The sequence below is a fragment of the Coregonus clupeaformis genome, chromosome 34 (assembly GCF_020615455.1).
Source record: "Coregonus clupeaformis isolate EN_2021a chromosome 34, ASM2061545v1, whole genome shotgun sequence".
NCBI classification, from domain to species: Eukaryota; Metazoa; Chordata; class Actinopteri; order Salmoniformes; family Salmonidae; genus Coregonus; species Coregonus clupeaformis.
The window spans coordinates 41915232-41987320 of record NC_059225.1 but is presented as its reverse complement, the minus strand read 5'-3'; the positions used below and the strand labels follow the sequence as shown (position 1 = coordinate 41987320).

At 42.8% G+C, this 72089-nt stretch overlaps 1 protein-coding gene across 3 annotated transcripts; it reads right to left on the bottom strand.

Moving 5' to 3' along the window:
- Positions 1-12740: 12740 nt before the first annotated feature.
- zfand3 (zinc finger, AN1-type domain 3) lies at positions 12741-52846 on the bottom strand. Of its 3 annotated transcripts, XM_041848338.1 has the most exons (7): positions 52458-52846; positions 38030-38172; positions 30280-30324; positions 28038-28226; positions 22320-22388; positions 19606-19776; positions 12741-12910 (listed from the first exon to the last, which is right to left on the bottom strand). In XM_041848338.1, the coding sequence occupies exons 1-7, from the start codon at positions 52526-52528 to the stop codon at positions 12756-12758; spliced, it is 843 nt and encodes a 280-aa protein (XP_041704272.1). In that variant the 5' UTR covers positions 52529-52846; the 3' UTR covers positions 12741-12755. The 3 variants fall into 3 exon arrangements, with proteins under 3 accessions (XP_041704272.1, XP_041704274.1, XP_041704273.1); XM_041848340.1 differs by lacking the exon at positions 38030-38172 and having other exon boundaries at positions 30284-30324; positions 52458-52843; XM_041848339.2 differs by lacking the exon at positions 52458-52846 and having other exon boundaries at positions 30284-30324; positions 38030-38151.
- Between the last annotated feature and the right edge of the window lie 19243 nt (positions 52847-72089).

Here is a 72089-nt window from a genome sequence, read left to right as displayed (position 1 = left end):
ACAGTTAGTGAGTGCATACATTTTTCATACTGGCCCCTCGTGGGAAACGAACCCACAACCCTGCCGTTGCAAGCGCCATGCTCTACCAACTGAGCTACACGGGGCCCCGTGTCTGGTCCAAACGAGTATGACATTGTTGCCACCCGTAGCATTGAAAGCAAGGGAAGCCCACAAGCATTTGGCATCCCTTGACAAAAAAAGTATAACTTATTTTTGCCAATCAGTGTTGAGCTAAACTGAGCGAGCTCAACTGTGAAAAGTGTCAAGGGAAGCCAGTTTGGATTTGGCGTCTCTCCTATCAAATCGCTTTGAGAGCATACGTCATTAACAGAAACAACTTGGAATTGTTGCATCTCGTGGTGTTGTTGTCCTCAGGTGGCTAGCAAGCTAAAATGGAAGTTCAAAATGTACAGTAGCTAGATGTGAAAGGCTAATGTTAACTAGCAAATGTTGCCAATGAATTGAAGTTAGGCCAGCGCGCATGCATTTTAGCCAGGTAGCCTAGGACAACAAAAAGAAGGCATGTACTGTATGGCAGAGTGATAGACCGTTTCGTCAACATGAAAGAGGAGGATGACATTGGCGTTTCTCTACAAGTGGGGTGAGTCAACGTGTCTTTCTACTTGCACGAACGCGTGCGCATGCATACAAACGCGCAAACAGAAATCAAAACCATGGACAGCCACATCATATTTAGCTTATGTTGATTGGACTAAATTGTTTTTGGTATTTTTTAGTTGTCACTGTATTAGACTAAGCAGAGGTGTTTTGATGATGTTGAAATGTTGAAGTTGAATTGGTGCTGGAATAGTGGAGGCAGCTCTTGTTGTCTTTGCAACAACTCTGTGGTTCTAAATCAATAGTTGTTTAGTGGTCCGAATGTTTATAGTCACTTTAATAATGTTTACATATCTTGCACTACTCATCTCATATGTATATACAGCATTCTATTCTATAATATTCTACTGTATCTTAGTCCATGCCGCTCTGTCATTGCTTGTCCATATATGTATATTTTCTTAAATTCCATTCCTTACTAGTTTTGTGTGTATTAGGAATATGTTGTGAACTTGTTAGATATTACTTGTTAAATATTACTGCACTGTCAGAGCTAGAAGCACAAGCATTTCGCTACACCCGCTATAACATCTGCTAAACACGATTATGTGACAAATACAATTTGATTTGATTTTATTTGAAAATGTCGGAAACATTAACTTGCTTAACCATGCAAATGTCTGTTAAATGCAATATGCGTCCTGGACTTCTCCGGACAGAAGTTGCTATCCGGTTTTGTGATAAAACAAAAAAGGTGTGGTTGAATTTATTCTGCCACTGTCTTCTTATTGTCTTGGCCTTTAGGCCTATATATATCACAGTTGCAAGGCATATGAATTAACAGCAAACAAACGCAATTATCACAGCAATTTCCCCGCCCCCAGTTACAGGCAATATATGGAATTCGATGTCACATTTGTATTTGGAAGTGGATATACAACCAGCATAGGGGTGAGGTTAATGTAAGGGTGGAGGAAATTAGGGATAGGAATTATTATTGGTTAAATTTTTGGTTAGATTTAAGGTTAAGGTTTGTGGTTGAGGTTAGGGTTCTGCCAGTTGAATAGCCACATCATTTAATTTTTAAGCCCATGAATGGCTAGCAAATGAAGACATAGCCTAGCCCTAGATAGACCTACTTTGCCACCTACTGTGCAATCGGCTACTTATTGTTAGTGTTGTCGTCGGGCCTGAAAATTGAGCCCGGTCCAACCCAAGCCCAATAAGTACGTGTCAGTCTTGCCTTTAAATAAAACAGTATATTTATTTTAAATAAAGAGCATAAATACATACAGTGCATTCAGGAAAGTCTTCAGACCCCTTGACTATTTTACACATTTTGTTACGTTACAGCCTTATTCTAAAATGAATTCAATAAAAAAAAATCCTCAATCCACACACAATACCCCATAATGACGAAGCAAAAACAGGTTTTTGGAAATGTTTGCAAATGTATTAAAAATAAAAAACAGAAATACCTTATTTACATAAGTATTCAGACCCTTTGCTATGAGACTCGAAATTGAGCTCACGTGCATCCTGTTTCCATTGATCAGCCTTGAGATGTTTCTACAACTTGATTGTCGAGTCCACCTGTGTTAAATTCAGTTGATTGGACATTATTTGGAAAGGCGCAAACACCTGTCTGTATAAGGTCCCACAGTTGACAGTGCATGTCAGAGCAAAAACCAAGCCATGAGGTTGAAGGAATTGTCCGTAGAGCTCCGAGACAGGATTGTGTCGAGGCACAGATCTGGGGAAGGGTACCAAAAAACGTCTGCAGCATTGAAGGTCCCCAAGAACACAGTGGCCTCCATCATTATTAAATGGAAGAAGTATGGAACCACCTAGAGCTGGCCGCCCGACCAAACTGAGCAATCGGGGGAGAAGGGCCTTGTTCAGGGAGATGACCAAGAACCCAATGGTCACTCTGACAGAGCTCCAGAGTTCCTCTATGGAGATGGGAGAACCTTCCAGAAGGACAACCATCCTTGCAGCACTCCACCAATCAGGCCTTTATGGTAGAGTGACCAGACCGAAACCACTCCTCAGGAAAAGGCACATGACAGCCCGCTTGGAGTTGGCCAAAAGGCACCTAAAGACTCTCAGACCATGAGAAACAAGATTCTCTGGTCTGATGAAACCAAGATTGAATTCTTTGGCCTGAATGCCAAGCGTCACGTCTGGAGGAAACCTGGTACCATCCCTACGGTGAAACATGGTGGTGGCAACATCATGCTGTGGGGATGTTTTTCAGCGGCAGGGACTGGGAGATTAGTCAGGATCGAGGGAAAGATGAACGGAGCAAAGTACAGAGAGATCCTTGATGAAAACCTGCTACAGAGTGCTCAGGAACTCAGACTGGGGCGAAGGTTCACCTTCCAACAGGACAACGACCCTAAGCACACAGCAAATACAATGCAGGAGTGTCTCTGAATGTCCTTGAGTGGCCCAGCCAGAGCCCGGACTTGAACCCGATCGAACATCTCTGGAGAGACCTGGAAATAACTGTGCAGCGACACTCCCCATCCAAACTGACAGAGCTTGAAATGATCTCCAGAGAAGATTGGGAGAAACTCCCCAAATACAGGTGTGCCAAGCTTGTAGAGTCATACCCAATAAGATTCGAGGCTGTAATCGCTGCCAAAGGTGCTTCAACAAAGTACTGAGTAAAGGGTCTGAATACTTATACATTTGTAAAAACGTCTAAAATCCTGTTTTGGCTTTGTCATTATGGGGGTATTGTGAGTAGATGAGGGTTTATTTTTTTTTAAATCAATTTTAGAAGAAGTCTGTAACGTAACAAAATGTGGAAAAAGTGAAGGGGTCTGAATAGTTTCCGAATCCTCTGCAGCTGCACTTCTGCTGCTACTTTATGTTGTGCTAGATGATTGGGTTTTTGTGAAAATCCATATGTCCCTGTGTTGGGTTGGGTTGTTTCACTGCTTGTCCATCTGTCCCTGTGTGAGTATGACTGAGCAGATGGACTGCCACTGCAGCTTTCCGGATTGGAAAGGGTTGTGTTTTGAGGTAGGATTGGGGAGACCAGGCCTGAAGGGAGGTTCATTGTGGAGGTGTCACTTTTACATTTCAAGCATTCTCTACTCATCTTGATGGTGAAATCAGCTAGGTTTTGCTTAGCTAATTATCTAAGATAGCTGTGAATGGAGAGGAGTTGTGAGGAATGGGTGCAAGTGGGTACTGGCCAGACCTGCAAGGGCACCAGCAAGTCGCTCCTGCCCAGGTTTACCCTAGGCTTTTATCACCACCTCTGTGAGAGGAGACCCATGGTAAGAGTGCAGGTATTGGCAGGTACTAGGTTTTTGTGAACTGGAATTCTTCCTATGTGAGAAATTGTCCTTTTACTGGTATGCTGATTTAAAAAGGGTGTGCCCTCAACACCTTAGAGGGACAGAGCTGCTGCTGTCTCCAATTCCTCGCACCAGCGTGTCCTTTTGAACCAACCACTCCAAGTGTCCCTCTATGACTTATCCGATCAGGACGAGGTGTGCCAGTTTAGGGGCATTGACACCTTTGATGATCCTCCCGACGCTCCTGCTTCTATACATATTTATTATTTGTTGAGACAAATCCATGTTTTTTTGTCTAAAGACAACATTATCAATCCAAAGACGAAAGGCGTGAGCGTACGTTTCTTGTGGCTATAAGCTTACAGCTGTTTCATGTGCAGTTGCTCCACAGACGAGGTGGAGTCCTCCCACATTTACATAAAAAAAAACAGAACTGCCAAAGCAAACCCAGATTGTCAAAGATATAACAGGACAATATCAGATATGGATGTTAGACAAAAGAAGCAAAGTCAGACAACAGACCTGCTGGTGATGGATCACCACACAACCTTCTTGGACTGGCGAACCTGTGGGATAGTTTCAAGAGATGCTATAGCTATATGTTTCCGGTTTTCAGTGATACAGTATTTAACCGATACAACATCCCCTGAAAGCCAGATGTGGGGACTCCGCTCAGGCGTTTCTTTTACGCCTGCTACATTAGGTTACCCCACAACCAATGGTCCAGGTTAGAATTCGGGTAGGGATCCTAGCTCTGTGCCAAAGGCATCTTCTACCAAAAACTATCATACGTCGGCCAAACATTCACTACCATGCCATGCCTTGAATGGTGAAGGTCACATGGCTATTGTGTCCTTTCAAACCGGATAAAGGTGTCCGATACCGTGGATCGTTCCAGATAGGGCGGTGAGAGATTCATTTACGTAGTTTCTGCCCCCCTCCCACCCTGACCATGCTATTTGTTAGCGCCTGCTGCCTGTAATGTGAGATTACAGCAATTAGCAATTAGGCGCTAGCGCTCCGGCAAACAGGAATTTATGTTTCTATCTGAACCTTTTGGGAGATGAGATAGAGCTGGGGTGTCATTACAGGAATTGTATCACTGTGCCGGGTAATGGAATCCAGGGTGGGCTGAGAGATTGTGTTGTCACCGCTTTCTGACAGACGAGCGCTGGTTTCCTCACAGACACCATCAACCCCCCTCCAAGTCTGGGGGACTTGTGAGACCGATTCTGCGGATCATAAAGGGAGATAGGTGTGTTAGAAGGCTGGGGGGTGTTGGGCTGAGGGGGTTACAAGACATTGAGTGGGGAGGGGGTGGTGTGTGTGTATGCCTGCATTTTTGTGTGTGTGATGGGGTCTAGTTTGGGTGGGCCGGTTGATTTTCGTTTACCCAGGAGCAGCTCCCACACGAGAAAGCAGAGATAGCGACTCCACACACACACACACACACAAACAGGAGGGGAAATCAGGTGCGGCGGATCGTTAATGTTCGCAGGTTTTCACAGCGGGATAATGGATGATGGGCTGATGCGTATGGGCGCGTGTAGGCTGGAACCCCGGGTTTCCATTAACTAGCCCCATCCGTGGCGACATTTACGAGTGTAAAATCACACGGGGAGGGAAAGGCAAACAAGACAAATGTATGTATACCTGCCCTGTCTCACGCCTGACTGAAGCACCTTTGTCCCCCAGTAGTCACTTTTGGGGTCTGTTTAGAAGGCTGGAAACGTAACAAAATGTAAACATATAAATATTTTGTAGAACAGACGTGATTGTCGGTACAATAGCAGACATGCATTAACATGGTGGCCCCATGTACTTACCAAAAATGTTTGCCGTATTGTACATTGTTCCCTTTTTTGGTATCGGTATTAGCACAGTCTACTTCATTAGAGGCTGGTGGGAGGAGCTATAGGAGGACGGGCTCATTGTAATGGCTGGAATGGAATATATTGAACGGTATCAAACATATGGAAACCACATGTTCAACTCCATTCCATTAATTCCATTACAATCATTACAATGAGCCTGTCCTCCTATAGCTTCTCCCACCAGCCTGCACTGGTATACATGATCCCAATTCTAGCTCCAAGACAGCGGAATATTGGCGCATTGAACCATGGTTTAAAAACTCTGGATAGTAATGTAATATCTGAATTCCACCATATTTATGCACCTCTGCCATTGGGCATCATGTAAGCTCTATTCGTTACATTACTATCTAGAACATTATGGTTCGAGGGAGCTAAAGAGCCAACACACCGTTTCGCTAAACAACAAATCACCAATCCCTTGATTAGTTCAAGCAGGTGTATCAGTACTGGGCTGGGACAAAAGCCTGCACACACCCTGTGGGCTCCCAGGACCAGTGTGTTAGAGCGCTGTCTTAAAAGGCATAGTTCACTCAATTACAAAGCAGTTGCTGTTGGAAGCAGTGGCCAAAGTAAATAAACCCAAAGTGTGTCCCAAAGCATTCTCTTCTGTCCCATAGACACATTTGTTTTCAAGGAGTAATTTGGATTAACTATCCATCTACTCAAGCTCACTTGGGCTGGCTACACAGGCTGCTTGACATTATCTGGCTGTCCTGCTCTCCCTCCTCGCTCTAAACTGTTCTATTCAACCAGACCCTCAGAGCTCTGGACACCCAACCAGATGACCTAGAACTTTCTGCCATCAAGAGAAAAAGGAGAGAGGCAGAGAACCGCTGCAAAGCAAACAAATGGCTTTGGCTCGTGCTAAGAGACAGAGACAGGAAAATCAATGATGGCAGCCACCCAGACAGTAGAATAAAGGAGGCCTTACAGCAGTGCGCCGCCTGCAAGAACTACAAATTAATAAATAAATGTTGTTTGGATAAATATTACCCCTACAGTGGTTGTGGTGCAGTCGACAGACATGGGGTTGACAGACATGGGAAAAATAAGTGGGCGGGTGTGTACGCTTGTGTGTATTGGGGATGACATACAGAGTTCCTTTCATTTTGGTTCCTACCAGAGTTTGTATTTGTATCCCCATAGATAATTGTATATAGGAGACACTAGTTTCCCTGTAGAAAAACAAGGTCAAAGAGAGAATAGACATTTATCATTATGGCCTCTCTCCTAGACTAGTCAATGGATGGGAGCTGTATTTCATGTATATAGGCTTATCTTGTCGGGTCTAACAAAGAGTTAAGACAATGCACCTACCTTTCAAGACTAAAGCATCACATTTGTCTTTACCATTTCTAGGATAGGGTCAATGAAGACATGAACTGGGTACCAGAATGGAATGCACACAACACAGGGATACCATTATATATAAATATATATACAGTAGCAGTCAAAAGTTTGGACACACCTACTCATTCAAGGGTTTTTCTTAATTTTTACTATTTTCTACATTGTAGAATAATAGTGAAGACATCAAAACTATGAAATAACACATATGGAATCATGTAGTAACCAAAAAAAGTGTTAAACAAATCAAAATATATTTTAGGTTTTAGATTCTTCTAAGTAGCCACCCTTTGCCTTGATGATAGCGTTGCACACTCTTGGCATTCTCTCAACCTTAATTTCCTCGTTGTGACGCACTCAAGTTCCAAACTCCATTCAAGACGAGACTGACTTTATGACCAAAATTATCCTATTTACACTTTGTCAATTTTCACACTAGAATAAATGTTTCTGACTAATATTGATGCCACATAAGCTGTTTTCAAAGGAATTAGTTGGTTTTTAGGGGCAGTCATTATTTAAGATAACAGGTGGATGTGCTGGTCACACTCACACCTGCAATCATTTAACACAAACACAACCTGAATGCTTTGTGAAATAAACAAAACATTGAGACATGTCATTGCATTATGGTTAAAGGTTGGGTTGAAACAAGTCAAAATATTTGAACTTTAATGACTTTTCGAAAATCAAATTAGTCTTCTGTTGAAACAATGCCATCACACTGAAAATGTTGGTTGAAATAACATGGAACCAATGTTGATTCCACCTGTCTTTGCCCAGTGACAGGCCTACACTGTCCAGTCATGACGGGTTGAAACCTTACCACCTCTGTCACCCATGCCTGCCTGTTTCACAGACTCTGCAGGAACCTCGTATTCATCGCTAATGCCTCAAAGATTAATTCATTTTAATGGTTTATTGAAGGTAGTCCAGAAACTGTACTGTCACCGCTGGAAGGTCACAAGAAAAAACCAGACTGATATTAATAGGTGCACTGGGATTCTTCGGCCGTCGCTATCGATTTTCTCTTAAACGTGCCTAAATATCAACGGGTCTACAGGTGGGAGAGCTGCTTCTACGTAACCTATGTGGGAGGAAAAGAGTTAAAGTAAATTTGGTATGGAGATAAGTGAGATTATCAGTGAAATTGTATGGTCGACAAATTGGTATATAGACGTTTATATGTGTTTGGAAATGTCTGGTTAAAGGCTACTGTGCCAAAAATTGGATATTGGGCTTCCATACTAGAACCAGTTTCCTGTATTAATATGACCAATTCTGAACCAAGAAGTGATTTTTTTAAAAATCGGTGTCATGGAAAACTGTCCTAAGACATTACATACAATGACATCACAAAATGTTACATCCATGAATCACTTGCTGTCTGTGTCCCAATGGCACCCTATTCCCTACATGGTGCACTTATTTTGACCAGAGCCCTATATGGTCAAAAGTAGTGCACTATATAGGGAATAGGGTGCCAATTGGGACACAACACACTTTCAATACTTATCAGTGCACTAAGGGGCCTTTTAATGCCGTCTCAGATATCTTCACCATCCTCACAGAATGAAATACCCGCAAAAAGCATCTAACGAAACTAAAAACAGGTTGGCTATCGTTTACACAGATTTTAATAGTCCTGAGAGCGTGGTAAGAGCGTGGGGCTTGCAATGCCAATGTTGTGGTTTCAATTCCCGCAGGGAACAGACAAAATGTATTCACCCACTGTACTGTAAGGGGCAGTTTCCTGGACACAGATTAAGCATAGTACTGGAATAAAAAGTAAACAATGGAGAATCTCCATTGTAAATGCTTTTTAGTCCATGATTAGGTTTAATCTGTGTCCAGGAAACCACCTCTAAATTGCTTTGGTTAAAAGCATCTGCTAAGTGCCATAAAGGATTATTATAACAGTAGATGACTAATCATACACTTTGCTGATTGACTGGCTATCACTGACATCATTAGTGCTGAAATGGGCTGTGGGTAATAATGTGTCTAAGATGTAACTGAACCCATGCTTTTGGGATAATTGTTCTGGAATCTAATATAAGTCTAATATGCTTGGGTTTTACTCGCTGCCCGGATATCAGCCCTTCTATTGCATTAGTAAATGAATCAGACTCCAACTACTGTGTCCACCTCGAGTCTTAAGGGAACACTTGTGTACACCTGGGCGGACCTAGCGATTTGGGGCCTCTTTTTAAAATGCATTGAAGGGCACCCCTAAGCGACATTACCACCTGTAAATTAACTGCTGTGATTATTATTATCTGACATTTAAAAATACCTTGTTCATATAAGTGTTTAATTTCTATAAAGCTGTTGAATCAGTGGCGAACATACGTTTAGCGTTAAAACGGTCAGTGTGGGCCCTAGCTTAATTTAAAACCTATGAAACATAGCTAAGGCCGCCTGTGTACGTACACACACACACACACACACTCACTCTCAAACTCTACAATTTTGTAGATTATAAACTGCCTTAAATTGCGCATTCCAAAAACCATGTGTGTTCAATTACCTTCCATTAAACCAAATTGGAGGTTAAATTGGGTGTGTGAAGATATCCAAGAAAGATCTCCAATATTCTGTATGGATTACATTTGCATGGCCGACCAAGACCCAGCTAAATGACAGGGGTCCTTGTTTGTTGTGCTGTAAACGGATTAGTCTTCAACAGCACTTTTTCCTCAAATCCCCCTTTACCGCTATTGAGCCACTGGCAGTTACAGATCACATTTCCTAATAACCAACACACATACTCATAGGCTACACTCTCACACACAGTGGTAATAACAGTGTTCAGACGTAAGAATTAACAGAAAATAAGCTCTGAAGATAATGGACAAGATCAAATGAATGATCTGGATTTCAGATTTCTTTCCAATAGAATGGATACCAACCTTAAACCGAGATAGGCAATATGGCAGAAATGTAACTAGGCTATGTGTGCAGGCAACTTGGCATATTGGTAGGCTAAGCATCTCTTATCCCAATTGGGGATACTGGAGTACTACAAATTCTGCCCATGTGCTTGCTGTTGGCTGCTGGCCAATGTTGCCGTTTATTGAAGCCACCTTTTGATCATACATAGGTTCTCTTTTTTTGAAAACACTAATTAGTGGATATGAGGCCCGCAAGACAGACATGCGCTGGCATCAAACACCCACCTTGCCTGTTTGTAAAAATCTCCATACACAAAAACACGCGGGCACACGTAGATGCATACACACACTCAAACGGATACAACAGACAGATGCGCACACACACACTTAACAAATACTTTCAGTAATTTGGAACAGCTGCAAGTGGGTATACTGCGGCCAATAAACAGCTACTTACATCACCATAAAACTCTACTACAGCTAACATTGGAACAGAGCCAACAGCACGCACAGTGCCAGCAACCATCAACCGCTAAGTAGCAAACGACCTGTTAAATGTGCGAATGTGTGCAGACTGCACAGACACCATACACACGCGCCGTTGAAATAGGATGTACGCACATTCATACAAGAGCTGACAACAGAGGAATGTTCGTTCTGCGTTGCATATTTCTACCTAAAGTTCTGCCCTGCTGAATGCGGCCCAGTGCTCGTTCATGCTCCTCCCTCCATCCATCTCTCCCGCAGACATAAGAGACATTGACCACACTACACCACCTCTTATCCAGTTTTTTATTTAATTTTTCAGCAAAAAAAGAAAGGGAACAAAAGAAAACAATGGAAACGAAGGCTACAGAATTCTCTTATCCATTTTTTCTTACGTAATTTGTTATAAAATGCAGCACTAAGCTAATGTGTAAGTAAAATAAAAAATGTAAAGCAAAAAGTGTGTTAAATAAGGATTTTTCTTTAAGATACAGGATATTATTTGCGACTATTACATTTTTCCTCCGCGCTCTGCTTGTAGCCTCACAGCCACACCTATGGCCTGGCCACAACCTCTCACTCAGTGTTCGCTCTTTGGCAAGAAAGAAAGAGGGTGTGTGTTTGAGAGAGAGCAATTGAGAAAATCAATACTGTGGAGAAATGAGAATGAAAGAGGGAAGGATTAATGGAGAGAAAGGTGAGAGCGAGACATGCTGTCTGGGAACGGAATGGAGAGAGTGAAAGGAAAGGAGAGAGGGAGAGAGATAGTGGTGTGCGACGGGCAAGGGCAGGGAGAAGAGTGTGTGAGAAAGAGAGCGTTAGAATCCCACTGAGGGGTCGGGATTGGCATCGAGAGGCAGAGGCGTCACAGAAACATTTCAAACATTTCAAACATTGGGGGCTGATGGGAAATGAAGTCCATGGCTAAGACATTATGGGTTATATCGAGCAAAACCTGAACAACACCCATGAGCGTCCTACTGAATAACTTTTTCAAAGGTTATCCACCAAGTCAGCACAGTCCACTTGATTTTGCTTAACTGTCCTTGTGCTCTGCGCACGGACATGTTCGTAAAAGTGTGTTTGTGCGTGAACTGTGCAGGGGGCACCAGATTCCGATGGAGGCACAGAACAGTCTCGTGACAGCTCTTTGTTTCTGTGTCCATGTCATCATCTTAGAAGTTTATCTTTGGCCAGCACCCGTATCAGCATGATCGTCATGGCCAAAGGAAATCTCAAGGAGTATGTTTTCTGTCTCCATAGTGACTAAAACTCACACGTCGAGATGGATTAAATCCCTGACAGACAGACCAATCCATTTTGAATCCAACCCCCCTAACTGGGAGGGCGATCGGTGCCTGTTGTCAAGAAAGAAAGTTCTCTGTCCCAAGTTACAGAAAATGGCTGCTGTGTCAACAGTGGCAGGCAGGTCAGAAAGGGAGGGGGTAAGGGAGTTGGGCTGGGTTGGCCTTTGCAATAGTCCAACCCCCCCGCCTCTCCACCCTCTAATTGGATTCTCCCAAAACCTGAGGTGGTGGTGGTGATGATGATGATCGGGACAGTAGCAATAAGCAATAAGCAGAGGAGGGGTATAGTTTTTCTGAACAGGGATGTCCCTGACCTGGAGGTGGGAGGGGTTAAGGCTGAGAAGCAGTGGTGGGTGTGACACCCTCAAAAGTAATAGGTCAAAAACACAAAACAGTGGAGGGGTTCAAGAGATGTCTTGGGGTGGTAGGTGCCCCTTTGGTAAAGATCTAAGATCAGCTTAACCTGCCTTGCATCATACCCTTAATCACTGGGTTGACCTGAACTAAAAACGGACCTTAGATCAGTGTCTAGGGGGTAACTTCATCCCACTCTGTGGTAGAAGTGATGAAATAAGGGGGCTCTGGTCTTTATTATGAGGTTGGCAGACAGGGAAGTGACAGATAGGTGGCTTTAGCAGTCCCTTGCCGGGGCGCGAAAATTAGCAGTGCTTTGTCTGCTTATTTGAGGTAAGAGCATAGTCACAACAAAAAGGGGCACTGGGGACAAAAGTGTGTATAAAGCGTGTATTTGTCTGCGTCCCCATTTGCCACCTTTTCCCTGAAGTCTCCACTTACACACTTTCTCACATTGATTTAACAACGCAGCCAATGCTTTACACCAATCCTATACTTTTCATAAATCCATGACGGGGACTGTACAACTGCACATTTCTGGATAAAGGTGGACGAATTGGAACGCAGTCTCTTTCTCTCCTCTTCCTCGCTCTCACCGTCGGGGTTGGGGTTGGGGGGTGTTCAGGAGCACTCCTCACCGATGCGCTGGCATGAGCGGCCCACCTTGCGATCCAGCTTGACCATCTTGAGGACGGCCTCCTCGCGCCCACGCCCCAGGTGGTCAAAGAGGCAGTCGTGCTGCTCGGGCAGCCGATGGAGCATGCAGAACACGTAGCCTGGTGGAGAGAAAGAGAAAGTGAGATGTTTTCTACTTTGATATAGCTCAAAAAGCATGAGTTGACACACACCCAAAAACATTGAAGAGGTGCTGACTATGCTCTTAGCCGAACGAGTATGCTCGTATACCCTCACCAAAGTCCAAAACGAACAAAAACGTCACAAAATGTCGTCATAATATATGCACAAACTCTCACAAACTGTTTCGGCTGGGAAGCATGCGGACGCCTCAAGGACGCTTCCAAACCTAAATACATTAAATGCATTCTTCAACATAGGGGAGTGGGGAGAAAATGAGGCAGGAGAAACGTGGTTCTCCTTTTTCAATTGGTTGACAGATGTGTCGTTGCACCAATAGTTAAAAAACTCCCTTCGTTTTCTGGCCCTCCCCCAGATTTTTAAGGCATAATTTTGTCCTGTTTGGGAGCACACTTGTTAGGCTACATATTTTAATGGTGATGGGCAAGAAAGGGGGACAAAGAAGATTAAATTAAGATGTGAATAGATAAGAGGAGAATAAGAGAGGAGATGGGGAGCAAGGGTGTAGGACGGGGTACTTTTTCAAATTCTTTCAAAAGATAAATTGGGCCCAGACCTCGTTCCCAAGTTAGCTAGCTATAGCGGCATACATTTTCTCTAATATGTCAATAAAGCCAGATCCAATTCAATAGAACAGAGACAACAAATGCATCTCCACATTGTAAAGCTTCAACCCCAGCTAATGCAATTCTGTGAACAAAACATTAAAATTAAAATTAGAGAATAAAGTATTCTTCTAATGCCATTATACTCGGCTCACAAGAACACCACTGTGTACATCAAACGCAGGATCTCAAATCAGTCCTTAGAAGCTACGACACCGGTCTTCAATACTCTACGCATGAAACATGTAATAAAAAAATCAACCCTTACGTCCTGATTTGTCATAGACGCTTGCTAAAAAACTTTAATGCGCAAGCCTTCCTTTATGACCTGGCCTCTGTAAATTGGTATGGAATCAGCTTGATCCCCTGTGTCGATTACGCTTGGACCTTCTTTTTTGATATTTCAGTGTTATTGTTAACAAACGTCCCCATAAAGAAAATGAGAATTAAAAAACAGGTTCAGCCCCTGGTTCGACCGTGATCTGGCAGAGTTACTCCACCTCAAGAACTCCATTTGGCGAAAGGCTCGGCACACGCATACTCAGGCTGACTGGCTCTCGTTCAGGCAAATGAGAAATATGTGCACTCAGGCTATCCGGAAGGCCAAAGTTAGTTACTTTAAGGAGCAGTTCTCTCTGTGGGTCTAACCTCAAGAAGTTCTGGAAAACGGTTAAAGACCTGGAGAATAAACACTTCTCCTCACAGCTGCCCATGTCCCTTAATGTTGATGATGTGGTTGTTACTGACAAGGAGCACATGGCTGAGCTCTTTAAAATCACCACTACATTAAGTCAGGATTCCTATTTGACTCAGCCTTGCCTAATTGCCCGTCCAACATTTCCTCATCTCCTACCCCTTCTAATGCGACTAGCCCCGATGCTCCTCCCTCTTTTTCCCCTGCCCCGGTACAAAGTTTCTCCCTGCAGGCGGTCACTGAGTCTGAGCTCCTTAAACTTGACCCCAAAAAACCCATCCGGGTCAGATGGTTTAGATCCTTTCTTCCTTAAGGTTGCAGCCCCTATCATCGCCAAGCCTATCTCTGACCTTTTTAACCTGTCTCTCCTCTCTGGGGAGGTTCCCATTGCTTGGAAGGCAGCCACGGTGCGTCCTTTATCAAACTGATCCTAACTGTTACAGGCCAATTTCTATCTTGCCCTGTTTATCAAAAGTGTTAGAAAAACTTGTCAATAATCAACTGACTGGCTTTCTTGATGTCTATAGTATTCTCTCTGGTATGCAATCTGGTTTCTGATCAGGTTATGGATGTGTCACTGCAACCTTAAAAGGTCCTAAATGATGTCACCATTGCCCTTGATTCTAAGCAATGTTGTGCTGCTATTTTTATTGACTTGGCCAAAGACCATTCCATTCTTGTGGGCCGGCTAAGGATTATTGGTGTCTCTGAGGGGTCTTTGACCTGGTTTGCTAACTACCTCTCTCAAAGAGTGCAGTGTATAAAGTCAGAACATCGGCTGGCTCAGCCACTGCCTGTCACCAAGGGAGTACCCCAAGGCTCGATCCTAGGCCCCACGCTCTTCTCAATTTACATCAACAACATAGCTTAGGCAGTAGGAAACTCTCTCATCGATTTATATGCAGATGATACAGTCTTATACTCAGCTGGCCCCTCCCCAGATGTTGTGTTAAAAGCTCTATAACAAAGGTTTCTTAGTGTCCAACAAGCTTTCTCTGCCCTTAACCTTGTTCTGAACACCTCCAAAACAAAGGTCATGTGGTTTGGTAAGAAGAATGCCCCTCTCCCCACCAGTGTGATTACTACCTCTGAGGGTTTAGAGCTTGAGGTAGTCACCTCATACAATTACTTGGGAGTATGGCTAGACGGTACACTGTCCTTCTCTCAGCACATATCAAAGCTGCAGGCTAAGGTTAAACCTAGACTTGGTTTCCTATATCGTAATCGCTCCTCTTTCACCCCAGTTGCCAAACTAACCCTGATTCAGATGACCATCCTACCCACGCTAGATTACGGAGACGTAATTTATAGATCGGCAGGTAAGGGTGCTCTCGAGCGGCTAGATGTTCTTTACCATTCGGCCATCAGATTTGCCACCAATGCTCCTTATAGGACACATCACTGCACTCTACACTCCTCTGTAAACTGGTCATCTCTGTATACCCGTAGCAAGACCCACTGGTTGATGCTTATTTATAAAACCCTCTTAGGCCTCACTCGCCCTATATGAGATACCTACTGCAGCCCTCATCCTCCACATACAACACCAGTTCTGCCAGTCACATTCTGTTAAAGGTCCCCAAAGCACACACATCCCTGGGTCGCTCCTCTTTTCAGTTCCCTGCAGCTAGTGACTGGAACGAGCTGCAAAAAACACTCAAACTGGACAGTTTTATCTCCATCTCTTCATTCAAAGACTCAATCATGGACACTCTTACTGACACTTGTGTATTGTTGTCTCTACCTTCTTGCCTTTGTGCTGTTGTCTGTGCCCAATAATGTTTGTACCATGTTTTATGCTGCTACCATGTTGTGTTCCTACCATGTTGTTGTCATGTGGTGTTGCTACCATGCTGTCTTGTCGCCATGCTATGTTGTTGTCTTAGGTCTCTCTTTATGTAGTGTTGTGGCGTCTCTCGTCTTGATGTGTGTTTTGTCCTATATTTTTATTTTGAATCCTAGCTCCCCATCTCCCCGCCTTATGCCTTTTGGTAGGTCGCCATTGTAAATAAGAATTTGTTCTTAACTGACTTGCCTAGTTAAATAAAATACAAGGAGCTAGGACTGACCTCTAGTCAGTCATTAGGAGGTACAACACCCACCATCTTCAATACACTCCAGCCTGAGTATCATTGTCAGTCAAACAACCCTGATCTCAAAATCAGCCCTTAGGAGCTAAGCTGCCGGAGTATCATTGCCAGTGAAGACACAACCACCAGCGATCCTCCCCATTGAGTCTCCATTGTGTTAGCCCTCCACAAAGGCCCGGTAGCTGAAAGGAGTCTCATTAACAGAGAGAGAGAGAGACTCGTTAGTTACGTTGAGAGTCTTAATGTATTCATTAATATGCATAATGTTCCTGACAGCGACAAACACTGATTAAAGTCTCAGAGCGACAGCACCCGCAGCGCCCTTTAATTGAAGAGTGGCGGCGGCGATTATTAAGCCGTGCACGGGAATGTATAAAGAAAGATGTGGTAGTGTGGTGCTACAGCGGGGCTAGCATGGAGCCGAAGGTAACGGTGGAAGAGGGAGCAGCTGATGGACACGAAAGGGGAGTGGGGGTAGGGGAGTTTGGTGGGAGTGTGAGGAGAAAGATTTGGTGACTAAAGTAACTGATATGTGTGCCTGTAGTGGTGTGTGTGTGTGTGTGTGTGTGTGTGTGTGTGTGTGTGTGTACATATGCACCGTACACACACACACACACACACACACACACCTCACCTCTGACATATAAAATGCTAACAGATGTACCTACTGGTGTTAACAGTTAACACAAAACTTCAACTTAAGATAGAGCATGGTTAATATACGATAAAGGGACAAAGCTATTGCTATTGTACACAAAAACATTCACAGCCCAAAACAAAGCACGGCCAATAGATAAACAGATCAAGTGAGGTACTTCTCCTGACAAACGGCAGAGAAAACTCTTTCTCAAGTGATAGTTAAGAGTTGCTGTGAAAATGCTGCTAGCGCTTAACAGAAGGTGCCATCAATTTGGCGGCAAAGCATTCAGTCACTAACAGCGAGACGTGTCATTAAGCCATCATTAGAATGACTCGTTGTCATAACAAATAGCAGTGCTACGCAAGCACAGGCGGTGGCTTCAGTAATGACACATTTAGTAGCATACAATTACTGCTTAGTGGCTGAAATGATAGGCTTACTAACAATGTGATTGTGGATTTATCAGATATATATAGCTAAGCCTTAAAGAGGTAGCTCATTCAAAGTGATTTAGACTATTGATTTATACTTGCTGTTGACAACATGAAAATAGAGGTAGTCAACAATGCTAGTGCTAAACAGTAGTAAAGTAATCAACACCAAATTAGTTTAGCTGATTATCCGGGTCCATCAACTACCTTCTAGTTGCCTCTAAACTGAGGTATGGCCAATCAGGGTTGGGGTCAATTCCCTTTTAATTCAGTCAATTCAGGAAATGAAATGAAATACCTTGTAACATTTTCGCAATAAAAAAAACTGTTAACATTGGAATTTCAGTTTATTTCATGAATTTACTGCAATGAAATGGAACGTAGCTACAAACTGGAACTTACTCCAACCATGTGTCCTATTTCATTTTTGAGTGAGGCCTCCGTCTAAATCTATGCCTCCAGGTCTGCAGTTCCAGAATACGAGGGTAAAGCAACTTATGAGTAAGTTCTTAACTCTGACGAGTTGAGTCTTAAGTATGAAGTCTCATTTGTATGAAAAACAAGTTCATTAGCTCAAAGTAGTTTTTTTAAAAACAGTATTACTTTTTGGGGCGGTCAAGTACAAAATATCAGTCCAGTTGAAATGCTCCTGAGGCAAGTGAAGTAACAGTATCACTTTTTCTCCCTTAAATGAGGCCTAAACAAAAGCACACCTATTTGTGGAGTTTCTCCCATTCTTCTCTGCAGATCCTCTCAAGCTCTGTCAGGTTGGATGGGGAGCGTCGGTGCACAGCTATTTTCAGGTCTCTCCAGAGACATTAGATTGGGTACAAGTCCGGGCTCTGGCTGGGCCACTCAAGGACATTCAGAGACTTGTACCGAAGCCACTCCTGCGTTGTCTTGGCTGTGTGCTTAGGGTCATTGTCCGGTTAGAAGGTGAACCTTTGCCCCAGTCTGAGGTCCTAAGCGCTCTGGAGCAGATTTTCATGAAGGAGCTCTCTGTACTTTGCGCTGTTCATCTTTCCCTCGATCCTGACTAGTCTCCCAGTCCCTGCTGCTGAAAAACTTCCCCACAGCATGATGCTGCCACCACCATGCTTCACCGTAGGGATGGTGCCAGGTTTCCTCCAGACGTGACGCTTGGTATTCAGTTCAAAGAGTTCAATCTTGGTTTTATCAGACCAGAGAATCTTGTTTCTCATGGCCTGAGAGTCCTTTAGGTGCCTTTTGGCAAACTCTAAGCGGGCTGTCATGTGCCTTTTCCTGAGGAGTGCCTTCGGTCTGGTCACTCTATCATAAAGGCCTGATTGGTGGAGTGCTGCAGAGATGGTTGTCCTTATGGAAGGTTCTCCCATCTCCACAGACGAACTCTAGAGCTCTGACAGAGTGACCATTGGGTTCTTGGTCACATCCCTGACCAATGCCCTTCTCCCCCGATTGCTCAGTTTGGCTGTGCGACCAGCTCTAGGAAGGGTCTTGGTGGTTCCAAACTTCTTCCATTTAAGAATTATGGAGGCCACTGTGTTCTTGGGGACCTTCAATACCGCAGACATTTTTTTGGTACCCTTCCCCAGCTCTGTGCCTCGACACAATCCTGTCTCGGAGCTCTACGGACAATTCCTTCGACCTCATGGCTTGGTTTTTGCTCTGACATGCACTTTCAACTGTGGGACATTATATAGACAGGTGTGCCTTTCCAAATAATGTCCAATCAATTGAATTTACCACAGGTGGACTCCAATCAACTTGTAGAAACATCAAGGATGATCAATGGAAACAGGATGCACCTGAGCTCAATTTTGAGTCTCATAGCAAAGTGTCTGAATACTTATGTAAATAAGGTATTTCTGTTTTTTATTTTAATAAATGTGCTAAAATTTCTAGAAACGTGTTTTTGCTTTGTCATTATGGGGTATGGTGTGTAGATTTGATGAGGAACATTATTTATTTAATCAATTTTAGAATAAGGCTGTAAAGTAACAAAATGTGGAAAAAGTCAAGGGGTCTGAATACTTTCAGAATGCCCTGTACTGTGTGTCTACACAGGAATGTTAGCATACATGCATTTGTATGAGAACGAGTGTGTGAACGTAAGCATATATGAGCCTCTGTATTTGCTTGCATGTTTGTATAAGTGTCCCATATGTAGACCTATGTCTGTTTATGTTTTTATGAGTGCGTGTGTGTGTACTGACCACAGCGGCAGGAGCCCAGCTCTTGCTGTACCAGCTCCAGTTTGGTTTGGCATCGGTGGCAGCGCCGGCGGCTCTTCTGCTTGGAAGCCCCGTGGGACGATGACGACTCCTTAGACCCGTGGCCCACCCGTGCCCTCTTCTCTGGGGATGCATCACTCTCTGACTCAGAGGCTGCTCGCACACACAAAAAGAAAACACACACAAAAAAGGCCACACCGATCCATTAAGGGTGTGATTTAGTGAAGGGTCGTTCGCAAACGAACGGCTCCTTCTGAACGTCTAAGCTGACATATGGCATTTTTTAAAGATGGTCATACTATGGATCATTTAGCTATTGGATTTTGAATTTTACCCATTTAGGTATACAAAAAAATACAAACATTATTTGATAAAATATTGAATTTGGCCTTTATAGGCCAGTGAAATGAACATTCATAAATGGCAAAAAAAAGACTAATCGTAAGAAATAAGGTTTTGAAGTGTTTGTCCTATACAGAGTCTAGGAGATCAAATTTATAAGAAAGCTCAGGAAATATATATATGATTTTCTACACATATTTAACCCTTTTTTATGTGTAGGCACAAAACTACCTTCATACTATACTTCCATTCATGTTTTTAAACCGGTACCGCTTACCTTCAGACGACTCGTGACACTTGTGGGGGTCGTAGAGCAAAACGGAGTCTCCCCTTTCCATAGAGTGGTCATATTCGTTTATAGGTCAATCCGTTCAGACGCTACAGACGTTTTCGTGAGGAAACCGATTTTAGAGATGTTTCATGGTCTGACAAACACCGCTCTAGCTCTGCCACCTTTCACCACAGATGTGGAAGTGCGACATCGACGGATGCGGTAGATTGAGACGCATCCAATGCCAAATAACAGCTTAAACTGACAGATTTTGATGTTCCTTAGACCGACTATTTTTATTTTAAGAGGGTGAATCTTCACTGCAGAAACAAACATTTATTGGAATGTGCATTTCAGGATCTGACAATGGCAGACTACCTTTTGGGCTTTACATTGGAGATGTGCATTATAATTGTTTTGGGCGATTTTGAAGCATTTTGAACGAAGCGCCGTTTGGGAGCCAAACGAGCTGGGTCTTTTACGTGAACGGAGCCAAATAAGCCGGCTCACCGAAAAGACTCGGAATGCCCTTCACTAGTGTGTCCAGGGTTGTCGTTTAAAGAGAATATGTTCTCGCTTAACTTACAGTGCATTCGGAAAGTATTTAGACCCCTTGACTTTTTCCACATTTTGTTACGTTACAGCCTTATTCTAAAACGGATTAAATTGGTTTTTTCCCCTAATCAATCTACACACATTCCCCCATAATGACAAAGCAAAAAAAATCATTCTATCAATTTTAGAATAAGGCTGTAACGTAACAAAATGTGGAAAAAGGGAAGGGGTTTGAATACTTTCCAAATGCACTGTACATGGTAACAAATACATTAGACATCGTTTCTCAAACCTCTCTTTGGGGACTCCCAGACATTTCACAATTTTGTTGTAGCCCAGAATTAGCACACCTGGGATGTATTCACTAGGAACCAAACAAAAGAAAACGGGCCAAAACTAACCTGAACTCCAATAATCCTTTTTATTTGTGGCAAAACGTTCTGTTGCAAAAGTTTTTGCAATGGTTTACACTAATGAATACACACCTGATATAGCTAGTCAAGGGCTTGATGATAAGTTGAATCAGGTGTGCTACCTCTGTAATACATCAAATACAAGGAACAGCTGAGGGTCCCCAAGGAGAGGTTTGAGAAATGCTGCATTGGGCTAATTAAAGCACTTCCCCAATCACATTCTACAACAAAATAACAGACAACAACAATACCCATACATTACTTTAGTTAAAATGGCTGCCGCTGAAGAAATGAGTCAAGCATCTGCCCAGTAGTCAGTTTTAGGTCAAGATTTTTCTCCACAATCCCAGTGATTTTTCTTTCCTCCCTGGTTCGGCTGTGGAACAAAGATCTCGGCTCTATAAATCTCTGACAACTAGGCTAAGTTGACCGGCGAATCTTTGTGAGTCGCGATCAATTCCTCCACGCCCATTATCCTATGGAATCTCTCTGTGTGCCCTATGTAGGGAATAGGGTGCAATTTGGGATGGAGACTCCCTTTGTTATCTCCAGTCTTTCTGCCTTTTTAAAATCGGTCTTCTTTTTAGCAACGCAGCCCTCAATGGATGGTAGAAACACGTGATCTCAGGCAGGGGAAGAGGAGTCCCTTAGCCGTTTAAGACTCGCTGACAAGTGTGTGTGGGTGTGCGCGTGAACGCATGTCCACTCCTTAATGTCAACCTTAATAAGATGGAAAGGTCAAATATTGCAGCCATATTACATAAGACTGTAGAGCCTAAGCAATACCCAAATACAATATATGGTCACTTCACTTACTTGCTCACTGAAGTGCGTGTGCAGTTTCAATTGCGTAGGGAATATACTTAATGAAAAATACCTAACAAATGTGAGGTAGCCTACTTTCCCCATATCCCCCATTATTGCTTTCAATTTACAGTCTACCTATCGGGTCAATTAATTCTGCCATTTTGGATCAATTAACAGTGGTTGATTCCAATTCCCTCCGACACTAGTCTCACTCCATTCCGGCTCCGTTAAGTGGAGTTGACAGGCCCGTAGTGGGAACACAGCGCCTGACACAGAAACCAGTGTTAGGTCCATCGAACCATAGCTACCTGAGTTGCAGGGCCGTTTTGTGGGGGTGGATACGAGTGTGCCGTGGGCTGTGTCTGTGCTGGAGACTTCTGGAAGAGAAAGGGAAAAAAAGAAGAAAGGAAGAGAGAGACTTGTGGTTAGTACAATCCATCAACTACAAAGAGCAGACTGATGGACAAGGAGGGTCAAGGCGTGATGCAATCTAGTTATTTATTGACTATCTTAGATGTATTTTCTTTTTTTCATGTATTCTTCTTGGAGGTATTTAATAGACTGATGTTTTGTGGCCCTAAAATGTCATGTCAATCCCTACATCTAGAGACATTTTAAGTTTGGAAAGAGTCACCTGTTTAGAAGTGAGACAATGCAGTTTTACAGTTAAATTTGTTGAATTGTAGATAATTAAACTCAGCAAAAAAAGAAACTTCCTCTCACTGTCAACTGCGTTTATTTTCAGCAAACTTAACATGTGTAAATATTTGTATGAACATAACAAGATTCGACAACTGAGACATAAACTGAACAAGTTCCACAGACATGTGACTAACAGAAATTCAATAATGTGTCCCTGAACAAAGGGGGGGTCAAAATCAAAAGTAACAGTCAGCATCTGGTGTGGCCACCAGCTGCATTAAGTACTGCAGTGCATCTCCTCCTCATGGACTGCACCAGATTTGCCAGTTCTTGCTGTGAAATGTTAGCCAACTCTTCCACCAAGGCACCTGCAAGTTCCCAGACATTTCTAGGGGGGGAATAGCCCTAGCCCTCACCCTCCGATCCAACAGGTCCCAGACGTGCTCAATGGGATTGAGATCCGGGCACTTCGCTGGCCATGGCAGAACACTGACATTCCTGTCTTGCAGGAAATCAGGCACAGAATGAGCAGTATGGCTGTTGGCATTGTCATGCTGGAGGGTCATGTCATGAGGAGGATGTCTTCCCTGTAATGCACAGAGTTGAGATTGTCTGCAATGACAACAAGCTCAGTCCGATGATGTGACACACTGCCCCAGACCATGACGGACCCTCCACCTCGATCCCGCTCCAGAGTACAGGCCTCGTTGTAACGGTCATTCTTTCGACGATAAACTAGAATCCTACCATCACCCCTGGTGAGACAAAACCGCGACTCGTCAGTGAAGAGCACTTTTTGACAGTCCTGTCTGGTCCAGCGACGGTGGTTTGTGCCCATAGGCGACGTTGTTGCCGGTGATGTCTGGTGAGGACCTGCCTTAAAACAGGCCTACAAGCCCTCAGTCCAGCCTCTCTCAGCCTATTGCAGACAGTTTGAGCACTGATGGAGGGATTGTGCGTTCCTGGTGTAACTCGGGCAGTTGTTGTTGCCATCCTGTACCTGTCCCACAGGTGTAATGTTCGGATGTACCGATCCTGTGCAGGTGTTGTTACACGTGGTCTGCCACTGCGAGGACGATCAGCTGTCCGTCCTGTCTCCCTGTAGCACTGTCTTAGGCGTCTCACAGTACAGACATTCCAATTTATTGCCCTGGCCACATCTGCAGTACTCATGCCTTCTTGCAGCATGCCTAAGGCACGTTCACGCAGATGAGCAGGGACCCTGGGCATCTTTCTTTTGGTGTTTTTCAGAGTTAGTAGAAAGGCCTCTTTAGTGTCCTAAGTTTTCATAACTGTGACCTTAATTGCCTACAGACTGTAAGCTGTTAGTGTCTTAAAGACAGTTCCACAGGTGCATGTTCATTAATTGTTTATGGTTCATTGAACAACCATGGGAAACAGTGTTTAAACCCTTTACAATGAAGATCTGTGAAGTTATTTGGATTTTTACGAGTTATCTTTGAAAGACAGGGTCCTGAAAAAGGGGCGTTTCTTTTTTTTGCTGAGTTTATATAGGCGTAAGGTAATGCTGAATCTCTGACTTGGACATTGCATACTCATACACCCTTCTAGACTTGCTGGAACAGCAACTTGGCAGCATTAATCATTTTTATGACAGGGAATAATTTTTCTCTATCAATAAATGGTATCCAAATTACCTTTATGTTTGGCTAACTTACTTAGCTACCTATGATATATATCTGTCTATATGTCAATTGAGGTCGAATAACCAAGAGTCAATATGTGACTGACAAGTCAAGTATCTTACACTAATCGCTACAGAAATACATTTTACCGTTCATTAAAATGGGTGCCAGTCATGACAGGTCACTGTCATGACTGGGACTCTGACTGCCTTCCATTCTCCCACCTCTCTCTCCTATTTATGCCAGGACAGATATAGCCTGGTATGGGCAGCTCCACTGTTGCTGCAGAAAATAGCAGATGTGTCCTCTGCAATAGCAGGCTCCTGGACTAAAGGACTAAGTGTGTGTGTGTGTGTTTATTAAAGAAAGCAGACTGTGTTAGTCTGTCTCATGGAAACACACAGAAAGACACGCACAAATATCTATTAACTGGTGGTTTAGGAACCACAACTTTATCGTGCAATCCCGGTTATGTTTTTAAAATGTACTGTGTATATGTAACTCGTTTCAGGAAACTAGGTGTATGTAGCACTTCACAGGAGCGGCATTTGAACGTAAACATTAATTTTTTATCAAATTGCGTTTTTTGGCAGAAATGCCTTCTGGAACATGTGAACATTCATGTGCTCTAACAAACTTGCATTCCATCCATAAATACGAATACAATTGTTAAATTACGAGCCTAGTTAGATTAGCAACAGAAAAAGACAGGAACCTTCCCGCTAGCCACGATTGGCTGAGATAATGGATGGGCTGGACATGCCGGGAGATGAGTTTGGATTGGTCTGCCATGTAGCATGCTTCTGTCTATAATGTGAGCTGTTCACTATGTGTTGACAGTCCTTTCTATCGCACTGTTTTTGAAAGATATAACGTTAGCCATCGAGAACTACAAAAGTTTTGCTACCTTCCTCAACAACATTGATGCCCTGAATTTAGCAGGTGCTATCGACAGATCAGTTGGAAAAAGTGATGGGCTACTTTCTGCACACAACACGGTCAGTGTGAACCGGAGTGACATGACACAACGCTGGCCAAACAAGATGTAGCTACAAACAAAACGGAGCTAAATGGTTCCAGTCTGCCGTGAAACGTTCATCCATGTATACAGGTAAATCTAGCTACATTTTCAGATATGTTTGTAATTTTGTCAGAAAGTCGTTTTTTATTGCAAGTTAAAGCGTGCTGTTAGATAACTAGCAAACATTAGCTTGCTGGTTCGCTAGCTAATGTTACGTGTATGATCTGTGTAGTAATATTATTCTAATCAGAAATCCATTTGCATTGCTAATTATAGCCTAATGTTAGCTAGTTAAAACTGAACCTAGTTTGTTAGCTTTAGCTACCTGCAGATTCATACTACAGCTATGGCAATGTTTGTATTGGTAGCAGTATGAGTTGGGATTATGCCGGTTCATTGTTTAGCTAGCTAGCTACACATCTAAACAATCAAGACTCCACTTCGGCCGGATTATTACATGACCCATCAAATTAGCCAGGTGTGTCTGGGTGATTACAGCCATCTATTGTATTTCATGAACATGTATACATGTCTAGACAATAGTGACCCATCCACTTAGCTAGATGTGGCTGGAGGATGGTTATAGCATTTCCTTCACATTACTCATCAATTTAGTGTGTCGGGTAAGTGTCATCTAATAATGATACAATATTTTCACCTGGACACTTTGTTTTTGATATTGCTACACCTTCTGTATCCTGTGCATGTGACAAAATTGTTTTGTATTTTATTTGATAAAGGGTGTATTAACCAAATGGCCTCACATATGAATCCTTAAAGAAATGGGTGGGGCTAAGGCTTAAGAGGGTGTGAATGATGCTGAATGGGTATACAAAGAAGAGCTGTCCAGTAGGTGTACCAAAACATTCAAGGGTCATTTTCTCAAAAGCGGGGTTATAAATTTATCAACTTTCAAAGAAGAATTACTTTCCCATTGTTCCTCAACTGCAGTGTATGATATACCATTGTCTAGCTCTGAGACACTACTTTTATCCAATGGAAAAAACACAGTTTCAAATGTTGCTACATAAAACCGAATCGAGGTGGTCGGTCACATACAGTTAGGGAAAAAAGTATTTGATCCCCTGCTGATTTTGTACGTTTCCCCACTGACAAAGATATGATCAGTCTATAATTTTAATGGTAGGTTTATTTGAACAGTGAGAGACAGAATAACAACAACAAAATCCAGAAAAACCCATGTCAAACATTTTATAAATTGATTTGCATTTTAATGAGGGAAATAAACATTTTACTACCTCTCAATCAGAAAGATTTCTGGCTCCCAGGTGTCTTTTATACAGGTAACGAGCTGAGATTAGGAGCACAATCTTAAAGGGAGTGCTCCTAATACAGCTTGTTACCTGTATAAAAGACACCTGTCCACAGAAGCAATCAATCAGATTCCAAACTATCCACCATGGCCAAGACCAAAGAGCTCTCCAAGGATGTCAGGGACACGATTATAGACCTACACAAGGCTGGAATGGGCTACAAGACCATTGGCAAGCAGCTTGGTGAGAAGGTGACAAGTTGGTGCGATTATTTGCAAATGGAAGAAACACAAAAGAACTGTCAATCTTCCTCGGCCTGGGGCTCCATGAAAGATCTCACCTCGTGGAGTTGCAATGATCATGAGAACGGTGAGGAATCAGCCCAGAAATACACGGGAGGACCTTGTCAATGATCTCAAGGCAGCTGGGACCATAGTCACCAAGAAAACAATTGGTAACACAATACGCCATGAAGGACTGAAATCCTGCAGCGCCCGCAAGGTCCCCCTGCTCAAGAAAGCACATATACAGGGCCGTCTGAAGTTTGCCAATGAACATCTGAATGATTCAGTTCAGAGGAGAATTGGGTGAAAGTGTTGTGGTCAGATGAGACCAAAATCGAGCTCTTTGGCATCAACTCAACTCGCCGTGTTTGGAGGAGGAGGAATGCTTCCTATGACCCCAAGAACACCATCACCACTGTCAAACATGGAGGTGGAAACATTATGCTTTGGGGGTGTTATTCTGCTAAGGGGACAGGACAACTTTACTGCATCAAAGGGACGATGGACGGGGCCATGTACCGTCAAATCTTGGGTGAGAACCTCCTTCCCTCAGCCAGGGCATTGAAAATGGGTCGTGGATGGGTATTCCAGCATGACAATGACCCAAAACACACGGCCAAGGCAACAAAGGAGTGGCTCAAGAAGAAGCACATTGAGATCCTGGAGTGGCCTAGCCAGTCTCCAGACCTTAATCTTATAGAAAATCTGTGGAGGGAGCTGAAGGTTCGAGTTGCCAAACGTCAGCCTCGAAACCTTAATGACTTGGAGAAGATCTGCAAAGAGGAGTGGAACAAAATCCCTCCTGAGATGTGTGCAAACCTGGTGGCCAACTACAAGAAACGTCTGACCTCTGTGATTGCCAACAAGGGTTTTGCCACCAAGTACTAAGTCATGTTTTGCAGAGGAGTCAAATAATTATTTCCCTCATTAAAATGCAAATACATTTATAACATTTTTGACATGCGTTTTTCTGGATTTTTGTTGTTGTTATTCTGTCTCTCACTGTTCAAATAAACCTACCATTAAAATTATAGACTGATCGTGTCTTTGTCAGTGGGCAAAGTACAAAATCAGCAGGGGATCAAATACTTTTTTCCCCTCACTGTATGTATAATAAAATCAACATTCTAAACTGCAGGCCATAGGCCCCTGTCCTTACCATCTTGTTCAGGTAGAGGTGTGGCTCCTGTGTCTTCGGGCGACGGCTCCAGTGAGCTGACAGGCGCCGACGACAGGGATTGGCTACTGCTGCTGCTCGTTTCGCTACAGAAGACGGCTGACTGGCTTTTACTAGAGCTGGGGGCGGGCTCTGGGGCACAGTCCTCGCCTGGCTGCTTCTTCTCAATGTCTGTGGTTATACAAGAGAGTGACTGGCGTGGGTGTGTGATTGTATGTGTGAGAGAGATGCTGGATTCCAAAAGAACTCCTACCCTCTAGACATTTGATTGTGAAGGGGGATAGGGAAGTGTGTGTGTGTGTGTGTGTGTGTGTGTGTGTGTGTGAGAGAGAGTATGTGTGTGCGTACTGTGTGTGTGTGTGTGTGTGTATATACACAGTGCATTCGTAAAGTATTCAGACCCCTTGACTTTTTCCACTTTGTTATGTTACAGCCTTATTCTAAAATTAATTACATTTGGTTTTTTTCCTCAATCTACACACAATACCCAATAATTTCAAAGCGAAAACAGGTCTTTAGAACAAAAAAGTAGAATAACTGAAATATCACATTTACATAAGTATTCAGACCCTTTTCTCAGTACTTTGTTGATGCAGAGATTACAGCCTCGAGTCATCTTGGGAATGACGCTACAAGCTTGGCACACCTGTATTTGGGAAGTTTCTCCCATTCTTCTCTGCAGATCCTCTCAAGCTCTGTCAGCTTGGATGGGGAGCGTCGCTGCACAGCTATTTTCAGGTCTCTCCAGAGATGTTCGATCGGTTTCAAGTCCAGGATCTGTCTGGGCCACTCAAGGACATTCAGAGACTTGTCCCGAAGCCACTCCTGCGTTGTCTTGGCTGTGTGCTTAAGATCGTTGTCCTGTTGGAAGGTGAACCTTCGCCCCAGTCTGAGGTACTGAGTGCTCTGGAGCAGGTTTTCATCAAGGATCTCTACGTACTTTTCTCCGTTCATCTTTCCCTCGATCCTGACTAGTCTCCCAGTTGCTGCCGCTGAAAGACATCCCCACAGCATGATGCTGCCACCACAATACTTCACCGTAGGGATGGTGCCAGGTTTCCTCAATGCTGCAGACATTTTTTGGTACCCTTCCCCAGATCTGTGCCTCGACACAATCCTGTCTTGGAGCTCTACGGACAATTCCTTCGACCTCATGGCTTGGTTTTTGCTCTGACATGCACTGACTTTATAGCACATTATATAGACAGGTGTGTGCCTTTCCAAATCATGTCCAATCAATTGAATTTATCACAGGTGGACTCCAATCAAGTTGTAGAAACATCAAGGATGATCATTGTAAACAGGATGCACGAAATGCTCAATTTCGAGTCTCATAGCAAAGTGTCTGAATACTTACGTAAATAAGGTATTTCAGGTTTTTATTTTTTATAAATGTCTAAAGACCTGTTTTCGCTTTGACATTATGGGGTATTGTGTGTAGATTGATGAGGAAAATGCTTTATTTAATCAATTTTAGAATAAGGCTGTAACGTAACAAAATGTGGAAGAAGTCAAGGTGTCTGAATACTTTCCGAATGCACTGTATGCCTCTGTGTATGTGTTTTGTATATCTGCTCGTGTGTGTGTCTGCTTGTTGTTGTTGTGTGTGTGTGTGAGAGAGAGTAGTCGAGAGGTCACGCTTAGCCACACACGGCAGGAGAGTATGGATCCACTATCCAGTAGTAGGTCCGTGGAGCATAACGGTGGAGGAGAGAGGGTTTCTCCTCCCTCTCCCTATCTCCACCTCCTCTTCACACAAGCCCCCTGTTTACATAGCGTCTGCCACTCTAAAGCCACTCCAGGCCGGCCACAGCAGCAGAGGGGGACTCCAGCTTGTGACAACACAGCAGTAGGGACGTGAACAAACAGATATGTGCTCAATCATGATGGCACTAGTACACACACACACACACGTGGCGTACAGGCACACATACTCTCTCACACACACACACACACACACACTCACTCACTATACCCTCACATTCACCTATTCTCACACAACTACACACTTGCATACTCACCTATGCTAACACACACACACACACAGCCATTCTCACAGTCTCTCCCACGCACACACACATTCTCTCTCCAACACAAACTCTCTCTCACACACACACACACACACACAGATCTTTGGTATTGCTGCATGACTCAAAGCAATCTGCTTTAAACACACTCTTAACTCGAGGGGAAAGGGTGTGTGAGGGGAGTTGAGTGGACGCACCTACCCGTAAAACATTTGGAGCAGAGGTCCATGGTTTTGCTGGACCTAAAGAGAAGAAAGAGACAATGACAGGTTAGAAAAGAGGTCAGCACATCACATTTTTATTCACAGGACAGGTGTACTTCTGCAAGCCTGATCGCTGCATTCAACATTCCATTTTACTTCACATCAGTCTGGCATTCCTCCTTATGGAAACAATTTGATACTACGTCTGTAACAAGGGGCATTCTTTAAAACTAACTTGTCTGGGATTGGATGACCTTCAACCAATAAGAGGATGGCCTAATTTAAAGCACAGTATTCGGCCACATTGGATTTTGTCCTAAACCCACCTGAGAGGATGCAGATTGGACCAATACGTGAACGCAGCGATCAGGCTGGTTATCCAGGCTGTGATTTTGCATCAATATTGCCTACAATGAAAAATTTTCACAAGAGTGACAGCTTGTGGGCCAGTTTTAACATTCGGTATGAAAGCGCACTGTGGTTTCCTTTATCTGCAATTGAAAAATTTAGTCTTCAGTTCTAAGCAACTTATTTCTCCACATGTAACATGACCATCTAACCAATGGCAAAAAAAAAATGGCTAGATAAGACCAAATAAATCCAATGAAATTCATTCATCGTGTCACATTTAGTATACAAAAATGGACACCCTAAAATAACGGAATGTGACAAATAGCCTAAATAAAAGAAGGAAATTCCTTTGTGTCCAATCCATTGTCCTTCACAGTGGACCTGTATGTCCCTCACCTCTGCCAACTTCATAACTTTCATCTACGACATTTCACCACTCCTGCCAACCTCGACTGTGCCCACAATCATAGGCACGTGCACCCGTCTCACTTTTACTGCAAAAACTCTCAATAATTCAAACCAGACTCTGTCAAAACTGTGTACACACAGAGATAGCCATGCCAGGTTCAAGCTACCTAGGGAAAAGGTTAATAACTGAACGAGCGCCAAATGTTCATCATCATTCTCTTTATCGTTCATGGTCGCTATTGTGTTCGTCGGACGAACTGGCGAGAGTTGGAATAGGGGTTGGACAATAGGTATGATCAAAAACTATTTATTTTTTAAGTATAGTGACGGATGAATTGCAGCGTGACTCCTATGAAGTTGTTCCTTTGATGCCAATAACTAGAGACAAAAGCAAACAAAAGGAAAACTAGGCAGTATCAGATGAATAGGGTTGTTTGATTTCGTCCTCAATGCCAACCAACGATCGAATCCCCAGAACAAAGACTTTATAAACTTGAACTAGTTCCTTTTGAAATCGCTTGGATTTTTGCCTATAGTCCTATATAGCATACCATTTATAGCCAGGTCCAGCGTTTTTTTTGACTCAGACCTTTTCAGAACCAGAAAAAAATAAAAACATATTGGGCGTATGCTGAACAATAATCTACATTTAGGCATAGGCCCAACAGAACAATCATCTAGGTGTCAGTCAGTCATGCCTGCTAAAGTGAACCAGAGTAGGAGTAGGCCTACTGCTTTGGTAATACACAGAAGTATCCTGACGAAGGATGGTTCAGCCACATCTGTTTTCTTCACAAGAGTGCCTTGTTAATTATTGTTATTTTATTTATCTTACTGAGATAGGAGACAGGAAAGGTAGCAGAGAATGCGAGTTAGAAGGGCAGTGGATAGGATTTGAACCACTAGGCCATGTTTGCTTAGGGTCTGCCGCACTAAATGCTGAATCAAAACAAAAATTGTATTTGTCACATGGTTCGTAAACAACAGGTGTCGACTAACAGTGAAATGCTTACTTACGGGTCCAGAGTTAACCTTTTCACATGTGAGTTCCAAATATCTCTAACGGTCTCCCCTGCATGAATTGTTTTATGCACGTGATGTCAGAATGCACTCACTGTTCCAAAATGTGACAGTTACGCAACAGGACAGTTAACACACGCTGCCTGCTAATTATCTATAGGCTGTTTCAATTAGTCAATTTCAAATGATTTTCTAACAACAGTTTGAATTGAGGTGTGTTCCGCCTCCTCATTAATTCACATAGAATTAGTCAATTTCAGTGTTGCGGACAATTTATGTTTGAGGCATTACTGAGCAAAACAAACTTCTCTCTTCGAGGAGAGCCCAAGCACTTCACCAATGTTTCCGCAGATCAAGTATGCAGACATTTGCTCAGTCTTGCACGAATTGGCACATTTTCTGTCTGGCGTTCGCATTGCCTTCATTGTTGTTTTCCTTACAAATAACAACTTTGGACATGTGTGTGTTCCTATCAAAGTAAGTGCCTTATTTTCTGTATATAGTGTTGTCGGTTCTAATGTAGTATGTATGTATGGAGCCTAATTTATTTACAGTTTTATTCACGTTTTCAAGTACTGGTGACAAATAATGCATTCCGATTATTGCATAGCTTGTAATGGACACCTATGATGTGTATAAAATAATTTTTTGAAGGTTCTACTGATTATAATGAGCTAATGCTAAGCTATTTGCATGCTATGTGTGGCGCCATTTTTGTTGACATTATACAATGCATTCTGGGTGTCACATAAACGTCTGTCAGACCAAAATATGTTATACAACACCCCTTTCAACATGCATACTGCAAACAGACCAAACTCACCTTGTCTCGACCTTAATATCTTTGGTTGACACGAAAAAACAAACATGGCGACGCGCAAACTACCCATCGTCGGATTACTTTCGATTTCCAGAAAGTGTTTTACTGAATTATTTCAATCAATGGGTAGCTCACCAGTGATGTGATGAATTATAAATAGTAATTGCTATTACCTCATTCATATTGTGGTTTCTGTCAGCCGAGAGTTATCTAAATATGATGGCTTGTGTTAAATCAATCTTACCTCAGTTAGCGCTAGGTCTAATGTACCTACATTTTCCAGTTTGGATGATTTTGTATGCTGTCTTTACTTTTGTGAATGTCTGAACATTGCATCCAGAAATAAACTGGTCACATTCAGGACATACCTTTGTAAGGACTGTGTTTGTGCAAAATGTTTCTGTGAAAAAACAGTGGCTAGCTCAAATGCTGACTGTTGCGTCAATCGAAACTGGACGTTCTAAATAAGCTTTCTAATCACACCGGTTTGAGCGTACGCTGCAGGGACCACTGTAGAATGATCACACCCGTTTGTTGGTATGTGTGAAAAGGTTAAAGATCAAATACAAATAAATTAAATAGTGACATAAATAACGAGTAAAAATAACAAACCAAATCTTGAAATTGTATTGGTCACATACACATATTTAGCAGATGTTATTGCGGGTGTAGCGAAATGCTTGGCTATATACAGGGAGTACCAGTACCGAGTCACTGTGCAGGGGTACAAAGTAATTGAGGTAGCTATGTACTGTGCATATAGGTAGGGGTAAAGTGACTAGGCAAGAGGATTGATAAGACAGTGGCAGCAGCAGATGTGGTGAGGGTGAAAGTGTGTGTGTGGTGTCAGTATGCATGTGTGCGCGTGTTAGGAGTGTGGGCATATGCAGTGTGTGTTGGGGTGTAAGTATGTGAGTGTGTGGGTAGAGTCCAGTGTGTGCATAAAGTCAGTGCAAGAGAGTTAGTTCAAAAAAGGGTCAATGCAGGTAGTCCTGGTAGCCATTTAGCAGTCTTGTCTTACGGCTTGGGGGTAGATGCTGTTCAGGATCCTGTTGGTTTCAGACTTGTTGCACTGGTACCGCTCGCAATGCAGTACCGCTTGCCATGCAGTCTATGGTTTGGGTGGCTAGAGTCTGACAGTTTTTTGGGCCTTCCTCTGACACCACCTGGTATAGATAGAGGTCCTGGATGGCAGGGAGCTCAGCCCCAGTGATGTACTGGGCCGCACTCACCACCCTCTGAAGCGCCTTGCAGTCGGGTGCCTTGCAGTTGCCGTACCAAGCGGTGATGCAGCCAGTCAAGATGCTCTCAATAAGCATAGTTACATGCACACAATAATACGATTACATTTACATGCTTTACAATGAGAACGATTTCCCTAATAATCCTGTTTACATGGACACATCTGAAATCAGGCTACTGATGACAATGATAAATGCAAAAAATCGCCAATCAAAATAAACGTTCTACAACAGTGTCCTTGTTATTTTTGGGAAGCATACTTGATTATGAGTTCGGACATATAACGTTTGTATGTGCAAACGACTACTAAGACGCATACATTCAGTTAATCCGAACTAACTTCACTCGTGCTAAAGAGGGAGGCTCTCGGCTGGTGCTAGCACATGCGTAGATCAAATACACCGCTGGAATGCCGATTAAAATGTCTACATATCTTAATAACATGAACGATTGCTCAGAAAACCAGGTGTTTTAATCGGCATATGCTTACTTCGAATTTGACCTTAAGCCGATTAAGATAAGCAGAGTAAGGTTTACATCACTATTGCATAATCTGCTTACTACCACAATGAGTTTAAAATCAAATTATTACTGAGCATATAAACATACTCAATGGTGCAGCTGTAGAACTGAGGATCTGAGGACCCATGCCAAATCTTTTCAGCCTCCTAAGGAGGAAGAGGTGCTGTCGTGCCCTCTTCACAACTGTCTGGGTGTGTGTGGACCATGTTAAATTCTTAGTGATGTGGACACTGAGGAAGCACCATCAATATGGTTTCCTGTAGTCCACGATCAGCTCCTTTGTCTTGCTGACAGAGGGAGAGGTTGTCCTGGCACCACACTGCCAGGTCTCTGACCTCCTCCCTATAGGCTACCTCACTGTCTTCGGTGATCAGTCCTACCATCGTCGTGTCGTCAGCCACGCAGTCATGCCACGTAGTCGTGGGTGAACAGGGAGTACAGGAGGGGACTAAGCACACACCCCTGAGGGGCCCCGTGCTGATGGTCAGCATTGCAGATATGTTGTTGCCTACCTTCACCGCCTGGAGGCGGCCCGTTAGGAAGTCCAGAATCCAGTTGCAAAGGAAGGGCTTCAGTGCCAGAGTCCTGAGCTTGGTGATGAGCTTGGAGGGGACAATGGTGTTGAATGCTGAGCTGTAGTCAATGAACAGCATTCTTACATCGGTATTCCTTTCGTCCAGGTGGGTGAGGGCAGTGTGGAGTGCAATAGAGATTGCGTCATCTGTGGATCTGTTGGGGCGGTATGCGAATTGGAGTAGGTCCAGGGTGTCTGGGATGATGGTGTTGATGTGAGCCATGATCAGCCTTTCAAAGCATTTCATGGCTATAGATGTGTCAATAATCATTTACCCAGGTTACCTTGGCATTCTTGAGCACGGTGACTATGGCGGTCTGCTTGAAACAAGTTGGTATTACAGACTGGGTCAGGGATAGGTTGAAGACACTTGCCAGCTGGTCAGCGCATGCTTTGAGTACATGTCCTGCTATCCAGTCTGGCCCCGCAGACTTGCGAATGTTAAGCTGTTTAAAAGGTCTTACTCACGAGCCTCCCGAGTGGCGCAGCTGAGGCGCCACTACAGCCTGGGGTTCGATCCCGGGCTGTGTCACAGCCGGCCGTGACCGGGAGCCCCATAGAGCGGTACACAATTGGCCCAGTGCCGTCCGGGTTAGGGGAGGGTTTGACCAGGGGGCTTTCCTTTGCTCATCGCGTTCTAACGACTCTTTGTGGCGGGCCGGGAACCTGCAAGCTGACTTCGGTCGTCAGTTGAATGGTGTTTCCTCCGACACATTGGTGCAGCTGGCATCCGGGTTAAGCAAGCAGTGTGTTAAGAAGCAGTAGTTTGCCTATCTGTAAAGAGGTTGCATGTTGTGTTTATATTTTGTGTCAGTGTAAAATGGTTTGGATTTCTCCCTGACCAATATTCCTGCCATTTTCACCCCATTCTGGAATGTTAAGGGTTTATCACATAGCCCCTCTAGTAATTAAATAAGATTTCTATGGTTTAACCTACATTGAATCGGGTCCCTTAGCCCATTTATTGTCCAACTGCAACAGCGCAGATGATAAACAGCCCAAATGGCCATTGGTCTTACATGCAGAGCAAAGCAACAAAGTATTCTCTCAGCTCAACTTGGCCATTGACCGGTTGGCGGTTGAGCTTGATCGAGCCTTAATGTTTCTCTTCTATGGGGAGCAATTTACTGCGCCTGGAGTAAAATGCACCTTAGCATTTATATTTAAATTTTTCGTCATTTAGCAGACGCTCTTATCCAGAGCGACTCACAGTTAGTTGTAGGCTAAGGTTCTTGAACATGGCACCCAAGGCATTGTTGCGTTGTGTTGGGTCATGAAAAGCCTGCTGCGGTGAGGAAGACCTTGCTTGACTGGCAGGCCTACACATTGGACCAGATGCCACGCTGAGGGAAATTAATCCACTTTGACTGTTAGGCTAGAAAGGTAGGGATTGTTGAGAGGGAGTGACAGCGGCTGTGTGTTTTGTTTGATGGAATTGATGTATCCTGGTTTCAAAGGCTGATGTACTGTGTTAGGCGCTTATATTGTACCTTAGTCTACCACTGAAACTATCAAGCTAGATAAAAAGCAGACGTTTATAAAAGGAAAGGCTGTGGATGAATAGGTGGGCGTAACATTCTGCTGATGACCACTCATGGCACAGCCTCAGACTGTGTGTATGTGCATTCGTTTCCACTCAAAAAAACAGGTGTCGGGATATAACTTTGTTTTTGTGTGTTGACATGCTCTTAAATCTTAAGCCCCTTCCCTTCTCTCACATTTCTTCACTCTGGAAGGATCAGCTCCTCAGAGCCCTTGGAAGCTGTTATTTTTGCTGCACCTACTTTGGAGGCAAACCAGTATAACATGCTAGGGCTGAATCTCAAACCGAACACTTTGACCACTCGATCACGAGTCAATCAAAATGGCTAGTCGAGTGATCGAGGGCTCCATTGAGCCCTTCGGCAGCCTCTCTACCGAGTGGGCAGCCTGTGTCAACTCGGTGCCCTTGGCAGCAAGTGCTACCCATTAATCTTCATAGTGAATTACACGCTACAAGATAGGTTGTGGTAGATTTAGATTAGATTTTAGTCATTTAGCAGACGCTCTTATCCAGAGCGACTTACAGTTAGTGAATGCATACATTTTTTTTTTTTTCATACTGGCCCCCCGTGAGAATCGAACCCTCAACCCTGGCGTTGCAAACGCCATGCTCTACCAACTGAGCTACATCCCTGCCGGCCATTCCCTCCCCTACCCTGGACGACGCTGGGCCAATTGTGCACCGCCCCATGGGTCTCCCGGTCGCGGCCGGTTACGACAGAGCCTGGTAGACTATGCTTGCGAACGGGTTTCGAATATTGACAAATTGGCAGTTAGGATGGAAGTGCGCATCGTCTCAATTCTCATTTGGCCCGAAACGGTAGCAGACTCGAGTGGTCACTATCAACACACAAGAGGCCACTCAATAAAGGGCTCATCGGCCAAGTGTTCGGTTTGAGATTCAGCCAAGTAGTCTGCTACACCAGGCTCCAAAATAACTCAAAATCAATTTATGCACCTCAGTTTATTTTGTGTGTTTTCCCTACACCCCTTAGTGGGGCACACACAGGCCCCCGAAGCACCATTCTGGGCTGCAAAACAAAAAACACCAAAGAATGAAATTGAAACCAAGAGGTCAAATGTTTTTACGCCTGGGGGAAACAGAGTGGGGTGACCCGCCTGAGTAACGGTAGCGGAAACGCTACCTGTTGGAATTGTCCGCCATTGGAGACAATACTCTGCACCAATAGGCTACTTTGGCATGCACACACACACTTTATTCTCCCACCACCCATCTTTGATTTGCCTGACGAAGGTTAACTTACGTGGGCCGCCCGGCTGGCGGAGTCTTGATTGGCGCTCTATGCCGACGCCAGCCCTCATAAGCCTTAATTGCGGATGACATTTAACGGGAGATGTCAAATTAATCCCGGTCTCCTGTCTTGTTATACCCCCGGAGTGCTGCCGGCTTGATTGGCATGGAGTGATGGGTTAAAATGAGAGTGAAAGTAAGAAAGAAAGACAGGGAAAAATAAAGAACGAGAGCTTTCTTTTCTTCCTCCTCACTCTTTTTTTTCTCTCAAATTCAAAGTCCGGCTCAGAGGTGCTGCTGTGGTCAGGAAATGTTTTTTCCCCCCAAACCATACCTGTATTAAAATAGGCAAGAGCTATCAAATACGTTCAAATAATTTAGCTGTGCTTGATTGAGCTAGCAACAGAGCAAAGGCAATAACTCAGTCCTAAAAAGCAAACCCTGCACTCTAGGCAGGCTCAATCAAATGCTCAAACTCTAGTCTGATCCAAAACATTTGTTGACTAGCCTAGGCTAAGGATATTTGACCCCTGCATTTCTGCCTACTCAAAAAGGTTTCCGAAAAAATATGAAAACCCACTTAAACCTAGCTTTAGGATCTTCCTTTGCCATGGGTAAGTCTAACTCTCTTTTCAGTTACCAGGGAATCCATGGAAATGGCCTTTATGAGTAGTTAAAGATGCACTCTGGGATCTTAAGCACAACAAATTCATACCACATTGCACAAATTGGATTGGTAACGTATCACAAAAAATGCAAAATTCGTAAATCATACATATTGCAATATCTGTAAGATATCACACAATGCTAAATTCATAAATCATACATATTGCAAAATGTGTAATATATCACACAAAATGGGTGACATAGTAGGCCTACACATTGGATGACTTCTTACACAAAAAAACAGGGACCACTTTTGTTCCGTGAGAGTTACTTTCAGAACTACTGACTAAAAAGTATACAAGAGTATCTCTTTAACTAAGAAACTGGTAACGGCTGTAAAAGGCATCACACACATTCAATCCTGCTGCTGTGGCATTGAAAACATGAGTTCAGTCGGAGCACTCCATGGCCCTTTGAGAGGCTTGCTAATGATGTTCTCATCAAATAACCTTTTCATAGATAGACCTACAGGTGTGGATTGAATGCATCACTGGCGTCGCATGCTTGTTTGTGTTAGTAAATTGGTGTGTGTGTGTTAGATTAGTGAGAGAGAGAATGTGTATGTTTAATGTGTGTGGGTCATTAAGTTTACTCAGTAACCACGTTTCCATCCAACCATTTCATGCAGATGAATTACCTGAGGCATGAAAAAAGTCATGAGCAGGCTGATGGAAACATAACATGTTGGTATAAATTGTATAAAATGCTGACAGATAGTTTGTTTGTTCGACATGGTGGGATCTTTTTGAGTCTGTAAAATTAATTGCGGTGGAAACGCCTTTATGTGAAAATATTGATATAATAACCATCATATCGAAGTAAACTTGGAGTCACGCGATGATATGTTGTTTGGTCCACCCACTACGACAACCAATACACGCAGTTTATTAAGCGACAGATGAAATAAGTTATAAACTTCACAGGGTGGTGAATGTGTAAGGAGATGAGCTTAACGCTCCTTTCAAATAAATAGAGGGTCTTATTCTGGTGACATGATGATCGATGCTTGGCTGCCATTTGACAAAAACAAATATCCCTCTTATCCATAATAATCTCATAATGTAGGTAGCCTACCTACAATGCATCTTCCAGCTGTTGGCTAGAGCACATGTGCCAAGACCATTTGCTATATAACGCAACAGTTTTTGTGACTAAACCATATGTCAAGTTGAAAATGCTATGGAAACCCATTTAACTTGTATTTTTCCATTCGGTACATGGGAATTGAACGGTAAAAGTCATTTTTATGTGCACTACGTCATCACACACAGCCTTCTTTCCGCAAAAAGTCTGGTGGGAAAATGCATATTGTTTTATGCAGATTTTAGAATATTCGCATGGAAATCTGTCGCAAATTGGATGGAAACCTAGCCAGTGTACCTGGTGCTATCTGGCAAAGCCAATTGAACAACCGAGAATCTGTTCAATTGGTCCATATTATATAGACACACCCTATGTTTGAATAACATCAACTAAATGTAGGCTGCTGAGCTTGTCTAATGCTTTAAGCACTGTGATTAAAAATGAAGACACAAATTAGTAAAAAGAGGGAGCCAAAGATCAATATAGCCTAACCAGAAGAAAAAATACCTGTTCCCAACCCCCCTCCTCCTTCTCCCGCTGCTGATGGCCTTCGCTCCTGAAGTTGTCAATCGGCAACCTTTTCCATTTGGAGTGCCAAGTAATCCTATCATTTCTACTGATCTGCGTGCCAGTTATGATTTTCATACGCACATTTTCGTGGAACAGTTTAATTTCATTTATAATAATGCCTTCATATCTCAAAATAAATGTAATGTGGTTAATAAAAATACAATCTAAATGAAATTTATACAAATCTAAAAGTAACTTCTATTGCCATTGCCAATATGTAAAAATAGCCTACATAAAGCCAACAAATAAAAACATTGTAGCCCACAGGTAGAAAATATCCTGATAAAAATTAAATATCCTATATCACACATTGGCTATGCATGGCCTGTCTGCAAGGAACTGGCCTGTCTGCAAGGAACTTGAAACATTGTATCAACTATTAACTTGGTCTGGCCTAAACTTGCAATATTGTATAAAATATTCTGGGCCCTCAGTTTCCCACTCCAGTGAGCTCCAGACAGACAGACACAGCTGTGGGCTATTTGTGCAAGGGATAATAAGTAGTCAGGTAGGCCTTTTTTTATTATGTTTGAACCTGTTCAGAGCATTACATTTTTTTCCCCTTTCATGCTGAGTGGTTATCGAAAGGGAGAGAGCTGGAAAGATTTTTCAAATAGGCTACATTGACGAACTATTGTCATTCTCAATGGATGTAAAAACAGATTTCATTTATTTGCTGTTTGACGCAAAGAAAAAAATACTTTGAGAAGCTCCACAGTGATGGTGAGTTAAAGAGAATCAGAAATAGTATCAGATATCCAAATGGGCACATTTATAAGCCTACATTTGCACGCAGGCCAGGTAGCCTAGGCCTAGTTCTATGTGTAATCAGGTGCGTGTTCTTACTCAAGATTGACAGGAGCGCTCCAAACAAAAGACAATAAATTGACAACTCGAAAATGGAATGAAATTAACCAAAAATGTTCTTAAAAGTGTAGCCTAGGTTGTGCTCTCTGCAAACAATGTGTCCACTCCTACAATGACAACGGTAATAATAATAATAATAATAATAATAATGCATTCAAAATATTACTATTATTATTATTATTATTAACAGAAATTACCATAACCAAACAAACATTGTAGATGATAAATGATGGTATTTAATGGTAAATGTACTACTGGTGATACTGGTGTGCCATCCCCGCAGCCCCTGCAATGGATTAGTCCACTCAGACAGGCGTGAAGACGACAGGTGTCTCGTCTGCCATAACATTTTTTTTATATATTTGCCACTGCTCGACCAACAGCCTATCGACCAAACAATCAACTAGTCGACTAAATGCGGTCAGCCCTACTATGCCAGTCTGTCGCCATTGCTCATCAAAGCTTCCTCTTCGCTCACCACTTAGTCCTCTTTACACATCTCCACCTCTCATCCTCCTTCCTGTTTCGCATCCCTACACCACCACCCTATGCGCTCTCCCATCTGTCACTCAAGTCCCGTCCCCATAGCGACAGAGCCTGGCCTGCCAGTCTACCCCAATCAGAGAGCTCTCTCTCGCTCGCCATGGCTTGCCATTAGCCCTCGCTGCCTACTTAAAACTCTCAGAATGTCCTCTTCCTGTTTCCCTAATGTCTTAATAAGCATTATTCATTTACCCCCTTCCACACACACACACCATCCGTCCTTCCTGATTGGCCTATGATTATGACGATTACCCGTGATTGCCAAACCCCTACGTTGCCGTCAACTCAGTGATTATTGTTGTTACCGGCGCCAACGGTTACCTGCGCACCCCTTCCAGACCAGCACCTGTATCCGGCGGTGACAGGAGACACTGGCGGTTCGGTTGGTCGGTCATGGATCCCCTCATTTAGAAACGGGGACAAGGTCGTGGAGGCGCCCAAAATAAATAGGATGGGAGTCTGTCGATCGTCACGCCTGGCTAGTATGCCCGGAGAGTGGAGAGCGCTTGACGGTGGCGAGCGGAGCACTGTTATCCCAGCAAATAGACTATTATCAATTCTGAAGTATGACACAAGGTCAACTCTAACAGGCGTGAGGTCTAGTAGAACAAACAAAAAGGAGTAGCTTAGATTTAGGTAGTGTCGGGTAGGCTACACAATCCAAAAGCAAAGAATGAGAGCAAAAAATTAAATGATGAAAGTACGTGGGCTGTGTGGTTCAGCACACTCAATGGATTACAAAAGGGAAAACCAGCCGCAAGCTGCCCAGCAACGCGAGCATTCCAGACAAGCTAAATGGAGAGGGTGACCCAACAGACAACTTGAAATGGTCCATCCACACAGACATCGTGGTGAAGAACACTCAACCTCAGGAGGCTGAAGAAATTCGGCTTGGCCCTGAAGACCCTCACAAACTTCTACAGATGTACCATTGAGCGCATCCTGTCGGGCTGTATCACCACCTAGTATGGCAATTGCACCGTTCACAACCGCAGGGCTCTCTAGAGGGTGGTGTGGTCAGCCCAACGCATCACTGGGGGCACACTGCCTGCCCTCCAGGAAATCTACAGCACCCGTTGTCACAGGAAGGCCAAGAAGATCATCAAAGACCTCAGCCACCCAAGCCACGGCTTGTTCACCCCGCTACCATCGAGAAGGCGGAGACAGTCCACATGCATCAAAGCTGGGACCGAGAGAATGAAAAACAGCTTCCATCTCCAGGCCTTCAGACTGTTAGTCACCATTAGCCAGCCTCCGCCCAGTACCCTGCCCTGAACTTAGTCACTGTTACTAGCTGGCTACCACCCGATATGGATGAAAATACCTTCATATTAAAGCTGATAGCCTGCACTTTAACATCATAGTCATTGTATCATTTGAAATTCAAAGCGCTGGATTACAGAGCCAAAACAACAAAAAATGAGTGACTTTCCAACTTTGGTTTAAAAGTGGGGGGGGCATAATAATCAAATAAATATACAGTCCCAGTCAAAATTTGACACACCTACTCATTCACGGCTTTTTATTTATTTTTACTATTTTCTACATTGTAGAATAATAGTGAAGACATCAAAACTATGAAATAACACATATGGAATCATGTAGTAACCAAAGAAAGTGTTAAACATATTTTAGATTTTTCAAATAGCCACCCTTTCCCTTGATGACAGCTTTGCACACGCTTGGCATTCTCTCAACCAGCTTCACCTGGAATGCTTTTCCAACAGTCTTGAAGGAGTTCCCCATTTGCTGAGCCCTTGTTGGCTGCTTTTCCTTCACTCTGCGGTCCGACTCATCCCAAACCATCTCAATTTGGTTGAGGTCGGGGGATTGTGGAGGCCAGGTCATCTGGCCTCCACAATCATTTCTCTGCTGTTTGCGGGAGCGGGGTGATCGTTTTACTCTCGTTTGAACTGCAGATTCATTTAAAGCCCCCATGCTTTTTTTTTTTTTTATATACACCTCAAATATATTTTTACCAATTTATTTCCCAAGCCTCCTTGGGCCACTGAAATGCAGTCTGACTGTGTGGGCGTGAGTTTACAAATTTGAATATATTTACAGAATCGTCTAGAGCCCACTCCCTTACCATTCAAAAAAAACAAAGGCACATGGTATTCAACCAGTCAGTTGGAGCTGGCCACTGAAAACAGTGAACTTCCACAGTTGTGTATGCTACTTTGTTTTGTCATCAAAACAAAAGGCATATATAATGCATCTTATTTGCTATATCATTGGTGTACTGTTTTCAAAAGGTCAGCAGAAGATGCAGGTCACAAGAAGACGATGCAGGTCACAAGAAGACGATGCAGGTCAGCAGAGGATGCAGGTACATAACAGCCGTGGACAATCCTGGCCTATACCCCGTCTGCAGTCTACACTACCGGTCAAAAGTTTTAGGACACCTACTCATTCAGGGGTTTTTCTTTGGTTTTTACTATTTTTCTTCATTGTAGAATAATAGTGAAGACATCAAAACTATGAAAACACATATGGAATCATGTAGTAAACAAAAAAGTGTTAAAGATTCTTCAAGTAGCCACCCTTTGCCTTGATGACAGCTTTGCACACTCTTGGCATTCTCTCAACCAACTTCATGAGGTAGTCACCTGGAATGCATTTCAATTAACAGGTGTGCCTTCTTAAAAGTTAATTTGTGGAATTTCCTTCCTTCTTAATGTGTTTGAGTCAATCGGGGGGGGGCAGACAGAAGATAGCCCTATTTGGTAAAAGACCAAGTCCTTATTATGGCAAGAACAGCTCAAATAAGCAAAGAGAAACGACAGTCCATCATTACTTTAAGACAATACGGAAAATGTCAAGAACTTTTAAAAAGTTTATTCAAGTGCAGTCGCAAAAACCATCAAGTACTATGATGAAACTGGCTCTCATGAGGACCGCCGCAGGAATGGAAGACCCAGAGTTACCTCTGCTGCAGAGGATAAGTTCAGAGTTATCAGCCTCAGAAATTGCAGCCAAAATAAATGCTTCACAGAGTTCAAGTCACAGACATCTCAACATCAACTGTCCAGAGGAGACTGTGTAAATCAGGCCTTCATGGTCAAATAGCTGCAAAGAATCCACTACTAAAGGACACCAATAAGAAGAAGAGACTTGCTTGGGCCAAGAAACACAAGCAATGGACATTAGACCGGTGGAAATTTGTCCTTTGGTCTGGAATCCAAATTTGAGATTTTTGGATCCAACTGCCGTGTCTTTGTGAGATGCGGTGTGGGTGAACGGATGATCTCCGCATGTGTATTTCCTACGTAAAGCATGGAAGAGGAGGTGTTATGGTGTGGGGGTGCTTTGCTGGTGGTCTGTGATTTATTTAGAATTCAAGGCACACTTAACCAGCATGGCTACCACAGCATTCTGCAGCGATACGCCATCCCATCTGGTTTGCGCTTAGGGGAACTATCATTTGTTTTTCAACAGGACAATGACCCAACACACCTCCAGGCTGTGTAAAGGCTATTTTACCAAGAAGGAGAGTGATGGAGTGCTGCGTCAGATGACCTGGCCTCCCACAATCCCCCGACCTCAACCAAATTGAGATGGTTTGGCATGAGTTGGACCGTAGAGTGAAAGAAAAGCAGCAAAACAAGTGCTCAGCATACGTGGGAACTCCTTCAAGACTGTTGGAAAAGCATTCCAGGTGAAGCTGGTTGAGAGAATTTCAAGAGTGTGCAAAGCTGTCATCAAGGGAAAGGGTGGCTATTTGAAGAATCTCAAATATATTTTGATTTGTTTAACACTTTTTGGGTTACTACATGATTCCATATGTGTTATTTACTAGTTTTAATGTCTTCACTATTCTTCCACAATGTCGAAAATAGTAAAAATAAAGAAAAACCCTTGAATGAGTAGGTGTGTCCAAACTTTTGACTGGTAATGTAATATATATATATGTATTTATTTATTTCACAAAAATCCAAATATCAAACAATTACTCCGATCAGAATCGGAGAGGCCAACAATTGAATAATAATATCTATTTTTCATGTACATATATTAAAAAGACTAAAGTGTAGATGATATGAATGTTGTAAGTACAGAAATTGTTTGCTCACTAGGAAATGAATTTCAACTATTCAGTGACAATTGTATCAAGTTTACGACAGCAACTATGTGAACTTAATAAAGTATTATAGACACTATGTCCTGGGATTTTCAATGATCTTCTATATAGAAGAACCCCTTACCTTCTAACGACAAGTGTAGCTTGTTAGCGTCATAGAGCAAAACATGTTACATGTGCGTGATAATCTCAGCTGTTCATAGATAGCTTTTAATAGTTTATAGCCAAGTCATTCGGACTCTACAGACGTTTTTCTATTTAATAAATGGGCCTCGTTAATCACAGACGAATGAATGTTTGGTTCTACGGATGCTGAAGAAATAAACGAATCCAATGGTATAACGCAGGAGTCTGTAGCTCACAACACACAATGTTAGAAGTCCAAAACACGCTGGCGATATGGGGGGACTCATTGGGTTAAAGGGGCAGTGCTTTATTTTGAGAAAGCCTTGAATATGTAGCCTATATTTTTGTCTGACTAAGGTAAAAAGATAGTAATGCAATGTATTTTGTAAAGTGGTTCCTTGCGTCATACAATGCTGTAAAAATGGTGTTACAGACCATTTTTTATTTTTGGACAAGTGACTTGAGCTTTTGGACAAGTAAAAAAGTAAAAAATAAAATCAACCTTAAGTGGCAAAAAAAGGTTAATGTCATGCCCTGCTTTACTTTTAATAATAATAGCTAGCTAGAATAATAATAACTATTTAGACTTACTTCTTGAAAAGGTTTCTGCTGGCTGCCACCTGCCGCTGCCGGATGCAAGATGTATGGGACAGAACCTTGGAGGGGGATGAAAGCTGCAAATCCACTGGCTAGCGTAAGTGTAGCTAACTAGCTACCTACCTTGTCGAAGTGTGCTGTGCATATGCCATATCAGACAAAGGGAAAGAAACCCTTGTATTTTGAGTTGAGAACCTGTGTCAACAAGGCTTGCAGACTTTGTTTGTCACGGAGACTGTCTTTGGTTTCAAAAGCAGATGGCTCAGAAGTCCCCAACACAAGCATGTGAAGCAAAGGGATATTGGGTAAATCCATACGTTTGCTGCTTTGCAGCCAGCTACTGCACAATCTCTTGCTTTTGGCCGTGCATTACTAGATACCTCTCTTGTGAATGTCAATATGAGGAGTACCAGTTTGACCGGGCAGGACCGGCAGCTGGAGGAGATAGACCAATGACAGTTCATCTCATTTGCATATTACAAATCAGACCGCTGGGTGACGATATGTTACAGGCTAAAATTCCAGTTTTTTTGTTTGTTTTTTCAAACAGCTCTTACACAAGGGCATTATCATAAAATTCACAATTGCTGTGTTATTTCCACCTCAGTGTGGAAATAAAACAAATAAGGACTGCACTGGGCCTTTATCTTGTTAAGTATGGTATCGCTATAGCTTTGCATTCCTTTTATTCTGTTCCTTTTTGGTTGATTGTATTGTTTATATTGTGTTGTCTAACTGTGTGAATTGTGTGTAAAATTGAATAAACTGAGTTTTCAAAAAGTCACTTTCTGACTACTTCTTCCTTGTGCAAACATGTATGGATTTACCCAATATCCCTTTGCTTCACATGCTTGTGTTGGGGACTTCTGAGCCATCTGCTTTTGAAATCAAAGACACAGTCTCCGTGACAAACAAAGTCTGCAAGCCTTGTTGACACAGGTTCTCAACTCAAAATACAAGGGTTTATTTCCCTTCAAGTCGACTAGCTAGGGCAAAGCAGAGGTCAAACTGCTTAAATGTAAAATAATTATTGTTCTGACACTGCAGTAGAGGAAGGAATGTATAAATACTTTTTTTTAACTGAGCATATTTTGGAGTAGACCTAGGCCTAGCCTGTATAACCCTTTCCAATAAAAACGACTGATGTTCCAGACTAGGCTAAATTGAGCTAAAAAAGGCCTCATGGTTGCCAAGCTTATGTCAATATCTGTCCTGAGCATTGACAAACTGCAGCCTAACGAGTAGGCTAGACTAATGTTATTCTCTTTTCACAAACACACAAGAGACTTCATCTGAACAAGCTATTCAGCAACAACTCTCCTCTTTAGCGTCACCCAGCGAGAGACCATTGAGAATGTAACAAAGTAACCACCAGCTGTCATTTATCTTGTGAGTCCAGCAGCAAATGACAGCCACTTCCCTTCGGCTTGTAATGACCGCCATTGCAGCCCTCAGCGCTCTCTCTCCACTCTCAAAGAAACCTGTCTGCTAAGGGGTATTTTACCTTTTCAAATAAAATCAAATTGTATTTGTCACATGCTCCGAATACAACAGGTGTAGTAGACCTTACAGTGAAATACTTTCTTAAAAGCCCTTAACCAACAATGCAGATAAGAAAAATAAGTGTTAAGTAAAAAATAAAATAAAAATAGAAAAATAACAAATAATTAAAGAGCAGCAGTAAAATAACAGTTGCGAGGCTATATACAGGGGGTACCGGTACAGAGTCAATGTGCAGGGGCATAAGTTAGTCGAGGTAATATTTACATGTAGGTAGAGGTAAAGTGACTATGCATAGATAATAGAGAGTAGCAGCAGCGTAAAAGAGAGGGTGGGGGGAGGATGCAAATAGTCCGGGTAGCCATTTGATTAGCTGTTCAGAAGTCTAATGGCTTGGGGGTAGAAGCTGTTAAGAAGTTTTTTGGACCTAGACTTGGCGCTCCGGTACCGCTTGCCGTGCGGTAGCAGAGAGAACAGTCAATGACTAGGGTGGCTGGAGTCTTTCGCAGTTTTTAGGGCCTTTTGGTTAAAACAAGTTGCTCAGAATGTCATTTCAGCCCTGATTAGCATGGTACTTCCCAGAATAGTACCAATCCACCTAATTTCTAATGTTGCTATTGGCACAACCAAACAACGGAAGTGATGATTTGACTTCCGCTTTACTTCCCTACTGCAGCGCACTGGTGACAAACTTGCCAAAGTAAATTATTCAAAGGTGTCAACTTAAAGCATAAAAGAAAACAAGTATAAGTGTAACGATAGGCTATGTAGCTTATAGTTTAACTACAAAACGTTTGTGAGCATCCACGTTAGAAACATTTATCGTTCTATAGTTCTACACCTGTCAATCAACAGATCAACGTATCCTACTGCACACTGCCTATTAATAAGGTGGTAAGACTATTCGGTGATTTAAGGGTTTTTCATAGTGAAATCTGCAAATAAAAGGATACATCAATGTACATGTAGGCCTAATGAACAATTATATAGTAACTCGTATTAAAATGTAGCAACTCAACAACTAACGCCGTTTACCCTGCTCATCTGCTACAGCATGTCAACATTGCCTCGTTGCTCAAGTGGTTTGCAAGTGATTTCCATTTTTCTAATGGTTGTCAATTCCTTTGCGTCTTCTTTTTCACTTTGCTTATCTCTCGGTCTGTCCTGTGCAACTATTTGCAATACATCAGTGCAACAATGTTATCATAACCGGACAATAGTGATCACACCAACGCACTCAACTTTCCCGACAGTTAATTTGGCCTATTCTGTAGGCCTGTTTTACTTTCACTGAATAGGCTATTAGGCCTAGTATAAAAAAATGTCCTATTGCTTTTGCAGCCTATAGCTTTTCCTTGGATTTCACGAGAAGAGAAATGGCCTATTGCGGAGAGGCTTGCGTATAGCCTATTGCGTACGAGAACAGCTGGAAGAGAGAGGCTATTTTTCAGAGAACAAAGTTTAATAGTCACATGTTCAACATCCATAGGGGGAGCAGTTAGCTGACTAGTGGTGGCTATTCAGCAGCCTGATGGTCTGGGGGTAGAAACTATTGGCCAGTCTGACAATTTGCCATGATGCTTCTATACTGCCAGCTGATGGAAAAGGGGAGAACAGGCCATGGCTCGAGTGGCTGGGGTCCCTGATGATCTTCTTGGCCTTCCTGCGACACCTGGTGTTGGTGTCCTGGGGGGCAGGCAGTGTGCACCCAATGGTGTGTTCGGCTGAGCGTACCACCCTCTGTAGCGCATTGCGGTCAGAGGCGATGGAGTTGCCGTACCAGGATGTGATGCAGCCCGACAGTATGCTCTCGATGGTGATCCTGTAGAACATTGCGAGGGCCCTCGGGACAGACAGAATTTCTTCAGCATCCTGAGGTTGAAGAGTCGCTGTCGTGCCTTCTTCACCATGGTGTCCGTGTGGTTTTACCATTTCAGCTCCTCTGAGATGTGTACGGCGAGAAACTTTACGTTTTTGACCATCTCCTCAGCGGCCCCGTTGATAAGGATGGGGGAGTGACCAGCCTGGTTCCTCCTGAAGTCCACAATCAGCTCAAATGTTTTTCTGACTTTGAGGGAGAGGTTGTTTACCTGGCACCACGCCGTTAGAGTGCCTACCTCCTCCCTGTAGGCCATCTCGTCGTTGTTGGTAATCAGGCCTACTACTGTCGTGTCGTCAGCAAACTTGATGGAGTTGGAACTGTGTGAGGCCACGCAGTCGTGGGAGTACTAGGAGGGGACTGAGGACGCACCCTTGTGGGGCCCCCGTGTTGAGGATCAGTGTGGAGGAGGTAATGTTGCCTACCTTCACCACCTGGGGGCTGCCCGTCAACAAGTCTAGGACCCAGTTGCATAGGGAGAAGTTCAGTCCCAGGGCAGTGAGCTTTGTGGTGAGCTTAGAGGGCACTATGGTATTGAAGGCCGAGCTGTAGTCGATGAACAGCATCCTTACATATGCATTCCTTTTGTCCAGGTGGGTGAGGGCAGTGTGCAGTGCAAAGGTGTTTAGCTCGTCCGGTAGGGCGGCGTTGGTGTCAGCGATGTGGCTGGCTTTCTTTTTGTAATCTGTGATTGTTAGGAGCCCCTGCCAAATATGCCTTGTGTCTGACCCGCTGAAATGTTCCTCCACTTTGTCCCTATATTTGTGTTTCGCCATCTTGAGCGATCTGCGTCGGTCGTATTTGTACTATTTAACCACACCATTGTCCCCCGGTCACCTTGCCGTGTTTATAAGCAGCATCTTTCTCCTTCAGTTTCCCTACAAGTCTGCCATCAAGCCACGTTTTTTGAGTCGGGTAAGTTTTGAAAGACACTATCGGAATCACATCTATGCATTTTTTTATGAATCCGGTGACTGAGTCGCGGTATTCATTGATGTTATCCCCAGAGGCTACCCGTAACATATTCCAGTTCACGTGATCAAAACAGTCTTGGAGCATGGATTCTGATTGGTCGGACCAACGTTGTACATACCTGGCCACCGGAACTTCCCTCGAGTCTTTGTTAGTAGGTGGGGAGAATCAAAATGGAGGTGTGGTCAGATTTGCCGAAAGGAGGATGGGAGAGGGCCTTATACCCGTGTGGAAAAGGTGTGTTGCAGTGATCAAGCTCAAAGCTACCCTATTGATTCCGTTTTTTAGGGACAATACATTTATCCTACCTAGGCCACAACACAATGTAATGAATAATGTTATTATTGTTTTCAAGTGAGTACAAACCTATAGTCTAGGCTGTAACCTGCAGTGAATAGCCTATGTCATTTGAATAACCGCTCAAAAGCCTGGCGTTTTGAATGCATTTAATTTCGAAATAACTGCATCTAGCCTGCCTGATTAGGCAACCATTTGGATCAGTTATGGGTATTTTCTCTGCAGTTTAGCCTACAAGGTCCAGGCACATTAGCAGGCCATTTCATTTGATGTATTTTGTCAGGATGTATAGGCTAACAGAAAGATGTTAATGCGGGGATGTCTTGTGGTGTGGAGGAAGTTGCATCCATAGCTTCCCTGTTTGGCTTCTGTGTTTTAAAAGCGTTCGAAAATGAGGTGGATACAACGGTCACCAACAGTTTTACATACGAGTTCATAAAAACATTGTCCTCTACTAACTATAGGCCTACTCTGGTCGACATTTTGGATAAAGATTGGGCTATCAAGGCTAATAAAACAATAACCCTCATAAGAATTCGGTAGTAGAATGTTAACAGTTAGTTAGCTAGATTGTTAGCATATACATCAGTCCCATCCCCTATCGAGGTGTACTGTGAATATTTGGTGTGACCTCGGAAATATGACCCATACATAGATAATTAGGTCTATTAGCTAACGTTAACTTAATATTTTACAAGCTTGCAACATACCGCTGGCATTCTCTCGAAACGTAGCTAATACAAAACGGAGCTCTAGTTTGGATTGAATCTGTCTTGTAAACACATTGGTTTAGCTGTCAAACTAGCGTCACAACCGCAACCAGCAGCACCAAAAACGGATATTGATTTGTTTGTTAGATAGCTAATGTTAAAGCTAACCGTCAGCTGTCAAGCCTACGCTAACATTAGCTAACTAGTCAGTTAGCTAGCTTAATAGCGTTAAATGGAGTTAGTAGCTATTAATGTATGGCAAACATTAATATTGAAAAACAAAATGACAATTTCCATCAAATTAGCTAGCTAGCTAGTGAACACCTAACTAGTTGCTAAATTTGCTAACTTTAGTTAGTTGGTAACAACACATCCCCCCCAATCTGTTTCTGGCCCTCTGTACCTAGCTAACGTTAGCTAGCTAGCGACACACAATAGGCTTTTCAAGCTATGAAAGCCCGGGGGATATTGTACATGTCATTAACTGTACCAAGCTAGCGTTAACTACATAGCTATATTTATTATTCATAACTAGCTAGTTAGCTCTTACCCCCAAAATCCACAAGGACAGCGCGGTGGTATACTGGGCGGCTTGCTTCGTTCACTGCCTGTGTCCCCCATGGTTGTCTCCAGTCGATGACTAGTTAACGTTAAATACACGTAGATGACACCGGGGATTGGGTTGCGGCCTAGTTATGGTACTGTAGAGCGATTCCAAGACACGAACTAAAGAAATATTATCCACAGTAAAAAAAAATCTCCTGAAGAAAATGTCAACGAACATTGAGTGCTTTGTCGACACGAGCGGCCGCTGTCAACCATACCGTTTTGGTTTGATAATTTATAAATAACGGCCGCGGACAGTCTGAAGGACCATACCCGGTAATCGAGGCCGATCAGCTGGAGTGAAGGCGGAACCAATGAGGAAAAGAGGGGCGGTGAGTATTGAAACCTTTGTTTTATGCACGCGCGTCTAAGTTAGCTATTTCACAGGAATTGATAACAAACAGTTAGATATTAATTTCTATTGTATGATGTTCTTGACACCACCTCAGTCAAATAGTTTGTCTCCGATGATGGAAATGGAATCAGCCATTCAATATTGCCAATCTCTTCTATTATTTTAACTGTTTGTTATTAATATTTTACTATCTTCTTTAGGTCTTATCAGTAGTACACTAATATTATCTTGCTTATTTGGTAGCATATGCACAAACATTGGCAATTTGTCGAAACTCAAAACATAGTAGAGTGACAAACATCTAGAATAATATTCAGTCTACATCGGTATCTAGAGTTTGGGGGTAAACAAGACAAAATTACATTATCTTGCCACAATAATGTGACTGACAACTGGGTAAAATAGAAGGGAACTCAATTGGACATACCCACATTGAACAAGAAACAATATAATCAATCAATCAAATGTATTCATAAAGCCCTATTTACATCAGCAGATACAGAAACTCAGCCTAAAACCCCGAACAGCAATCAATGCAGATGTACAAGCACGGTGGCTAGGAAGAACTCCCTAGAAAGGCAGGAACCTAGGAATAAACCTAGAGAGGAACCAGGCGCTGAGGGGTGGCCAGTCCTCTTCTGGCTGTGCCGGGTGTAGATTATAAGAGTACATGGCCATTAAATCCAGATCGTTCTTCAAGATGTTCACAGATGACCACCAGACACTGTGGCCCTGTCCGACAAAACCCCCGGACAGGGCCAACCAGGCAGGATATAACCCCACCCACTTTGCCAAAACACAGCCCCCACACCACTAAAGGGATATCAACTGACCTCCACCGCACGAGCCCGAGGGGGCGCAAAACCAGACAGGAAGATCACGTCAGTGACTCAACCCACTCAAATCGAGTATAGCGAAAAAAAGCCTGACGCACCCCTCCTATAAAAGAAACAGTATAAAATAAACATCTTACAGATTACACAAAATAAGCATTATTGAGATAGAAAGGCACAAATGTGAGGGGGAGAAAGATAGGTACTGTAGAAGAATACAGATATGAAGCTGAACGCAGACAGGGTTTGAACCCATGCCACAAGGGGTAGGCTAATGTGTGGTCCGAAGATCAGCATCGCTATCGACTAGACCAGACTCCGGCACCAGAATAAGCCTTCACTGAAATGCACATTCCATCATGTCTGTTCCTTCCATTTTGAAGTGCACCAGAAAAGGTGTGTAGGTGGCCTGCCTGGTCTAACAGTATTGCCTTAACCTCCGGCACACATGTCTACAGTGTCAGCATAGGTTTAAATCCCGTCTACTGCCCTTTGACACAACCTATCTTTCCCCACTGTCATCCTCTCTCTGTCTGTTCAATAAAGTCATAAAAGACCTGACATATTTTAAAGAAATGTTGTGTAGGCCTAACACTCACTTTAGAATATACACTACATTCCCACCATCTTGTGCCAACATCAGTTATTTTAAAGTCTTTATTCCAATAGTTTATCTTTTTTCTAAGAGATTGTCAATTGCTCTCTGCATGGTTTTGTATATCTTGTAATGAGATACCCTATGGGTTGGACGATTCTCTTCTCATCACTCATCTTGAAAAAACGTATACTGAAAACTTGGAAATCAATCAATCTGCCATCATCAACACAATGGAACAATCCAATGATTTATTATTAGAATATTGAAAGTGCATGGCCTACGGAGAGAAACAAAATGGTGCAGTTTCAGGTCACGTGGCAAACAATAATGCAGGCAATATATATAATATAATATATATATATAATAGGGATGGGGGTGTGAGCCTGTGGGTCTTGGCAGAGGATTTGTAGTCGTTGTTTGTGTGCGTCTGTAGGTTGTTCGTATGTGTATGTTTATATTTGGTGTAAAAAACAAAAACAACAGCATTTAATTATTTTATTTTTATAAAAAATAAAGAATATAGTTAAAGTTAAAAATGCAAGTTGTGTGTGTCCATACCAGTGTTGTAGCCTAGTACTTGACTGGGACTCAAGTCACGATTTTCATGACTTGTGACTCGACTCGGACTCGACCAGTGGTGACTCGGACTTGAACAGTTTGACTTTGTTGTCAGAAAATCTCTTCTCTTTTGCATAATTCAACATACTAGCTACAACAGCAAATGTTAGATAGCTGTATTACCTATTTAGTCTTACAAATGTGCAACAGTGTAATGAAATTTAGCTTAAAGAAATGGTTGGACAGCTACTTTTAGTACTACCAAGGGACTCGTGACTCGACTCATGACTCGAGTATAAAGGACTCGGACTTGGACTCAAACACTAGGGACTTGGGACTCAACTCAGACTTGATGTTTAGTGACTAGACTACATCGCTGGTCCAGTCCACTTCTTGAGGATGCACTTGATAACAATGACCAACTCAGAGTCATAGAATTACATATTAGAACACCTATATTTTAATAGGATCTCTGTGCTCAGAGCCATTAACATCACACTTACGTTCTGTTTATTTTATTTACCTTGGCCAACATTTATTATTTTTATATATTTGGGTATACTTGCATGGATAAAGATTTAGGACCTTAATTTGATCACTCTTTTGTTGCTGACAATTTATTTAAAAAAAAAAACGTTTTTAGTCATTTAGCAGACACTCTTATCCAGAGCGACTTACAGGAGCAATTAGGGTTAAGTGCCTTGCTCAAGGACACAGACAGATTTTTCACCTAGTCGGCTCGGGGATTAGAACCAGCGACCTTTCGGTTACTGGCACAACGCTCTTAACCACTAAGCTACCTGCCGCCCCAATGTGCCTACAAAGCAGGAAATGCAAATTTGTAGTGTATTTGAGTTTTAAAAAGGCTTCTAAAGTTTGTAATTTCGAAAAATGTATCAACACCTACAAAAAATTCCATTAATTAAAATCCACATAATAATTAATATTTCCTGTTGCTGCAGGATTATGTTCCTGCTGTAGCAAGATGGCTCAAATTAGGATCCTACATCTGTAATTGAAAACATGTTACCATGCAAAATGATTTTTTTAAATAGAATTTCTCAGCCTATGGCAGTCCTTCTCAAATAGTGGGGCGCGCCCCCCTGGTGGGGCTCGGAGCGATGCCAGGGGGGGCGCGTGTGACCCCGGGGAACATGCTGTTTTTTGCCGCAGGGAGTAGGGTTTTTTTGCACCGAACAAGAGCACACAGCACAGAGCAGGAGATATGAAGTGCAGATAACAAACCCTTAAGAGACACCATGGAAAAATACTTAACAAGGATGAAAAGAAAGGCGGAGAGAGACGGAGATAATGAGACAAACGTAAGTCTCCCGAAAGCTAAGACGAGGAAATATGACAAAGCATATGTAGCGCTTGGCTTCACTGTGACTACGTTAGGAGATGAGGAAAGACCGGTATATTTACTGTGTCTAAAAATGTTGGCAGCGGACAGCATGAAGCCAAATAAATTAAGGCGTCACTTAAAGACATTACACCGCAATCACGCTGATAAGCCGCTTGAGTTTTTTCCGCGAAAACGTGCCGAATATTGCCAACAATCGTCCCGCTTTGTGAATGCTACTTCAGTAAACCAGCGAGCACTGTTAGCATCATATAAGGTGGCATACCAAATTGCTCAGTGCAAAAAACCACACTCCATAGCAGAGGAGCTGATACTGCCTGCAGCATTAGACATGGTCTCTGTCATGCTGGATGACGCAAGTGCTGCAAAAATAAAAACTATCCCTCTGTCCAATGACACTGTCGCCAGACGTATAAATGACATTGCTAACGATCTTAAAGAACAGCTGGTAGATAAACTCAAAGACAAACGTTTTGCCTTACAGTTCGATGAAGCAACTGACAGCAACAAAGACTGTTTGTTTATCGCTTATGTACGTTTTGACAAGACAAACTCCCTGTGTGAGGATCTACTTTTTTGTAAATATGTCAGAGACAGAGCCACAGCTGAAGAGCTATTCAAAATGCTGGACTGCTTCCTGACTAACAATGGGCTAAAGTGGGAGAACTGGTGTTTGCAGTGATGGTGCACAGACCATGGCTGGGATGAGAAAAGGACTTCGGGCACTCATCAAGAAGGCCTCACCTAATGCTGAGTGGACACACTGTGTTATACACAGAGAAGCACTGGCATCAAGGCACCTTTCCTCTGAATTAAGTGAGGTTATGACTGACATTTTAGGTGTAGTCAATTTTATAAAGACCAGACCACTAAAAACAAGAGTCTTCTCTGCTATCTGTGAGGAGATGGGAGCTGAACATCAAGCTGTGCTGTTTCACAGTGAAACAAGGTGGCTGTCACGAGGAAAAGTATTGTCCCGAGTTTTTGAGCTCAGAGAGCAGATAAGAATGTTTTCGGAGCAGGAGCACAAGTATGACCTCGCAGAAACATTTAGTGATGAGAACTTCCGGCAAAACTGGTCTACCTGAGTGACATATCTGGAAAGCTAAATGAACTAAATCTACAGCTTCAAGGGAAAGATGAACACCTCCCTCAGGTCACAGACAAGATCAGCTCTTTCACTCGAAAGCTTGCAATGTGGGGCAGGCGACTTGATGAAGGAAATACTGATTCATTCGAGAACCTGCATGAATTTCTTGACACTACTGACTATGATGCCACCTCAGTGATTCCATATATTAAGGAGCATATTTAATCACTGATGGGATTCTTTAAAAAGTACTTCCCTGAAAACAGTTCCCAAAATGACTGGGTGAGAGATCCTTTCAATGCACCAGCTCCATCTGGTTTCAGCTCTGCAGAGGAGGACCAGTTCATTGATATGACGTCTGACTCCACATTGAGACTGAGGTTCACATCACAGACACTGAGTGAATTCTGGCTGAGTGTAGAGAGGCAGTATCCACTCTTAGGGCAGAGGGCCATGGGCATTCTTCTTCCTTTTGCAACATCTTATCTTTGTGAGGCTGGCTTCTCTGCTGTTGCTGCACTGAAGACCAAGTACAGGTCCCAGCTAAACATTGAGCAGGAGCTGAGAGTTGCAGTATCATGCTTCAAACCCCACTTCGAAAAGCTGTGCACTGCAAAACGTGCTCATTGTAGCCATTAATCCTGACTTCCTCATTTTGATTTAAAAAAAATCAGCACAAATTGTTTTATTCATTTTTGTTTTATAGGTCAAAGTGTTTCATATATTGTTCCCCTGAGTTAATGTTGCTGATCAATTTGAATTTATTATTATTTATTGATTATATTTTATTTTATTTTCAGTATCAAATGGTAAAAAAAATGTTTACAGTTTAAATAAGGCTTGATTTTTATTTATTTTTTTCAGGCAAATTGATGCACTTTAAGTATTTTCTGTTACAGACTAAAAAACTATGTTAATAAAGTTATTCTTTGTTGTAAGTTTATTTTTTTCTTTTTTTTTCTTTCTTTTTTTTCTTTAATGTTAATAAGGATACAATGTTATGCAGAAGTGCACTTACAACAATTTTATAGACAAATGATACTATTTACAGTTGCAGCGGAGAGTTGGGGGGCGCGAAATGTTTACTTCTTTCTAGGGTGGGCGTAACAGAAAATAATTGAGAAGCACTGGCCTATGGTAATTTCACATCTACACTACTACTTAAGCTGTGCAGTCTTATCTATCCTTACATCAACTGACTGTGTCCAACAAACTACTCTAAATTACATACAGTACATATACTGAACAAAAATATGAACGCAACATGCAACAATTTCAAAGATTTTACTGAGTTACAGTTCATATAATGAAATCCGTCAATTGAAATAAATAAATTAGCCCCTAATCTATGGATATCACATGACTGGGAATACAGATATGCATCTGTTGGTCAAAGATTCCTTAAAAAAAGGGTAGGGTTGTGGATCAGAAAACCAGTCAGTATCTGGTGTGACCACCATTTGCCTCATGCAGCGCGACACATCTCCTTTGCATAGAGTTGATCTGGCTGTTGATTGTGGCCTGTGGAATGTTGTCCCACTCCTCTTCAATGGCTGTGTGAAGTTGCTGGACATTGTCGGGAATTGGAACACGCTGTCGTATACGTCGATCCAGAGCATCCCAAACATGCTCATTGGGTGAGTATGCAGGCCATGAAAGAACTGGGAAATGTTCAGCTTTCAAGAATTGTGTACAGATCCTTGCGACATGGGGTCGTGCATTATCATGCTGAAATATGAGGTGATGGCAGCGGATGAATGACACGACAATGGGCCACAGGATCTCATCACAGTATCTCTGTTCATTCAAATTGCCATCAATAAAATGCATTTGTGTTCTTTGTCCGTAGCTTATGCCTGCCCATACCATAATCCCACCGCCACCATGGGGCACTCTGTTCACAACGTTGACATCAGCAAACCGCTCATCCCCACAAAATGACATACAATGGTCTGCGGTTGTGATGCCGGTTGGACATACTGCCAAATTATCTAAAAACACAGTTGGAGGCGGCTTATGGTAGAGAAATTAACATTACATTCCCAGCACAAGGTGCACCTGTGGAATGATCATGCTGTTTAATCAGTTTATTGATATGCCATACCTGTCAGTTGGATGGGTTATCTTGGCAAAGAATAAATGCTTACGAACAGGGATGTAAACAAGATTTTTGTGCGTTTGGAACATTTCTGGGATCTTTTATTTCAGCTCATGAAACACTTTACATGTTGCATTTATGTTTTTGTTAAGTATATAATAACCTTGGTCCGGTTTCTCAGACCCAGAAAAATAATCCATTGAGCATGCTTTTTAGTCCAGGAGTAGTAGGCGTAACCAGGGTCCGGGATATGGTTGTGCTCAAAATATGAAAATATTTAATTGGACATGCCGACTAGGCCTATATCCCACAAAATGCATGTTTTTCAGTTAAACGTATAGGGATGTGCACTGAGCTAATATTGCTTTGATAATAATATCAAGGCAAATAAGGAATCATGATAATACTGCAATTTAACAGCTTCTATAGTTACTTACCATTGTCAGATTTCAAGTCTCCTTTCATCTGGTGTTACGGACATTACACTGTCAATTGGTGAATATTTTGTTCCTAACTGATAATTACTCTAACATAAGTACTCTGGGGTTTCTTTGGGATTTATTAAAACGTTTTGTAGTAGTTACAGTTTGTGTTGAATGAATCACATAATTTCTCATGAAATACCAGCGGAAACAGAACAGTGAGTGAAATAACGTATTATACCCAACAAATATACAGTACACCCTATTATACAGCACACACTTCAATGTAAGATACACCCAATACACATATTGTAACTAATGGGGTGAAGCAACAGAGTTAACTACGGATACTGCAGCAGGGGATGGGAGGAGTGGGTAGGAGGATAGATGGATAGTTAGTTGGTTGTGGTGGTGGTGGTTGGGAGAAGGGAGAGGGATGTTGCGGTTTACTCCCTTCAAAAGCGCCATCATCCAGCCCAAGGCCTGAGGGTCTCTAGAGACTGCACAGCACAAACTTCAAAGCCTGATTTCCCCCATCACTACCACCTTCACACATACACTCTGCACAATAAATACAAGCACTTAAGGAATTAATTTGACACCGGATCAAAAGATGGATGGATGCGGCCCACTTGCAATGAATGCTCACCTAGATAAACGACAGAGAACGAGAACACATAAATGGCTGACAGACATGTACAGGTAACTGCCAAAATAAAGGAAACACCAACATAAAGTGTCTTAATAGAGCGTTGGGCCACCACGAGCTGCCAGAACAGCTTCAATGCGAATTGGCATAGTGTCTGGAACTCTATTGGAGGGAAATGGCACCATTCTTCCACGATAAAATCCCCTAAGTGTTCAATTTTGTTGAGATCTGGTGACTGAGATGGCCATGGCATATGGTTTCATGCTCATCAAACCATTCAGTGACCACTCATGCCCTTGTGGATGGGGGCATTGTCATCCTGGAAGAGACCACTCCCATCAGGATCGAAATGATTCACTATAGGTTGAAGGTGATCTCAGAATGGCTGTGTATTTATTGCCATTTACCTTGCCCTCTAAGGGGCTGAGTGGACCTAAACCATGCCAGGAAAATGCACCCCACACCGTAACAGAGCCGCTAGAACCCTCATTTACTGAAGTGTTTCCTTTATTTTGTCAGTTACCTGTACATACATCATACTAAGAGCCGTAATCAGTCGTATTCACAGAGGGATATATACTTTTAAACTTTGGAAAGAGCCAAAAGAGTCACTCCCTAGCTGCTGTGTGACTTCTTGTTGTTTTCTGCCCTGAGGAGGATTATGAAAAACATGCAACTCAGAGGAGTTTTGATTAATTTAATAGGAAGATATTAGGAGGTGAGGTTAGTTCAGGAAACTAATAGTATGTGCAATGTAGGTTGCTAACTTGATGAATAACCTTGCCTTAGACCTGAAGACATGCGTTAGGTCCCCAAAGTACTGCCTAGGCTTTAGCTCAGCAGGCTAACACAGTCTTGTGATGCAAGTGACCCAGTTCTAACCAGGCGGTCACATACTGTAAGCAACACTTTGATGTGCAAAGGAGGCAGTGAGAACATGATGTTGCTGTGATGGCCCAATGAAATAATTCTACACAGGTTATTGTATGCTCACTCATGTGACACAAGGTTAGTTTGGCTATAGGGAAAATACTTCCCAGCCATGTCATCACATTGAAGAGCTTGAGAGGCAGTCTGTTATTTCCATTCAGACTGCTTTGCCTGTAGACACTATGCCTAACATATACACTATATATACAAAAGTATGTGGACACCTCTTCAAATGAGTGGATTTGGCTTTTGCAGCCACGCCCGTTGCTGACAGGTATATAAAATCGAGCACACAGCCATGCAATCTCCATAGACAAACATTGGGAGTAGAATGGCCTTACTGAAGAACTAAGTGACTTTCAACGTGGCACCGTCATATGATGCCACCTTTCCAACGAGTCAGTTTGTCAAATTTCTGCCCTGCTAGAGCTGCCCCAGTCAACTGTAAGTGCTGTTATTGTGAAATGGAAACGTCTAGGAGCAACAACGGCTCAGGCGTGAAGTGGTAGTCCACACAAGCTCACAGAATGGGACCGCCGAGTGCTGAAACGCATAGCACGTAAAAATCATCTGTCCTCGGTTGTAACACTCACTACCGAGTTCCAAACTGACTCTGGAAGCAATGTCAGTACAAGAACTGTTCGTCAGGAGCTTCATGAAATGGGTTTCCATGGCCGAGCAGCCGGACACAAGCCTAGGATCACCACACGCAATGCCAAGCATCGGCTAGAGTGGTATAAAGGTCCCCGCCATTGGAATCTGGAGCAGTGGAAACTCATTCTCTGGGGTGATCAATCACTCTTCATCATCTGGCAGTCCGACTGACAACTCTGGGTTTGGCGGATGCCAGGAGAACGCTACCTGCCCCAATGCATAGTGCCAGCTGTAAAGTTTGGTGGAGGAGGAATAATGGTCTGGGGCTGTTTTTAATGGTTCAGGCTAGGCCCCTTAGTTCCAGTGAATTGAAATCTTAACGCTACAGCATACAATGACATTCTAGATGATTCTGTGCTTCCAACTTTGTGGCAACAGTTTGGGGAAGGCACTGTCCTGTTTTAGCATGACAGTGCCCCCGTGCACAAAGCGAGGTCCATACAGAAATGGTTTGTCGAGATCGTTGTGGAAGAACTTGACTGGCCTGCACAGAGCCCTGACCTCAACCCCATCGAACGCGCAAGCCAGGCCTAATCACCCAACATCAGTGCCCGACCTCACTAATGCTCTTGTGGCTGAATGGAAGCAAGTCCCCGCAGCAATGTTCCAACATCTAATGGAAACCCTTCCCAGAAGACTGGAGGCTGTTATAGCAGCAAAGGGGGGGACCAACTTCATATTAATGCCCATGATTTTGGAATGAGATGTTCGACGTACAGGTGTCCACAGATCTTTGGGAGCATTCCATATGGCATAATAAATAGTCAACAAAATAAACTGCAGTGATGCCATACATGAGACATGACAGGACTTGGATGGTTACAGGGGACTGTAACTGCCAGATGAGGACCAATGTCTTATATGATTACAAAGTCCTGTTTTTGGAAGGCTTGTATCAAGATTATGAATTCACAACCCCTTTACAAATTAGACCTGACAGATGAAACCTTGCATTGGCATCTATCCACTCTAGGCCCAATGTAATCATGTTTTAGAACACAAATGGTTAAGAGGGGCAGCTGACGATAACAATGGGTTCCATGGTTAAAGATGCACTCCGGGATCTTAAGCACAACAAATTCGTAACATATCACAAGAATTGCAAAATACGTATGATATCATACAAATTGCAAAATTCGCAACATATCACACGAAATGTATGACGTAGTACCCAATTGGATGATGGAGTACACAAATAGACGGGGACCACGTTCAGCTCGTGAACACCACTTTCAAAACTACTGGCTGAAATTATACAAACGATTGAAATAATGCAAACTGTGTAGAAATCGCTCCGCCATTTCCTGGTTGCTAAAATTCTAATAGTTTGTCTAATTTCAGTTTATCTGGCAAAACAAGCCAGTATAGTGTTGAGAATCATTGTACCATCTAAACAACTGTGAAATATATTTTCCATAACCAAAAATATTGTATTTTCAGCTGTTTGAAGCTGGTGTACAAAACTGAAAGTAAAATATGCTAAAACGAAACTTAAGAACGGGAAGCATAGAAATAGCGCACATAGAACAGATCTACCGCTTCTTAGACTTGCTTCCAATGAGAATGACAGATCTACAGTATAACTCACATTTGTATGTGAATTTGGTCGGGTCGCCCAAAAAGTTACATATTGCAGCTCTAGCACTTCATTCATCATCTGAGTGTGTAGATCAGATTGTCAGGAAACCCGTTTGAAACTATGTAGCCATACTGTCACATTCATTCAATAGCAGCGAAAACGTATAACCACATCACATCTGAGATGGCGGATAGCATCGACACAATCCTGCAAGTAGCATTTCTAGCCTAACACAACATTGTACTGGTTTGGCTATGTGAATACCATTACACCAGCCCATACAAATCATTGTTCATATACAACACCAGCTGATTAAGCTTGTTTATGCTGTGAACACCCAACGTGTCAATAACAACAGTTGATTCATGGCGGCTAATATTAGATGCAGGCTCTGCCAAAATGCGTCGCCATGGATTGCATGGGAAATCCTTACGCATACATGTTTTCTATAAATGAGAGCCGTTCTTATCTTTTAATACCCTCCCCAGACTACCGGGACCGACAGTTATTGACAGCGTAAGCAAGTGCCGTTTTAGTGGTTATAGATCCTCCAGTGGGATAACAAAGGGGGTTCTTGCGGGCTGTATCCCTCCTGAGAGTTGTACCCTAACCTTGTTATAGCAGCCAAGCTATTCGTTTCGCTGGTTCTATACCCACATTCTGGATTGCAATGGGTTGCGCAATGGAGTGTGAAGTATTGCATGAGCAACTGATTGAAACGATCGTTTTTTTCTCCCATGTTGTTAGTATGGAACTCTCTTGTTGTTCTTCAGAAGTGCCTATTGACTGTTATTACAAGGCCAGATTTTGGTTTGTTGAGAGGCAGCTGGGATATACCAACAAGGCTTAAGCGATCAGGCTCTTGATTCTGGGTGATGTTTAGAAGCACAATCACATAAGAAGGGTAAATATCTGAAAGGATGCAGGGCGGGATGGAGGAAGCAACAACAGCTGTTTGACTTGGAATTGCAGATCCACACACACGTGAAGCAAAACGCCCCCAAACTATTTATCTTTCTTTCTACCCTCTCTTTCTCTCTCTGCACCTCTCTCTTTTTGCCATCTCTATCCCCTCTCTCTCTCCGTCTCTTTTCCCTCTCTCTGTTCCCTCTCGTTCTCATCCCGCTCTCTCTACCCTCTCTCGCTCTTCCCTCGCTCTGTCTCTCTCTCTGGTCTTCCACTGTGCGAGGAAGCGGGGGGTCGGCAGGCAAGCTTGCAGGGCGGGCCTCTCTCCCATCGCTCTATCTGCTGATCAAAGTAGCGCTAAACAGCCAGAAACTACAGAGGGGGAAGCACAGGAGAGTGCAGTAGAGCACCCTGCAATTAACGAGCGGGGGACTTAATTTTTTGTATGCCTCCACCCCCTCAATATGGTTGTGGGGAAAAACTACAGAACAGATAGATGAGATACAGAAATGTTAATGCATAGGGACACGTCCCTACCTATAGTTAGCGCTAGCTACCGCTACTTGGGTTTGACCGTAGGTGACGGCAAATTGGCACCAACCACTGATTCCTAGAGCGGGTGCTTGATTAAAGTTTGTGTGGGGGCCTGATTTGCCGAAACTGAGCAAGGAGGGAGTGAAGGGAGGGGGAGGAAGATCAAAGAGAATACGGGGAGAGAGAAACCTCCTGGCAAACGGTAGAGAGATGAGGATAGGGAGAGAGAGAAGAGGTGTGAAGGAGGAAGCGAGAAAACATTGAGAATGTGGAATGAGTTTGATGTTGTAATGGAAGTTCATCCAGAGTCACGGTTGGGGAGAGTCCGTATGTCATTTTTCGGATGGTCGGTAGTTAGTGAATGTAGATGATGCAAGTCAAGGCAAACCACATTAAAGTAAATCTAGGTAGAGTTCAACACACTATAATGAAGAGAGCGGGGCAATAATGATTAATATGACTGTCCTCTGCGTGGAAGGTTAAAGTCAATCATATCTCACCATGCTAGGCCTGATTACCAACAACAACGAGACAGCCTACAGGGAGGAGGTGAGAGACCTGGTGGAGTGGTGCCAGGAAAATAACATCTCCTTCAACATCAAGAAAACAAAGGAGCTGATCGTGGACTACTGGAGACCACAGAGAGAGCACGCCCCCATCCACATCGATTGGGGCCACAGTGGAGAGGGTCAAAAGCTTCAGGTTCATCGGTGTGCACATCACTGACAGCGTGGTGAAGAAGGCGCAACAGCGCCTTTTCAACTTCAGGAGGCTGAAGAAATGTGAACTTCTACAGATGCACCATCGAGAGCATTCTGTCGGGCTGTATCACTGCCTGGTACGGCAACTGCACCACCTCAACCGCAGGGCTCTCCGGAGAGTGGTGTGGTCAACCCAACGCATCACCGGGGGCACACTGCCTGCCCTCCAGGACATCTACAGAGCCTTGTGTCACAGGAAGGCCAAGAAGATCGTCAAAAGACCTCAGACACCCAAGCCACGGCCTGTTCAACCCACTACTATCTAGAAGGCGGCATCAAAGCTACGACCGAGAGACTGTAAAACTGCTTCTATCTCCAGGCCATCACTGTTAAACAGTCACCACTAGCCGTAGACACTGTTACTAGCCGGCTACCACCCAGTACTCTACCCTGCACCTTAGAGACTGCTGCCCTATAGAGTCATTGAACACTTTAATGATCTTTACCAGTGGGGAACCGTCAGGGCCTTCTAGGCTTTCAGGCCTAAGGATTTAGAAAACTGTATATATTTTTTTTTATTAAATGTTGTTTTAATTTCTATTTAATCTTTACAGTAATTGTAATAATTGTCTGATTTCATCTCTTCAGTTTGTGTTGGAAAGAGAAGGGTTAATACTGAACAATTAATCCAATCAGGATTTTCTTTGGTGGTCTCTGGGTAAAAAATCCAGCTAGCTCAGCCAACTATTGGCTAGGCCTTCAGAAGCTGGACAGAAGGCCTCTGCCATTCAACTGTACTAGAGTAGAATTTTGGAGTGACAGTGGAATGAACCAATCACATTTTGATTTGCAGTGGGTGGGACTGTTTTTTTTTTCAAGTGAGTTGTCTCTGCCTTTTAGATACTACTGAGAGTGCAAAATAAACAGATAAACAGCCAATACAAAAAGTGGCGGCAATACACTAACAGAAGAAGAAGTTGCAGCAGTGTGTAGGAGGGAGAATCCAAGATGTGGGAAGTGTGCAAGAGGGCATGGGACAGAGGATTGTGTCGTTTTGGTGGATAAAGTTGTGTGTGTAAACTGTAGGGGTGCCCATGTTGCTGGGGATTGGAAGTGTCCGGTGCGAGAAAGGCAGGTTGAAGTGGCCAGAGTCAGTAGTGCAGAAGATGTTGTATGCTGAGGCAGTGAAGAAAGTAGAGGAGGATGGGTTAAGGGTGAGGGATCCTGAGAGGATCCCAGTGAGTAGTAGATCTGTGCCAGCACAGCGGGACAGGCCAAAGAATGATTTATGCTTCAGTAAGGTTGGCTTCTTAGCATTTATAGCAATGGATATCAACTGTACTGCAGAAATGAAACGTAAATCACAGAAAATAGATGTTGTGGTGGCAGCTGCAGAGAAGTATTTGGGTATATGAGATTTGACTTCAGAAGAGTTACAGGGTGTGTTGAGGGGTGGTGTGCCGTCCTCCCAGGCCATTGGCATCACAGGAGGTTGGTGGAACATTAATTGCGGAGGACTGGCCCGTGGTAATGGCTTGTGTGGAATGGTATCAAATACATCAAACACATGGTTTCCATGTGTTTGATGCCATTCCATTTCCTCTGTTCCGGCCATTATTATGAGCTGTCCTCCATTGGTTGGCATGGTGCAGGACAGATAGGGTCAAAGTAGTGGAATGGGGTAGTGGGTTTTCAATGAGTGTAAGTGGCAGATGCAGAAAAGTACCTGGGTCTAAGAGATTTTACTGCAGAAAAGTTATAAGATGTTTTGAGATTATTTATTTTTTAATAGTGGTATATAGGTGTAGGGTTGGTTGGTGGTGCATTTTAGTAATTTTTCCCCCCTTTTAATTTTTTGTATCACAAATGTAATGTGATTGAATACACACTACCGTACAGTAGGTGGCAGCATGCACAAACAAAATGTGTGAACGCCATGATACCGAAGAAGAAGAAGAAGAAGAGGAAGAGTGCATAGGTGGTGGCAATAGTGGATGCGTCATAATACCCCAAAACCTAGTGGTCAAACACAGAAATTGTTTATTTATTTTTCACATAGTTTGAAGTGTTTGTAAAATTCACTAAGTATGTGCTTGGTGTGACATTCTGATAACTGTGTAATTCTCGGACAAGTTGAGTTTTATCAATATATTCACCTCAATGTACTCTAAAAAAATGGAAATGCTAATTAGCAATAGAGAAGACTCAGCAAGTCTACAAATTCCTGCAGGAATCTCCTGCACGTCATCTCTAGCCGACACTGTCAGCTACCATTCATCAGCGCCATCAGAGACCTGGGCCCAATCCATGATGAATCCATGTTCTGTATTGAAATGAATTGAATAAAGTGTTGAACTTTTTCTGTCCCTTTTCTCTGACTACAGAGAAAATATTTAGAGTGATAACTCAGTTCTAGAACCTTGTAATCATTGAGAATTAATTTAAAAAATCTGACATTCAGAATTGACTTTGTTTAGACATCCAGTCTGTATTGTAGTTGCATGACCAGAGACACATCTTAAAAGGCACAGTATTTATTTATTCAGAGTGGGACATGCATTCACACAGTCTTTTTTTAGATCAGCTTAATATTGCAGAAAGATTGTAACTTCCATCAATGTAATTGTCTGCATCACTTCCAATTTATATATATACATACATACATACATACATACATACATACATACATACATACATACATACATACATACATACATACATACATACATACATACATACATACACATACATACATACATACATATACATATATATATACATATATATATATATATACATACACATACATGCACATATACACACATACACACACACATACTGTACATACATACATACATACATACATACATACATACATACATACATACATACATATCCTTAAAAATATATATATATTCCCCTTTATTACTTTCCAACCCCGCCACCCTTTCCCCACTTGGAGTAAACTAGTGAACAACAACGCCTAGGCCTCTACTTCCAGCCCATACCCACTATCTACATTTTATGGACACGGTCAATTTTACAGTAATTACATTTTGTTTGTTCTTTCTCCTGAACTTCTTCTACTTTCAACCTCTCCGATCATTTTCATGATGTCCATCCATTTTGCTTCTATATGCCATATCTTTCTAACTGTGCTCCTTCACAAAAGCTCCCAACCTACAACCCATACACTTATTATGGACACAGCGTGCCTACATTATTAGTTATCTTGTTATTGTTTGTTGTTAGTTGTTATTAGTCCCATCCTTCAATTCCATTCAACACCTCCCATCTATCTTTTAACACCATCCATATAGGATTTCTATTTGCCATATATATTTCAACTGTACTGTGATGTCTTACAAAAGTTCTGAACCTTTTCTATTCTCATTGTTTCATCAGATTGTGAATTGAAAATAAACATTTTTGCTAATAGTATTATTATGTTATTGATCGATTGACTATGACTTTTCAGATCACCCAGTAGTGCTATCTGCAGGGTTAGCTCCAGGTAAATATTGCAATCCTTTAGCCATTCCTGGACCTGTGTCCAAAAACAAGCTACAAATGGACAGTACCAAAACAAATGATCTAATGATTCTGTCTCTTTGCAGCAAAATCTGCAGAGCTGGGAAGATTGTATCCCCCATATAAATAACATTCTATTGGTAGCAAGAATTGTATATAATAATTTAAAATGAAAGATTCTATGTTTTGAATCTGGTGTCGTTTTGCGTATCAGTTCATAAACACTATGCCATGGGATCGGTACGTCAAAAATCTCTTCCCAACTATTTTGCAATCTATATGGGACGGCTGTCAATCCTTTGGTCCTTAAATTAAACTGATATACCTTTTTATTTATCACAGTTTTCCTTAACCAATTATGTTCTTTAATGCAAGGCCGACAGACAAGTTCCTTACTTTCTCCTCCTTCCACTTCCCTCTTCCATTTTTGCGGTAAGGCTGCAATTATTTGGTTGTAATTTTGGGTAGAGCAGACATTTCATATGTTTTTGTTAGCTGCATAACTCCACCAGTCTTACCAATGATATCATTTACAAAGATTATACCTTTTTTAAACATTTTGTCAAAAAAAAAATGTTTTTGTCAATTAGTACAGTGGGGAAAAAAAGTATTTAGTCAGCCACCAATTGTGCAAGTTCTCCCACTTAAAAAGATGAGAGAGGCCTGTAATTTTCATCATAGGTACATGTCAACTATGACAGACATTTTCCAGAAAATCACATTGTAGGATTTTTAATGAATTTATTTGCAAATTATGGTGGAAAATAAGTATTTGGTCAATAACAAAAGTTTCTCAATACTTTGTTATATACCCTTTGTTGGCAATGACACAGGTCAAACGTTTTCTGTAAGTCTTCACAAGGTTTTCACACACTGTTGCTGGTATTTTGGCCCATTCCTCCATGCAGATCTCCTCTAGAGCAGTGATGTTTTGGGGCTGTCGCTGGGCAACACGGACTTTCAACTCCCTCCAAAGATTTTCTATGGGGTTGAGATCTGGAGACTGGCTAGGCCACTCCAGGACCTTGAAAGGCTTCATACGAAGCCACTCCTTCGTTGCCCGGGCGGTGTGTTTGGGATCATTGTCATGCTGAAAGACCCAGCCACGTTTCATCTTCAATGCCCTTGCTGATGGAAGGAGGTTTTCACTCAAAATCTCACGATACATGGCCCCATTCATTCTTTCCTTTACACGGATCAGTCGTCCTGGTCCCTTTGCAGAAAGACAGCCCCAAAGCATGATGTTTCCACCCCCATGCTTCACAGTAGGTATGGTGTTCTTTGGATGCAACTCAGCATTCTTTATCCTCCAAACACGACGAGTTGAGTTTTTACCAAAAAGTTCTATTTTGGTTTCATCTGACCATATGACATTCTCCCAATCCTCTTGTGGATCATCCAAATGCACTCTAGCAAACTTGTACTGGCTTAAGCAGAGGGACATGTCTGGCACTGCAGGATTTGAGTCCCTGGCGGCGTAGTGTGTTACTGATGGTAGGCTTTGTTACTTTGGTCCCAGCTCTCTGCAGGTCATTCACTAGGTCCCCCCGTGTGGTTCTGGGATTTTTGCTCACCGTTCTTGTGATCATTTTGACCCCACGGGGTGAGATCTTGCGTGGAGCCCCAGATCAAGGGAGATTATCAGTGGTCTTGTATGTCTTCCATTTCCTAATAATTGCTCCCACAGTTGATTTCTTCAAACCAAGCTGCTTACCTATTGCAGATTCAGTCTTCCCAGCCTGGTGCAGGTCTACAATTTTGTTTCTGGTGTCCTTTGACAGCTCTTTGGTCTTGGCCATAGTGGAGTTTGGAGTGTGACTGTTTGAGGTTGTGGACAGGTGTCTTTTATACTGATAACAAGTTCAAACAGGTGCCATTAATACAGGTAACGAGTGGAGGACAGAGGAGCCTCTTAAAGAAGAAGTTACAGGTCTTTGAGAGACAGAAATCTTGCTTGTTTGTAGGTGACCAAATACTTATTTTCCACCATAATTTGCAAATAAATTCATTAATTTGTCTGTCATAGTTGACGTGTACCTATGATGAAAATTACAGGCCTCTCTCATCTTTTTAAGTGGGAGAACTTGCACAATTGGTGGCTGACTAAATACTTTTTTTCCCCACTGTATACATATGAGATGAGTAGTGCAAGATATGTAAACATTATTAAAGTGACTAGTGTTCCATTTCTTAAAGTGGGCAGTGATTTCAATAGGAAGCAGCAGCCACTAATGTGCTAGTGATGGCTATTTAACAGTCTGATGGCCTTGAGATAGAAGCTGTTTTTCATTCTCTCTGTCCCAGCTTTGATGCACCTGTGCTGACCTCGGGGTGAACAGGCAGTGGCTCGGGTGGTTGATGTCCTTGATGATCTTTTTGGCCTTCCTGTGATGTCATCAATCAAATCAAACTTTATTTATATAGCACATTTCTTACAAAAGCATTTCAAGGTGTTCAAAGTCATGCATTGAAAGGCATGTGGCACTTACCATCCTTGGTCTTGGCAGGTCCCTATAGGTGACCAGGGGATTCTCTCTACCACATGCGAATGCCTCCGTGGAGCTCATAATGTAGCCATGCGGCTGCATTGGCTGTTTTTGCGGATCACAATATCGGCTGTTCGGATGTGGAATGCGAGTGGAGGAAGCCAGCCTGCCCAACCAGGTGCAGTCAGTGGAGGACCTGTACCTGGCCGAAGGCTACAACCCTCTGTCCCGAGATCCCACAGAGGAGGATCTTCAGTGGCTAAGGAACCGTCTCCAGGGCAGGTTCAGT

Excerpts from the sequence above, each read along its gene's own strand:
- zfand3 (XM_041848338.1), bottom strand. The coding sequence starts at position 52,528 with ATGGGGGACACAGGCAGTGAACGAAGCAAGCCGCCCAGTATACCACCG. Across the intron at positions 22,389-28,037 it reads ACCTCTACCTGAACAAGATG|AAGTCTCCAGCACAGACACA; the intron begins GTAAGGACAGGG and ends TTTCTCTTCCAG. Across the intron at positions 12,911-19,605 it reads GCTGGGCTCCTGCCGCTGTG|GCTACGTGTTCTGCATGCTC; the intron begins GTCAGTACACAC and ends TCTCTCCACCAG.